We start from the raw sequence: 72,089 nt of genomic DNA on the forward strand, positions 1-72,089 counted from the left end.
TTCCCATTTCTTTCCTTCTCTGGTTTTTCAAAAGCTAGGAAGCTAAGGGAGCTCTTTGAACTAATTGGGAGGGCCACGAGGGTAATTAACTACCCTCTAATTAAGCTGATAATAGCTGCCCTCTATTGGCAAGATCAAAAGCCAGGGAAGCCCTGCCAATGAGGAATTTTGAAGACAAGCTGCTCCCAGTGGTGGGAGCCTAGGAGCTTGTACAAAGTAGCTGAGAGTCGGATGCATCTGCCAGTGCCTAAGAGAAGGATGAAAAAGGCACAGAGGATCCAGCCTGGGATTTGTCAGGCAAGGAAGGGCTCACAAGCTCCAGCGCTTTGGATTGTTTTGTAACCTTGCTACTGATGCTGTCGCTGAAAATAAACACCCACTTAGCAGTCGCCCTGCAGTTTCCTATAAAGTCTCTGTCCCTTGGAAAGGGGTTTGCATGGGAGAATGAAGTTCTTCCTCAGCTAGAAACAGGGAATCAAGTCTCCTAGTCCCCTTCTGTTTCCCAGCTAAACTGACCACTGTTCTGTATCCCTGCCAAATGTCACCAACACTGTCTCTTGTATTGTGGAAGTGATGACCTTTTTTTTTTTTTTTATCTGGGCCTGGTCTGGATTTCTTTTCTTGCTCTTAGCTTTTTCTTGGATGCCCCATAGAAATAATACATAGGCCACATATGTGATTTTTAAGTTTTCTGGTAGGCAATAAAAGGAGTAACAAGAAATGGGTGGGACGATTTCTGATAACATTTTATTTAAATCAACACAACAAGAGGATTGGCACTTCAATATGTAATCAATGTAAAAATATCAATTGGGGGTATTTTATAGTCTCATCTTTCCAATATCGTGTTAGTGTTCATTTGAACTGCAGTGGATATTTCACACTTTACAGAATATTGTAGTTTGGACTTAACACTCTTCAAGTGCCCAATGGCAGTGGGTAGTTGATGGTGTCTATATTGGATAGTGAGGAACTAGAGGAGATGCAGCTTAAAGACACTCTGTAATACGTCATTTAAGTCGCACAACTTTGTGGACCATCTAGAACATAAACATTGTTCCATAGGTACATGCAGTAAGCAGAATTGTAAGGTGCCTTCCTACATCTTTGTCATTGTGTGTGTGTGTGTGTATGAAGGCAGGTGTATACTTGCTATGGTGGAGGTCAGAGGATACTCTTGGATGTTGGTCCTTACCTTCCTACTTTCTTGGTGCAAAACCTCTTTATAATTCTTCATTGTGTATTACAGTTTGGCTTGCCCATGAGCTTCTGGAAATTCTCCTGTTTCTACCTCCCCTCTCACCACAAGAATGCTGATATGATAGATATACACTACCATGCCTGGCTTTCCATGGATTCTAAGAATTCAAACTCAGGTCTTTGAAGTTGCATGACATCTCTTCAGGCCTCTTTCTCTTTAGATTATACGCTGAAAGGTTGATTGTCTTGTGTTCTGATTGGGCGAAACAGAGTTGCCTCTCCACCTGATGCTGGAAGAAAGCATTACATCTATCTGACCTAGAAAAAAAAAAGGATGCCAATTTGCAGTGGCTGCTCTTAGAATCTGGTGGGTTGTTAGGAGCTAAACCAGGTCTCTAGATAACATCTAGAAAGAAAACAGGAACTTTAGTCTTACAACCACAAATCCCAACAATAGTCATCTTTGTAACAGGATTTTGATTCCCCCAAAGAAACACAGCACGACTTAGATTTTGAGTTTAGCCTCGTAAGATCTAGAGCTGAGAACCCAGCCAAGTGGTACCCAGATTTCAGCCCTGTGAGCTAAGACACCGGGTGTAGTTTTAAGCCATTAAGTTGGCAGTAATTTGTTACACAGCAGTAAAAACCCAGCATACCAAGTACATGTAACTCAAGAACCACCATTCGGCTAGTGGCAAAGCTACTCAACCTCCAGTATTGCCCACAAGGAGTAGCCTGAACCCTGGTAGAGTAGAGCTCAAAGCCAGAGCAGTAGCAGAGTGGCAATGCTGTGCCAGGGTACCTGTGGCTATTGAGATCACTTTCCTTTTCCCAGTACCCTTTCCCTCCCAAGGAAGGGCTAAATGAGTCCAGAAAAAGGTGTGAGAAATAAGTTCCAGACCCTCATCTCATGAAAGAATGATGATTGATTAAGCAGGAGCAACTGTTATAGATAATTCTAGTGTGATGGTTGGGTCTTTTCTTTTCAACTTGACACAAGCTGTAGTCAAATGGGAAACAGAACCTCAACAGAGAAAATCTCTCCATTGGACTGTCTGCAAGCAAGTATTTTTTTTTTTTTTTTTCGAGACAGGGTTTCTCTGTATAGCCCTGGCTGTCCTGGCACTCACTTTGTAGACCAGGCTGGCCTCGAACTCAGAAATCCACCTGTCTCTGCCTTCCGAGTGCTGGGATTAAAGGCATGCGCCACCACGCCCGGCTGAAAGCAAGTCTTTAGGGTGTTTTCTTGATTGCTAACTGATAGATGAGGGTCTACTCCACTGGAGGGGCATGGTTTCCACCTCCAGGTGGGTGGTCCTGGGCCGTATAAGGAAACAGGCAGTGCAAACCCTGAGGAGAAAGCCAGTAAGCATCATCCTGTCATGGTCTCTGCTTGAGTTCCTGCCTCTGCTTCCCTTCATGATGGAGGACAACTGTAAGCAGAAACAAACCCTTTCCTCTACAAGTTGCTTTTTTGTCATGGTGTTTATCATAGCGGGAGAAAGCAAACCAAGGCAGACAGTCACAGTGACTGGAGCAGTCCACATTGGCTCTGACTGTGCTCTATGCCAGGGACCCTCCCTTGCCTCACTTACGGCTCCTTACAACCCTGGGAAGGAGGTAGCATTGTTATCTTCATTTTGCACCTGTGGACTCTGAATTCTTTTCTCCTCTCCTTTCCAGCCCTCCCCCCGCCCCCCGCCTCTCTGCCTCTCCCCCCACTTCTCTTCTCTCTTTGTCTTTAAAACTAAGCAACAAAAGCAGAGGAGGTAGTTTGGGCTGTAGCCCGATTTAGAATAGACTAGTAGATCCAGATGAAGCTCTTTCTCTGGGACACCAGTGACCTCCACTTTCTCTGTGAGAGTTCTTTTTATGTCCTCTGACAAGATAGAACTTTCCCAGGTGGTCACAACTGTTGTCTCTTAGTCTTTCTACTTGCTGTTTTGCAATTACTGAGTCCAACTCCTGATGACCTCTCTGATCCAGCTCTGAAAGATGCATCTTTTTAAAAAGATTTAGTTATTTATTATATGTAAATACACTGTAGCTGTCCTCAGATACGCCAGAAGAGGGCATCAGATTTCCTTACAGATGGTTGTGAGCCACCATGTGGTTGCTGAGATTTGAACTCGGGACCTTCGGAAGAGCAGTCGGCGCTCTTAACCACTGAGCCATCTCACCAGCCTCCTGAAAGATGCATCTTAAGAAGTATTCTGAGTTCAGGCTTGTTTCCACTTGGACATCTTACTGGTTATTAAGGAACTTTGCTCTTTGGGCATGACGTGGCCATTGTGGTCTTGAAACCAGAGCAGTTGCGATTACCTGCATGGGATCATCACATGCCTGGGCACACTAACATTCTCCTGTGAGATGAAGGGGTCTTTGGACACGTTGCACAGGCTTCTCACAAGGTGATGCCTATGAGAGATGACAGGTAAAGTATATGAGACCCAGTTCCCACTAAGGATATTAAACAATTAACAATTGATAGGAAGGAAGACTTCTTTGCTAGTGTAGCTACCTTTAAGTTGCCAGAAGTCCTTAAGTAAAGCCTGACCGTGCTCCTGTAATAGCAATAAATACACCTGGTTGGGTGCAATAATCTCTCTCTCTCTCTCTCTCTCTCTCTCTCTCTCTCTCTCTCTCTCTCTCTCTCCTCTCTCTCCCCCCTTCTCTTTTGAGATAGGGCTTTGGGCTTTTCTGTGTATCCCTGGTTGTTCTGAACTTGCTTCGACCTACAGAGCTCCCACGGCTGGGATTGATCAATATTTTCTTTTTGTCTCTTATTGGTTCCCTTTCTGGGTGGATTAGGCCTTGATATGTCTGTGATGGTTTGCATATGCTCGTCCCAGGGAATGGCACTATGAGAAGGTGTGGCCTTGTTGGAGAAAGTGTATCACTGTTGGGGTGGGCTTGGGGAATCTTCCTCCTAACTGCCTGAGGATGCCTCGTCTGTTCCTGGCTTCCTTTGGATGAAGATGTAGAACTCTCGGCTTCTCCTGCACTATGCCTGCCTGGATGCTGTCATGTTCCCACCTCGATGATAATGGACTAAACCTCTGAACCTGTAAGCCAGCCCCAATTAAATGCTGTCATTTATAAGACTTGCTTTGGTCATGGTATCTGTTCACAGCAGTAAAACCCCAACTAAGACATTGTCTAAGAAAAGTTAATAACTTGTCTCTCACATTTTGTTCAAAAGCATCATTCCTGTGCTCTGAAGAAAAAGTCTCCCAGATACTTGAACCCTGCCACTGACGATCTTCACTGGCTGACCCTTAAACTGAAACACCAAGGTCAGTCTTGCCAATTCTCATCTCCTTTGCCTTCAGTCAATCAATTACATTGCTAACTGAATCCTCCCAGAGTGTTTATTCAATCATTTCTTCTATATTTTCTGACCTCCTGAAAACCCTTTAGTCCTGAAATCTGTCTGACTTCCTCCCTTCTCCACCTTTGAGTCCATGGCACATCAATTCTGTTACCATCTCCCAGTGTCTTGAGTTCCTTTTCTTGCTGTCATTTCTATTTTCCTAACGTGGGCACTCAGTGACCTTCTGTTTCACCCTGGGAGGCTGAGTGGTATGGCCACAGAGAAGAAAAGGAAAATTAACAGGATTCTTTCCCAGTTGCCATTGAGGTCTTAAGACCAAGGATGTTCAGTACCGCCACACCCCAGGCACCCACGGCATCTAAATGAGGGAATGAGAACAACTCTGTGATTCTCGCTGGGCTTTTCTTTAGCTGTGAACTCTTCCTGTCTGCCTCTCTCATGGGAGAGCTTCTTATTGAGGGAACAGGTCTCTGGAAGCTTAGGGGACTCAGGCAGCATCTGACTCATGCTCAGAGGACAAGATGCCTGAAGTGCTGCTGAAGAGGAAGCTAGGCGGGGGAGATCTGGCCTTTAGTCAGACCAAAGTCAGTGTGACTTTAGTCAGAACTACATCTCCCCTCCAAGAGTCAACTCAGAGGAAAAGTGTGTCTGGATTGTTAGAAAAGACCCTTGACCTAATCTTCTGATAGGTGAAGGAAGGGTTAGCACAGAAAGGCTTGGAGATATCACTGAATGAAGGAGCAGGCAGACGAAAATGGCTGTTTCAGGCCAGGCCCGGGGGTGGGGGGTGGGGGGTGCTTGGACAAAGGAATTCCAGTGGGAGGGGTCATGCAGAAGAGAGGCTGAAGAGGCTGTAGGAGCTGAAAGAGAGAAGAGAGTCACAGAGCAGTTACATCAGCATCTCTTTGAGCCACTAGGACTCCCCCCCCCCGACCTGACCCTCTTACTACCCGACCACCTATGCTCCAGTCACATACTAGCAGGTGAGTAGTGGAGAGATGGAATTGGGGTTAAGGGGCGTGTCTGGAGTGGGAAGTCGGAGTGAGCATCTCATTCCCAATTGGAGCTCCCTTAGTCTAAGCATAGCACATCCATGCTCGCAATGAAGTTTGAAGTTTAATTACGATAGTTTTGTGCATATTAATACGTAAACATAGACTATAACTTCAGGGTGAAGTCACCAGAGAACATTTTATAGTCTGAGACGATCCATTGTTTTGCCTGGAAGGAAGGAAAAGAGCTAAATGAAGAAGAAAATTCAGATGGGTAGGCCTCAGAGGGAGAGTGCTGGCTGCGATGTGTGAGGTCTGGGTTCAATCCTCAGCCTACAAAAAAAAAAAAAAAAAACAAACAAACCAGAGAAAACAAAAACCAGCAACACAAATGGAATGTCGAGTTGGAGGTGAGGAAGGTAATTGTGTCCTCTTTGAGTCTAAGGAGTCTACCATCCTGAGCGTGAGTCATTCCATAAGCATCACTGAGAGTAAAGATCATCTCAGTCTGTTAGCTAGGTCTCAACTTTGAAGCCATTAGCAAGGGTAACTCCTTTCCTTCAACAGGCCACCCGCTCCTCTGTCCTGCTGAGGCTCCTCTGTCTTCACACTGTTCCTTACTCTCTAATGAACTCGTCTTGGTCTTCACAGATCAAATTCTCTGTGCCTTCTGTGTTACCAATCAGAGTTCAGAACTCAACTAAGAATATTTTACTCTTAGTTAACGTACATGAAACTAAGTATGTAGTGGATGGCTTCACTCATTGAAAATACTATATTCTGGGGCTGGAGAGATAGATGTCTTAGAAGTTAACAGTGCTGGCTACTTTTCCAGAGGACCAGAGTTGGGCTCTCAGCACCCACATTGGGTGGTTTAAAAGTGCCTGCAACTCCAGGTCCTGGGGATTCAGCATTCTCTTCTGGCCCCTAGGAATACCACATGCATATGTACACATTAATATATCCCCCCCAAACATACATGTAAAAATAGAAATATTACCTCATGGCTGAAGAGTGGTTTCAGCAGTTAAGTGCACTGGCTGCCCTCCAGGGTTCAGTTCTCAGCCCCTACACGGTGGCTAACAACTGTCTCTAACATCAGTTCCAGAATATCTTATATTCTCTTTGGGCTTTTGCTGGCACCAGCAATGCCCAGGATGCACAGACAAACCTGCAGGCAAAACACCCATATACATAAGATAAAAATAAATAAATCTTTAAAAAAAAATAAAAGGGAAGTCAAAACAGAATATTCTGCTAAGCAGATGGACATCAGTTGATGTGCAAAGTAATGGGTTTCAGTGTATCACCTTGTTTTAATATTGGTTTCATTATCATCTCGTTTTCATATGATGTGAAAATAAACTTATAGTTTGATTTGAATTTGGGTTACGTGTTCTATCCATATTAAAATCCACGAGCAGATCTAAAGTCAAATCTCAATTTCTACATATTGTATATTCCTGTAAACTATGTCCACAAGGCAGCCATTTCCATGGTAAGTATTTGACAATGTTTGAAGTGGGGCCTTTCATGTCTGCTGTTACCCTGAGAGCCTTTCTACTCCCATTTCTCTTATTCTCTCTAATTACAGATTCATTTTAAAAGCAGTCAGGAGCAAGTATACCCCAAGCATCTAAAAATGCTACATTTAATGTATCTAATGAGTTTTTAATTCCACTCTAACTAACAAAAATAATTGAAAAACTGAATTGCTGATGGAGGGACGCTTCTCCATAGAAGTAATTTACATGATCATAAAAGGACCCTGAGTTCATTATAGAAAATTTGAAAATTGCAGGAAAGCATAAAGAATAAAATTAAAAACCAGACACAATCATACTGCCATTTCCATCTCATTCTTGAGATTCTCCAGCCCTTTTTATTTTTCAAAGTTACTGAAATAATGTGTTCATTTTATTACAGACTGCTGGCTTCCCACATAACATTGTGGCCACTTTTTTCTTCTCTTTTTCTCATTAAAAATTGTCAACAATCTAAAATGTAAGACTAAATTGCATTCCATTATTCTATAATATTTTATAGTTGATATATTATATGTATTATTTAATATTGGAATACATATTCTTGCTCTCTTATAGTTTAGCAATTCTTAATATGATTATTGTTTAAAAAAAAAACAACCAAAAATCTAGCTGAATGTGATCACACATGTCTAGAACCCCAGCACTTGGAAGGCTGAGGCAGGAGGATCATGAATTTAAGGTCATGAAACATTCTACCTCAAAAAAACCCTAAACAACCAAGCAAATCTGGAATAACTTAGATGTGATGTTTTTATCCCATTATCAGTACTTGAATTTTTCCTACATCGCATTTTCTTGATTGGCAACAATAATAAAGAGCACCCAACTCTCCTGGTCTTTCTGGAGTTTCTCCATTCTCTCTGCCGCGGCTCATCTTTCTTATAATGTGTTGGGCAGCGTCTGCTTTTTCTCCCTTTCTTCAGTGTGATTTTGTTGGATTTTTTTTTCTTCTAAATGCTTATTACAGAAAAATCAGGCATCCTCCAGAAGGCTCACAGAACGTACATTTCCTTGCATATTCACCAGGAGACACACACCATGCTCCTCACTGTGAAATACAAAGTCAAGATTGCCAGCCTTCAAATCTACTCCATCAGCCGTGGAACCGTTGTGTGGTTTAAATTTACAAAGTCTACGTGATGAGTACTCTGTCCTGCTGAAAATAGAGCTGCCGGGAAAGCTAAACCCGGAGCAAAAATGTGCTTAGTAAGGACGAATTTGAAAGAAGAGGTTTGTTACTCTAATTCTAAAGTGCTCAGTGGTGCAAGTTAAGGCAGCCCAAGGTTTGCATCATAACTGAGGTTTTGGTAGGGGTTCAGTATAAGGTGGAGGATAAAAGCACGTGACCTAAGAAATCCAACAAGGAAGTGATGTCATGCTTAAAGCTCTCTTACTGAAATAGCCAACTGGCCCGCTTGGTAAATCCCACCATGCACCTCGCTGGTTAAGGGTTACACATTCCCTCCTTTCTTCCTGGCTATGCCTGGCTGCTGCTGCCCTGTTCTTCGTATTCTAGTGTCTGGTGTCTTCTTACCACCCCGGCTTCACATCCTAAGGCAGCTTCCATCTTGGACCTCAGGATAGTTACTGATGTAGCTCACTGATGCGAGTACTCTTCTCCATGGACAGTGGGTGGCTCTCTCCACCCCCACCCCTGGTGATTAGGTGGGACTCTTTAGCAACTGCTTTCCTTTGGTTTATGAATATAAATGCTCGACAGTTCTGAAGTATTTAATTATGGCTATGGCATTCTCTTTCCGCTACAGAGGCCAGCAGGACTCAGAGGAGCGGCTACCCATCAGCTCAATTCTCAGAGTGCGACAGGAAACGCCTAGTCAACTCTTCTTTCTTCCTTCCTTTCTTTCTTTCTTTCTTTCTTTCTTTCTTTCTTTCTTTCTTTCTTTCTTTCTTTCTTTCTATTTTTAAAAAAAGGTTTATTCATTTACTATATGTAAGTACACTGTAGCTGTCTTCAGACAGCTCAATTTACGGATGGTTGTGGAATTCAAGTGACAGCTTCAGGAAGTCAGCCCTGTCCTTCTGTCATAGGATCCAGGGATTGTACTCAGCTCCTCAGGCTTGCATGGCAACTATTTATTTATTTATTTATTTATTTATTTATTTATTTATTTATTTATTTGTTATATGTGTGTACACTGTAGCTGTCTTCAGACACTCCAGAAGAGGGCATCAGATTTTTGTTACAGATGGTTGTGAGCCACCATGTGGTTTCTGGGATTTGAACTCTGGACCTTTGGAAGACCAGTCGTTGCTCTTAACCACTGAGCCATCTCACCAGCCCATGGCCACCACTTTTACCTGCTGAGTCATCTCACCTTGATCAGTATCCCTAGAGACTATTAATAAACAGTCATCACATGAGTCGTCGTATTAATGACTAGAACCACAGTTAAAGTCCAACCTCTTGGCGGTGGAGTATAATCTCTGTATTATGAGAACTTGAGTACTCTCTGCCTGAATAGCTTTCATCTCTTAGAGATAAGCCAACATCTCTGTAAGAAGTCAGGGGTTCCATTGTGGTAGAATAATCTCTCCTCCCTCCCCCCCTCCCCCCCGTGTGTGTGTGTGTGTATGTATGTGTATGAAAGTGCACACACCATGGGTGTGCAGGTACCCAAGGAATCCAGAGAAGGTGTCAGATACCTAGAGCTGAAGTTACAAGCAGTTGCGAGCTGCCTGATGTGAGTTCTAGGATCTGAGCTCAGGTCCTCTGGAAGTGCAACATCCCTCGCATCTGCCGCTTATTCAAAAGTGACAAAAATTACTCTTGATTTGTCGGTTTCACAGTCTTACCTCAAAAATACTTTTCTATTCATCCACACTTAGCAATTACTGCTTCGAAGGCTTTTTGAATTTTGCTTCTGAATTAAGTCCACTAAAGAAGAGTGTTCCTGGGTGATCTGCTTCATTGTTTGTTTGTTTCTTGGACAGTTGAGTGTCTGAGGGGACTGTACAAACTAGGAGACCCTGGAGACTGGAGTTCCTATGAGCTCACTGATGGGGCGCTCAGAGCAGCTCAGTATAAGCACCAGCTGTTGGGTCTCAAAACAGAACAGCTGCTAAGACTACTGTGGGACACTGGTGAGTGGAAGGGACAGATAAGTCCATGTCACCTGTGAAGAAGGCTGAAGACACATCGTCAACATCTGTCACAAACAGTGAAGGACAAACAGACCCTGGCTGCCTGAAGTCCTGGGAATGTTGGGGCTCCTTGTAACTACAACATTTTCTAGTTGTACTTTGATTGAAAAGACCTCTTTTATTTTTAACTCTTCAGCTTTCCCACTATGGCTTTGGCTTTATATTTATTCTCTAATCAAATGAATTCCAATGGACCAGACCAAACATGCTTGGAGCTCAGCTCCCAGTTTCTAGTTATTTTAGGACATCTTTAGTGCGCATAAGAACCTGGATTCGAATGTTTTGCAAAGTCTTGCAGTTGACTTCAAATAAAACTCAGCATCTTCTTTCTGTCAGTCGCGTCGTTATTGCTTTCCCTTAAATAACACTGCTTTTCCCATTCGCTCGGCATTTTAATTAGGAGCTGGTCACGTGTCTTCCTCTTGGGGTCAGTCTTGTGAATGGCAAAGTTCAAACAGCAGAATGCCAGATCGCAGAGATAGGATGAGGCTTTGTCCATTTGAGTCCCTAGGACTCCTCATCCTTTGGGATAGGGTCTCTCTATGTAGCTCCCTCTGTAGATGAGGATGGCTGTGAACACAGAGACCTGCCCACCTCCGCCTCCTGAGTGCTCAGGTCAGTGTGTATGAATGCCACGACGCCCGATTTCCCAGGAATCTTCTCTCCTAGCTTTGAAGAAGTGAGTCCTTATTTTTCTTTTCAGGCGGGAAGAATTGATTTTCTTCTCCCTTGGTTTGTGGAAAGCGAAAAATGATTGTCTTCCTCATCTTAAAAATAAATAAATAAATAAATAAATAAATAAATAAATAAATAAATAAAAACTTTCCTTTTCAGGGCTGGAGAGATGGCTCAGTGGGTAAGAGCACTGACTGCTCTTCCAAAGGTCATGAGTTCAAATCCCAGCAACCACATGGTGGCTCACAACCATCCTTAATAAGGTCTGATGCCCTCTTCTGGTGTGTCTGAAGACAGCTACAGTGTACTTAGATATAATAATAAAATAAATCTTTAAAAAAAAACTTTCCTTTTCTTCTTCTCCTCTCCTCCCTGTTCCTCCTCCCTATTTATTAAAGGGATGTTTGTAGTCGTTGGCTGATTCAGTCTCCATGAGCTGTAATGTATTTTCTATATATCACCTTCTTGTCTCTCTTATCCTTTTGTTGAAGAGATGGCTTCTAGCCTCTGAATTCGGCCAGGACAGGAGAAACAAGGCTGATGTGGCAATAGCAAGGCATTAGAATATCTCTGGTCTCTAACAGGGACCACCCCAGCTCCGTTTTTCATATCTGCAGTTTTATGGCAATTGGAGACCAGGACAGCTGCCTTTCCAAATGTCGTCAGGCCGTTTACTCAATCATCAAACCAAGCTCATGGTTCTTTTGTTCCGTCAATCACCAGCGTAGAAAGGAGAATGGTAAAAATCAGTTTTTAGCTACACTGTAAGCATCAGGAATATGTTTGGGGCTGGGTGTTACCGTTCACATTTCAGTATCAATTAAAAGAGATCAGAGCATTGAGAGTAACGTACTACCCAAAGAGCATCGGGTCCTGGAGCATGGTCCATGGGTCCTCTTTTTCTTTGCTAATGCAATTTTTGACATAAATGTAGTATGTGGACATTTTTTTTTTTTGCATCACTGTAGCCTGTGAATATACTATACTTAAAAGAAGCAAACAGTGTTATGAAAAAGAGCCCATGTATATAATAAGAATTAGAGCCACCCATTTGGAGCTATATAGGGGGATGATTGAGTGAGAGTAAGTCAGGGCTGCTATTAATGGTACCATTCTCATCCCCAGGGTTTTGAAACTGGATTCTCTCTGCTGTTTGTTGTTTTGAGATTGAATGACTGTATTTCCAAACCCTTGTGATGGGCATGCCTGTGGGCAATTATCTTGATTGTATTGATCGAGGTGGGAAGACTTGCTCACTGTGAGTGGAGTCACTCCTTAGGCAGAGGACCCTGGGCTATGTGGGTGGGGGAGGGGAACAGGGTAGTAAGCCCGTGTTCATCACTCTCTGCTCCTTGACTGTGGTTGTGATGGGAAGAGCTACTTCAAGCTCTTGCCGCCTTGAGCTTTTCACCATGATGGACTGTACCATTAGGTGCCAAAACAAAACCTCTGCTTCTCTTAAATTGCTTTTGCCAGAGCATTTGGTCACAGCACTAGGAGACGAAATCAAGGCAAGCCTGCACAGGCATGGAGGTAGAGTTGAGTGTAATTAGTGATCTCTCACTCTCTCAGCTCACTTGAGCATCTCTCCATCCTCAGCTGTGCCTGGTGGTCCCTAATTCAAAATATGTGTTAACATCTTCAGGGAAGACCCCTTTAGTTGGGGTTGGAAGCGTTGGCCACCTGGCCACACAGGTCAGGAGAGGCTGTTCACTACTTACAAAAACTTCCAGTCGACTACTGTCCTATGTTCAACCACACCTAGCCTCGTACTTTGAGAGGTCTTTATCATCCCAACTCCTGTGACTTCTGGTGCTGGGCGAGTAAAACATGCTCCCTACAGGATTGTGCATCTGAATACTGGTCCCTGGTTGGTGGCACCATCTGGGGAGGTTGTGGGATCTTTAAGAGGCAGAGTCTTGCTAGAGGAAGTACATCGCTGGGGGCAGGTTCTGAGAGTTCACAGCTTTGCCCCACATTTTCAATAGCATCTTTCTATGTTGGTTTTCTGATGAAGATAAGATCTCCTAACTTCCTCTTCTGGCTACCTGCTGCCTGGCTTCACATGCCAGGCATATGGTATGGACTCTCTGAAATTTTAAGCAAAATTATGCTCTTGGTTATGGTGTTCTATCATAGCAACAGGAAAGTAATTAATAAACTTTTGATAGAGGATTGATATCTAGACTATACAAAGAGCTAAAACAGCAACAACAAAACAACTCACTGAGCAACAAAATAAGTGGGATAACAAATAGTTCATAAAAGGAGAAGCACAAATGGCCAATAAACATATTAAAAAATGTTCATCCTCACCAGCCATCAAAACGCAAATCAGAACTACATCAAGAGATGCTCAGAAGTCAAGGGCACTTACTGCTCTTGCAGAGGGCTCATCTTAGGTTCTCAGCAACTCCATGGTGGCTTAAGAGGATATACAACTCCAGCTTCACGGGATCCAAAGTCCCCTTCTTACCTATGCAGGGAGAAGATACATACATGGTACAATTTTACATGTAAAGACAAAGCACTTGTACACATAAAAATAAATATTTTAAAATTGAGATTTGATATTACTTTAGTCCGAACATAGTCTGGCCATTTAGGAAAGAGTCAACTGGGGCCGGAGAGATGCATCTGTGGTTAAGAGGGCTTATTGTTCTTGTAGCTGACCCAGCTTCCATCCTCAGCACCTATGTCAGGTTGCTCACAACTGTCCATAACTCCAGCTCCACCTCCATCCCCCTGACATACACAATTAAAAGTGAATGAATGAATGAATGAGGAAATAAATAAATAGATAAATAGATAAAATTTGTGCTTGCCTTGGCAGTCCATATACTAAAAGGAAAGAAACCACATTAGATGCTTTCACAAACTACGGAAGCAGGAGAGATTGCTCAGTAGTGAAGAGTGCACACTGCTGTGGCAAGAGTTGCATTTGGTTCCCAGCAGTCTTGTTAAGTGGATCCCAAATCACCAGTAATTCCAGCTCCAGAAAACCCGAGGCTTTCTTTCATCCTAGGAGGGCATCTGCACATCACAGCACACCCTCACACAGACACACAAACGTACACATGAGTTGAAGTTTTTAGTTAAGTAACGCATACTATATTGGTTCAAAAGCAGATTGTCTCATCAGTGTGTGTGTGTGTGTGTGTGTGTGTGTGTGTGTGTGTGCGTGCGCGCACTATTATCCATTGCTGTTGGGAATGTAAACCTGTCCAGCTTCCATGGAAATCAGCATGAAAAGTTCTCAAATAATTAAAAGTATTTTCTACCATATGACCCAGCTGTACTACTCCCGAGGGACTCCACTGAGGGACTGAAGCATAGAGATTTTGCACATTCATTTGCAAACATTTGCAGAAATTCAAATAGCTAAGTTTTGGAACTGAAATAGGTGTCTGGCAACAGAGGAATGGCTAAAGAAAATGTGGTGTATATATGCAGGAGGGAATTTTGTTGCTTGCTAGAAAATAGATATATTTGCAGACAATCATATTAAGCCAATTAAACCAGTCTCAGAAAGACAAACATTGGATTTAAAAAAAAAATCTCATTTGTGATTTCTAGATCTCATATACTTACACAAAAGCATTATGTGTATTTATTAATCCAAAACTGAAGCTGTCTAGGGGAGCGAGAAGGAGGGGAGTGGAGTGAGATGGAAAGGGTGTGTTATGCTCAATGTACTCGGGGTTGGAGAGAGGGTTCAGTAGCTGTGGTGGTTTTAATAGATTTGGCACCCATAGACCTCATGTGTTTGAATGCTTGTGCCGTAGGGAGTGGCACTATTAGGAGGTGTGACCCTGTTGGAGTAGGTGTGATCTATTTGGAGGATATGTGTCACTGTGAGGGAGGACTTTGAGATCTCATCTTCTCAAGCGAGGCCTCATGTGACAGTCTTTCTCCTGCTGCTCGTGGATCAAGTTATATAACTCTCAGCTCCTTCTCCAGCAGCATGTCTGTTTGCACGCTGCCGTGCTTCTGGCTATGTCAGTCATGGGCTAAACCTCTGAAACAGTAAGCCAGGCCCCAATGAAATAATGAAATGTTTTCTTTTATAAGAGTTGCCAGCCGGGCGTGGTGGCGTACGCCTTTAATCCCAGCACTCGGGAGGCAGAGGCAGGCGGATTTCTGAGTTCGAGGCCAGCCTGGTCTACAGAGTGAGTTCCAGGACAGCCAGGGCTACACAGAGAAACCCTGTCTCGAAAAACCAAAAAAAAAAGTGTTGCCTTGGTTTTGGGATCTCTTCACAGCAATGACCTTAACTAAGACAGTGGCTAAGATTGCTTGCTCTTCTTCTTTTTTTTTTTTTTATTTATTTATTATATGTAAGTACACTGTAGCTGACTTCAGACACTCCAGAAGAGGGCGCCAGATCTCGTTACGGATGGTTGTGAGCCACCATGTGGTTGCTGGGATTTGAACTCTGGACCTTCGGAAGAGCAGTCGGGTGCTCTTACCCACTGAGCCATCTCACCAGCCCCGCTTGCTCTTCTTGATGGGGCTCAGAGTTCAGGTCGAGGAACCCACATCACGAAGATCACAACCAACGAACTGTAACTCTAGCTCCAGGAATCCAACTCTCTCTTCTAGCCTCCTTAGACTCTCATACACACACACACACACACACACACACACACACACACACGCACGCACTCATACACGCACACACAAAGGTATACATGTGCACAAAAACATATACCTAAATAAAAGTAAAACAAAAATATATTCCTGTAAGGAATTAAAAATAAAAGAAAGTGCCCATAAAAAACAATGTTTTTTCCCCCATAAAGACTGAAATCATGATATTTGCAGGAAGATGAATAGAACTGTAGATCATTATATTAAGTGATAAGAGCAAATAGAGCACGTGTGTGTGCATGAGTGTGTGTGTGTGTGTGTGTGAGTGTGTGAGTGTGTTAGGCCATGAAAGTAGAAAGGAGGCCACGATGGGGAAGGAAGAGATCTTAAGGGGTGAAGAGAAGGTGACAGAATACAAGTGACATAAAAGCAGAAGAGAAGGTGGGTGTATTTGAAAGAGAAAAGGGATCAGTAAGGAGATAAGAGGGCAGCAGAGAAGGGGACAAGAACAAAGTGTAACAACATCTGTATCTGAAACCCATCACTTTGTATGTTGATCTACACAAATTAGAGTCTAAACAAACAAACAAACAAACAACTGTAATAGGATTCAGTAGTTTCCCTGACTCAGGTGTGGGGAGGGCAGAGCATAGGAAGTACTGAAAGCAGAAGATGGAAGTATTTATCTGAATTTATTTTTTTGCAGAGTCTTTTTCTACATTGGTTATCTACTGAGTACCATGCTCTGATTTCAGTGCTGGGGTGTGAATAAAATGATCAAATATCTTCAGGTCCCTCCTTGCGACTTTCCTGGGTTCTTCATCGGATTCAAGATAGCGCAGTCAGTAATGTGAGCTGACTTTTGGTAACAGGCAGGGTGACAGAGAGAGGTGACTTTTTTAAGAGTTTAGAAGCAATACAATCATCATTGCCTTTGCCAAGACAGAAGACAAATTGCCGGGGGCTCCTGCTTGTCACTGGCAAGAATACCGCGATGCTGGGGCGACACAAATTACTCCAGAAGGGCAGGACTCTGTCACTTTCTGAGAATCGGTTTGGCTTTGTCCACAAAGGCTCCCGATGGAGGGTCTGGAATTCCGCTTTTTGATCAGTCCAAAGCGTGGCCTTTTCATAGCACATTCCACCATGCCAACAGCCGTTTCCAGAGAGGAACTGAGAATTAAGTGGAGCTCTGGTTGCAGATGATTCTTTTTCCGTGCCTAGCTACCCAAACAAAGAGACCGAGCCAGAAGCCAGATCTGCAAGGGCGCGCGCACAATGGGACTGGTGCATGGGAATGTTCAGGGCTCTGCCTGATTAAACTGCCTTCAGAGCGCCAGGGGGCAATTTCGCTAAGCCTCCCTGTCTTGTATTTTGGCAGCTCTCTCTTCCCAGCCCCCTCTGCATCCCCTTCACATCCTCAAACCCATTTGTGCCCTCATTTGGATTGAGACCAATTCACACAGACTGGCAGAGCTGTAATTGGTATCTTACTTACCTTGGCTTCTTTTTTTTTCTCTGATCATTCAAATAATGACAGCCTTTTTTCTCTCCCTTTATTATTGGGGGTTGGGGGGGCGGGGGAGGGAGGGAGGGAGGGAAGGAGGGAGAGAGAGAGACTGAAAGACTTGGGGAGTTACAGTTGAGTTTTCTGATGCACTGCTACAGGGAAATAAAATGCATATTTTAAGATGTTTTTCTATTTCTGTTTCCTCTCCTCCCACCTCAGCCAAACAGTTGACACTGACGGGGAAAACATTAACAGGGAGAATTGATGCCCCCCCCCCCAAGGTGTTGGGACCACAGAGGCAGCATCCTCCAGAGTTGATGTGTCAAAATGTTGATGTTCTCATTTAAGACTGTCATCGTTGTGGTAATTGGTACCTCCATTTGTTAGATTCTGTTTGTTTATATGCATTTCATTTCAAGTGATGTTTCTTAGGGTAATATTCACAAGGGCTTGGGGCTCCTGGAGTGAAAAGTGTTATATAAACTGAAATGATTACCCCCTGGCAAAAGGTAATCTCCCTGGCACACACCACCTGGTTCTAACATTTGCACAGCACTTCACTGTTAAGCAAGAGTTTTTCATGTATACTATCTCCTGCAAGCCCCCTGATAAGACCGTGGGGCTCCTGAAGCTATTCTGTTTTGCCCTGCCACCAGGCATGTGTGGTCTCTACCTGGCAGCTGGCTGCCTCTTCATGGGTGTTGCTGTCTTGCTAAAGAAACCATCCCAAGTGGCTCGGTCTCTGAGAAGGGGCAGATTTAGAGAGACTCAAACCAACACAAAGTCATTAGAGGATTTTCAGCCTCCCCCACCCCACCCCCATCTGCTAAGGAGGGACACCAGGCAGATAATTTTTAGATCCTTTTGACAGTCTGGGTGAGAGGGAGAATCTGTGAATACAACTGATTCCATCAAAAGCACGTAGACATTTTAGTTAAGGACGCAAACAGTAAAACAGGATGTGTAAATGGATTGACTGAAACGTGCGACTTAGCCACAGGCTAGAGGATAACTTGCTAAGCCAAGAAGTGTGTGTGTGTGGGGGGAGACAGAGAGAGAGAGAGAGAGAGAGAGAGAGTTGGGGAGAGCTGTGGGTTTCAGCAGGGCAGCTGCACACATGAGTTTCAGCAGCTCTGGCAGCATGTGTAAGATCTGCAAGCTCAATCCAGACCAACTCTCAGCATGGGGAGGAGAAGTGGGCACGAAGTTCCCACCCCTCACAGAGGAGCTATTGGCAAGTGGTAACTGCCAGGAGAGGGAGAGTGGGTTTCCTTTCAGAGTCTTTGTAGCCCCTGCTGAGTTGACTGTGCTCCAGTGGAAGGTCATAAATCCGAGAATATTCACGCAGCACAAATTGGACTTGATGAATCTTAGAAGAGAAAATGATACAAAGTTAGGTAGGTAGAGAATGGGGGATGAGAATGGGAGGAGGAGTTGGAGAAGGAGGTGAATACAATAAAAATGTGTACAAAATTCCCTAAGAACTAGTATATACATATGTATTTCACATATATGTCTGAAACTATATTTAATAAGCTGCATGTGCCCAAAGAGATGGCTCAGAGGTAAGAGCACTGGCTGTTCTGACAGATAACCCAGGTACAAGGATCTAAGTTTGACTCCTAGAACCCATGTGGTAACACAAACCACTTGTTACTCAGAGGAGCTGGTGCTCTCTTCTGGCCTCAGAAGGCACTGCACACATGGTGCACAGACATACACGTAGGCAAAACACTCACTCATACACATACAAATAAAAATAAAGGAAAATTTAAAAACAAATCAAAACGTGTTTGCTTAGACATTTATAACCTCAGAGTTGAGGTGGTATTTTGTGGGAAGCCACATATGCCATTGCAAGGTGGCGCTGGCTACTGCTGGCCACCACGTATAAGTTTGGGTAAACAACCAATGTGCGCATATGCAGTAGAGTTATTGCCGAGTCACTGCCTGGCCCAGGGCATGTAAATGAGGTAGTGAACGCATAACCAATCGGGTGTAGATATGTAAATGAGGTATGTTAATGAGAGCACAACCAATTGGATGTAGATATGTAAATGAGGTACTGAAAGCATAACGGATCTGGGTGTAAGACACGCCTCTCCTAGGCCTATATAAGCAGCACCAGTTCTGGGCTTGGGGTCTTTTCGCCTCTGCCATCAAGCCCTCCCAAGAAACGTGTGCAGAAGGATCCTGTTGTGGCATCGTTCTTGCTGGCGAGTTGGGTGCTCACAGTATTTTGTTTGCTTGCTTTGTTTTCTTAGATTAAAAAACAGTATATGTATACGTGTGCCGTTTTCTGTGTGTTTGGAGGCACCCTCAGGGGCTAGGAGAGGGCCTTCGATCCTCTGATGCTGGAGTTACATGTGGCTCTGTGGGTTCTGAGAAACAAACTCAGAGCTTCTGAAAGGGCATCAGGTGCTAATAACTGAGCCATCTCTCCAGCTTTCTGACCTAAGATTTTTATTAAAGTATTTTTAGGCATTTAACAGTTCCGTTTAAAATTTTTTTAAAAGGGGGGAGGGTGAGAGAAAAAACAGAAGGAAAGGAAAGAAGGTTCACCCCTATATTAGAGTATTCAACAGTACTGTAGCATTTGTGGATGTGATTCGGGGTTTTCTCAGGTCTTCTTCAAGGAGTACCATAGTGTGGAATGTAGTACACACAGCTGTAGGCCACCTCCTTATGCTGTGGTGGGGGGAGCTTGTTTGGGAGAGCATAGGCCGTCATCAACAAGCTCGAGCTGACCTTGGTTCCTAGATCATCCAAGGACCAATTTCATCACCTGTGCATAAATAACTGGATGCTTGTGAGCCTCAGTTTCCCTTTGTCGGTATGGGTGAAAGATCCTTGCCTGCAGAATAGCTGTGAGAATTAGATGGAATAATGTGCTTTTTCAAAAAAACCAAAAAACAAAATACAAAAAACTGGTGTGTAGTAGCAGCTCACACATTGTGCCCATGCTTGCTATGGATTCTCCCTTTGTGCACAGACTCTAGATGCCTGAGGTCAGAGTTCCACACAGCTTCCTTCCCTCAGGGCTTCCTTGAAACCCTGAGGATTGACACTGTGGAAAGCCTTAATTGAGCTGATTTTAGTCTTGGTTCACTGCAGCCATGATGGAAGTTTATATCTTGATAGATCGGTTAGTTCGGCTGGACAGATGAGTTTTAGAAAGGACCGTTTTGGGCAACTGCATAGCAACTGACACGGTCTAGACTCTGGCTTGTGTGAAGGATTAAAATAGGAGTCAGTGTTTGATTTCTAATATATCAAAGCAAAAATAATTATAGCTTTATTAGGACTGGGGGTATAGTTCACTTGGTATGGTGCTGGCCTATCACACATTAAGCTCTGAGTTTGATTCCTAGTTCTGCATAAACTGGAATGATGGCACTCTTGGATATGTACCAAGTTGGAGGCCAGCCTAGGATACAGGAATTACAGTTTTGTCTAGTCTTGCTTTCACCTATAAGCTCTGACATCATACTTAAAGATAATGGGGGAATGAAAGCATTTCCTGACATCTGAAGAGAGGACCACACTAGCCCACATTTCCCTTCTTTCCTTTTATACTTGGGAGTCTCAGGAAGTTCGTGAAACTTACACGCTAATGATCCCTCAGGTCTAATTGTAGGGGAGAGGACACTATCTGGCCTGCAAGCTCTTCGGAGAGCTCCAGGGATTGAATTTTTGTGAGCTGTGGCCCATGCTGCGGTGGACTTTTTAGTGGTATCTTTGAGTCATCCACTCTCCTGTAAGGAACCCCAATTAGCTCATGGGTTCCTTAAGCTAGATGGGTGGAATACTTGGTTTGTTGCTGCTACTCCATCTGGGGTGAACAGACTAGATATTTGTTCATATCTCCCTACCAAGTACCACTCAGTTCTCATTCCAGGATAGTTGACACTCTACCCAGGAAGTTCCCATCCCCCTTTTCTTTACTTGTGGAGGTGTATGAGAATCCTAAGGACTGTGAGCTGGTAGAAAACTTAGTGCTTACTTCATGGCCCACAAAGTTAGGCATTACTTAAAAGGAGACTCTTAACAGTTAAAAACAGTTAACCATTAATGGATCAGATAGTGTGGAGAGGTAATAATAAGTTAATAAGCAGTATGATTGCTAATATACTCCAACACAGGGCACCTTGTATAGATAGCCTCATGGTTTCTTTCTATCACAGCTGTGACGGTTAGCTTTGCACAGGTGTATTTTACCTGCACATCAGTGTAGCCGCACCATATTCTTATCCCTTACATAGCGATATTGTGTCTCATGTCGGGAAACTCTGCAAGGGCTGAGGGATTAAAGCTCATGGGGCAAACCCTGATAGTGAGCAGCTGAGAAGTGATGGACAGGCACTCCCTCCTCCCATTCCCTGAGCCAATACTCCTGAGGCATGCTTTATGTTGTACCACCGTGGAAGAAAGGGCCAAGCGCAAGGCTCTGATGGTGGGGGAACCTACTTGTGCATCCTTCTCTAACTGAGATATCAAAACCAATGCCACATGGCCAGAGTCAAAGCTAGTGCCGTCATTAAGAGCTTAAAGGGTACAGGAAGGAAGGTCTCTATTATATTCCTGTGTGACTTCCTTTTACGGATCCTATGGTAGCTATAGGATCAGATTGGATGATGGCCCCTGATTGCAGCTTCTGTAGTGAGGTGTGAGACTTTACCTGAGCATATCAACATAGTCTGTGGGACAAGGTGTATGGCTTTTAGCTTGGTAAATGCATTTTTCCTGATATCCATTACTTGGGAGGTACAAAATATGTTCACATTATTATGGAAAGGGAAACTATAGGAACTTGTGTCCCTGAACAGAGAATCCCTATCTTTTTTTTTGTTACTGCTTTAATAATCATCTGTAAGAAATTGTTCATGGTAACATTTTGTGTACCACATGCTAATCCTCAAACACTAAGAGATGTGCTACATCAATGACTTTTTCCAGGAATTCGTTAGGGGCTAAGCCAGGGCATTTCCTGCTCAAAGAGTCTCTCATTCTACTAAGAGAAAGGTGCACTGGTGGATGAGATACATGGATTTGTAGAGTGACACTTAGGAAGAATATCACTTAAGAGTAGAGTACAAGGCAAAAGAAAACCTGGGCTGGATATGAAGCAAGCCGTCTCAGGATATTAGTGAATGTCCTGGCTAAAGATGATGTGTAGACTTTCCTAGCAAGCACCACAACTAGACAGTTGTGGTAGCCATCAGGAGGGTTCTAGTGAGAGGGTGTGTTTTCTGCAACAGAGAAATAATCTCCATTTGAAGTGCACTGTTCTGACCACAGAATGCAGACAATTGCATAACAGTGCTGCCATCATGGTCTGGACATATCAGGCTTTCAAACTCATAAGATGGGATGGAAACAGAACTTGAGAGTGGCCATGAAAGTTAGTGACTTTAAAGGACAGCGTGACACATGAAGAAAGCTGACTAAGCTATGAACAATTGTAGTTAGGGGTTAAGTTATATGGAGGGTGAAATGGCCTGGAGTGGAGATACTCAGGGTCCTGTCGAGTGGCATACAATTTGGTTGGTCAATCAGACCTCCCCTGCCCCCTTCCCAAGAGCTAATTAAGAAGGCCAAAGATGAAAATGTGTACATAAGAGGCTTATGCATGAACCTATGAAAGCAAGTAAGTAGTGGCTCTTTGTGTTGTAAAGTAGTGCTTCTTGGAGAACAGCGGTTTGGAGGAGGACCCTGGATTAGTAACCTTTCCTGTTGCTATGGCCGAACACCTGACAAGAAGCAGCTGCAGGAAGGCAGATTATTTAGAATCACAGTTGGAAAGATAGTTCACAGTGGCAGGAAGCCATGAGCATGCGAGCTGCTTTTAGCTGGGGCAGCAGGAGTGTGAGGCTGACTGCTCAATCTGAGATCAGGAAGCAGAGATGGAACAGGAAGTGAGTCTGGGCTATAAAACTCAAGGTTCATCCCCTATCAATACATTTCCTTCTAGGGCTAGGCTCTACCTTCTAAAGGTCCCATGACCTCTCAAAATAGTGCTATCAAGTGTTCAAATAATGAGAGAGTAGAGAGGACATTTTTCATCCAAATTGTAACAGACTCCATCAACTGGATAGATGGATCGCTTGCCTGTAGTTGTCAGCTGGCCTCTGTCTATTGCTACTCGTGTGTCGTGTCATGGTACAAGGACTGACACTCTCCATGGATGAAACAGAGTGTGTCTTCTTTCTCTGAATGCAGCCTGCTGATAACAGACTAGTATTAATTCTACATATCAGTGTTTCTCAACCTGTGGGTCACAAGCCCTTTGAGGGTTGAGTGATGCTTTCATAGGAGCCACGCATCCGAAATCCTGCACATCAGATATTTAAATTTGCATTCATAACAGCAGCAAAATTACAGTTATGAAGTAGCAACAAAGATAGTTTTATGGTTGCGGTCACCACAACATGAGGTATATTAAAGGGCTATAGCCTTAAGAAGGTTGAGAAGCACTGCTCTGTATGGTACTATCTCTTGAGAAGAGCAAGAAGGTACCCGGAGACAACTTGATTACATCCAATGTCTTCTGCCAGTTGTAGAAATAGGAACTTTAGTTTTTACCACAAGGCTTTCTGTATTAAGTCATTTGTAGAGGCCCATGTGGTTGGCCTTTGAACACAGTGAAAGCCCTTTAACGAAGGAGATTGTGTGCAGGGCAGAAGTTAACCTGGCTAATGCAAGAGCTATACCATGCCAGACACGGGTGTGTGCCCTTCATATCCTCCTGTCTCTCTTAGAGCACATGATTCTTCGGATGCTGCTCTGCCAACAAGTTGAGCGTATGGATTCTGATAGTGCTCCACTTGTTCCATGTTTCTCTTCCTTGGGATTTCTCTATCGCATTGCTGGGAGGGAGCTGTGGAGACTCCCTCAGGTGTGTGCAACCTGGAAAGTCATGGAATTCCAATTCCAATGGACGTCTCTTTACTAAAGAGGGGTAAACCTAGGGCAGATGAGGAAAAGTTTTTTAAATGTGTCAGTGTGTACACATACACACACAACATGCCAGGGTGCATGTGTGGTGGTCAGAAGAAAGCTCTCTGGAGTCAGTTTTCTCATGTCAACTTGTGGGACCTGGAGATCAAATTCAGCCTTCATCAGGGATCAAATTCGGCAGAGTCCAGCCCAGGTGAGGGATCGCTGATTGAGGTCCCGCAAAGGTCTTGGGTACCAGCCCAAGGCACATAGCAATATCCGACTTCATGGTTACTCTTACATTTCTCCTCCCTCCTGCATTCCTTTCCTGTGCCACATCCCAAAGAAACAACTTACACACAAGCTTGTCTTGGTCTCCACTTTTTAGAGAATCCAGAATCACTACAATTCCAATGAGGACCCTCCCACCACCCCAATTTAGCTCATTTTCTTGGCATCTTATTTGCAGATATAGGAAAGAGGCACAATGAAGGTAAGTCCCAAAAGCTTGGGCTCTGGCCTCAAACCGAATGAGCGCCCAAGCATGGATCTCAAGTTCTCCCTCTCTGTTTTCCTCAGATGCTATGCTCAAAATCCCTCAGCAGACACACCCTAGACCTGTCACCTATACAAGGGTGCTAGATGACAATGGTGATGTTGTCTGTGCCAAGTATGTACTCTCCAGGTGTTGCCTGTGTCTGTCCCCACCTCTGGGCTTAGGTAGCTCTGCAGTCTCTCCAGTCTTCTCAGTGTTCACTCCACATAAGAACGAAGATTCTTCAGTCTCTTCAGGTGACACTTAGTTGCCCTGCACCGACAGCCTGGGAGAGATGTCCTTATGTTTTCTTCCTGGCTCTGCCAGAAGCTTAGAGATATCAGACCTTGCCTATGTGTCTGGGTCAGGGAGCAATATACCTCCTCACATTCATCTTTCTCAGACTTTCTCAGCCCCTAGAGCAGTGGCTCTCAACCTTCCTAATGCTGCAACCCTTTAACACAATTCCTCATGTCTCAGTGGCCCTTAATCGTATTATTTTGTTGCTACTTCATACCTGTACTTTTACTACTGTTATAAACCATAATAAAAGATCTGATATGCAGAGTACCTGATACCCAGCCCCCCAAAGGGGTCTTGACCGTGGGTTGAGATCCACTGCATTAGAGTATTGGTCACTTTTCTGTCGGTATGATAAAACACCAAGACCAAGGCAACTTATAGAAGAAAGGGTTTATATTCATTCCAGAGCGATAAGGTTTTATCATGGTGGGGAAGCATGGTGGCAGGCAGACGTGACAGACAAAGCAGGCAGCTAAGAGGGCAGGCACATCCTCAGCTGCAAGCGTGAACCCGAGAGAACAAACTGGAGTGGAGCCAGGCTACAGGCTCTCAAAGCCTGCCCCAAGTGACAAACTTCAAGGCTGTACCTTCTAAACTTCCACAAACAGTGCCGCCAATGGGGTGAGCAAATGTCTGAATGCCTGGGCCCTGGGGGTCTTTTCTTACTCAATCTACCACAACTAGCTTCCACCCAGACAACATACCAAGGCAGGCAGCTCTCTTGTTCAGTGGCTAGTCTGTTCTGGTCTTTGCCATTGTTTGGCTCACTGACAGTTCGGAAAAAGTGAGACAGGAAAAAATTTAGGCTCAGTTGTGTCTGCTGGTTCATGACTTTTACTCCGGTATTCGGGAGGCAGAGGCAGAGAGGCAGAGAGGCAGAGAGAGAGGCAGAGAGGCAGAGAGAGAGGCAGAGAGGCAGAGAGAGAGGCAGAGAGGCAGAGAGGCAGAGAGGCAGAGAGGCAGAGAGGCAGAGAGGCAGAGAGGCAGAGAGGCAGAGAGGCAGAGAGGCAGAGAGGCAGAGAGGCAGAGAGGCAGAGAGGCAGAGAGGCAGAGAGGCAGAGGCAGGTACATTTCTGTGAGTTCAAGGCCAGCCTGGTCTAGAGAGAAAGTTCCAGAACAGTTAGGGATACACAGAGAAGCCTTGTCTTGAAAAACAAACAAGCAAACAATAACAACAAAAAAAACCCCAAACCAAACCACCACTCCCACCAACAAAGAAAAAGGAAGAGAGGGAGGGAGGAGTGAAGGAGAGAGGGAAGAGAGAGAGAGAGAGAGGGAGAGAGAGAGAGAGAGAGAGAGAGAGAGAGAGAGAGAGAGAGAGAGAGAGAGAGAGAGAGAGAATATTAGGTTCAATAGGTTTCTTCCATATTTCCACAATGTTATTCCAAAAATGCGAATTTCTTAGCTAAAACACCAAGTTTAAATAGAACAAAATGCTCAGAAAATGCTTCTTGTTGCATATACCAGGGTTTCAAACTGGATCTATGAGTTTGGAAGCCTCTCGGGTGCCTGACAACTTAAGAGTGTTCCAGTTCCTTTCACAATCCAATGTGGAATGATCTTCCTTGGAAGATTCTCTTTGCTGAGTCTTTCTTATCAGTTCAACTCTGGGCGTCGGAGGACCTCTCAGTTCTATGGGTTATGTTGACACACAGTTGTCCCTTATGTTCCTTGATTCTCCAGCATCTTCTGCTCTGCCTATAGCTCTGAGTGATGAGGGTGGCCTATGAGCTGAATGCAACTAATTTTTTAATCATGGCTCTTAGGGTCTCTGCATCTGTCTGTCTATCTGTCTGCCTGTTGTCTCTCTGTCTGTCTATGTGTCTGTCTCTGTGTCTGTCTGTCTGCCTGTCTCTCTGCCTGTCTCTCTCTGTCTCTGTCTCTGTCTCTGTCTCTCTCTCTCTCAGCTAACACTAGCTACCCTAAGGAACTTGAGGCAAGTGTAACCTTGCTATAACATATAATGAAAGCCAGTCTCAGTGCAGAGTCTGCCACACAAGCATTTGCTAAAGACACAATCACTAGCAAGCGAGTAAGCACAAAGCCACTCACACTGTCTATTTGGGAAGCTTGATGAAGTCGCAGCCCCTGTCTGGCCTTTGGATGCTCTGATGAGCACCTCACATGAGCTTCTGTTCAATGGAGGCAAAAGCCAAGACTGCAGAGACAGAAATGTCACCCTTACAGTCGACATCAGATAACAAGGCTATTCCTGGTCGATGGCCCTACACTGGTGGCTGCCCACAAAGGCTTTCAGCAATCTAGTTTCCCCAGTGGAAGGATAGCAGTTTCTTTTGGATCCTAAAACTCTCACAGTATGAGCAACGAGATATTTCAGCCAGTTCTCACATTCATTCTCCGGGGGTGGAGAGAGAGCTCAGTCAGTAAAGTGCTTGCATTAGGTAAAGTAAAGCACATGAGGACCCCAGTTCAAGTCCCAGACGGCATGCTAGGGGGGAAATAGCAGTGCCCAGTGGTACATGTTTATAACCCCAGCACTGGGTACTGGGGGTGTGGAGACAGGCGAGTCATTGCTGGCCAGCCAAAGACTGTCTCAAATAAAATAAGATAAAATAAAATAAAATAAGACAGTAACTGAGGAATAACAACCTGAGATTTTATGTATGCTTCCCACCGTGCACCTGCTGGCATGCGTGTGGGTACACACATACACACACACACACACACACACACACACACACACACACACACATTCTTTAAGAATGTAGAAAGGCACAAATGACAGTAAGAAGCTACTATTGCTGCTGCTGATCAATTCCAGGTCCTTGCATGTAGTAGCAAAGTAGCCTACCAGGAAGTTATAACCACAGATCCCAACTATTTTAAATGTTACCAATAAGAGCTCAATTTTGATATGTGTTCAGCAGGATACTATTGTTCACAGTTTTTTGTTTTTGTTTTTTTTTTTTTTTTAAACACTTTGCTATTTAATGCACAGACTAGCAAAGCTTTGACTATTGATAGAGATAACTGACAAGAAAGGCTCTGGTGGGCCGGCTCCAGGTATGTGTGCCAGCTAACCTCTCTAACCACCCTAAGGTTAAAGTTGAAAATTATGACATGTTTGGCATCTCATTGTCACTGTAAAGTGTTTAATGGTAATTAACCAGAGCGCCCAACATGACCAAGCCCCCTAGCCTCTCGAGCTCCATAGATGATGCTTCTGCTCAGTTGAAGGCTTGCTCACACCCTACCCCCAACAAAACAAAACACGATATGGCTGATCATTGGACCTAGAGAAAGCAGTCACAACTGTGTAGTGTTTTTTCAAACTATAAATTAGAATCAATACAGTGGCTCTCAGGGCTGGAGAGATGACTCAGCAGGTAAGAGCATTGACTGTTCTTCCGAAGGTCCTGAGTTCAAATCCCAGCAACCATATGGTGGCTCACAACCACCCGTAATGAAATCTGATGCCCTCTTCTGGTGCATCTGAAGACAGTTACAGTATAATAATAAGTCTTTGGGTCAGATCAAGCAGAGTTGACTGGAGTGAACAGGACTGACCCAAGTGAGCAGAGGTCCTAAAAAATTCAATTTCCAACAACCACATGAAGGCTCACAACCATCTGTTCAGCTACAGTGTACCCATATACATAAAATAAATAAATAAATCTTTAAAAAAAATACAGCGGCTCTCAACCTTTCTAATGTTGTGACCTTTTAATACTGTTCTTCATGTTCTGGTAACCACCAAGTAAATTTGTTTAATTTCTAGTTCTTAACTGTAATTTTTGTTACTGTTATGAATTCTAATATAAATAAATTGGTTTTCTGGTAGTCTTTTTTTAATTTTTAATATTTTTTATTACATATTTTCCTCAATTACATTTCCAATGCTATCCCAAAAGTCCCCCATAGCGCCCCCCACTTCCCTACCCACCCATTCCCATTCTTTTGGCCCTGGCATTCCCCTATATTGGGGCATATAAAGTTTGCAAGTCCAATGGGCCTCTCTTTCCAGTGATGGCCGACTAGGCCATCTTTCGATACATATGCAGCTAGAGACAAGAGCTCCGGGGTACTGGTTAGTTCATCATGTTGTTCCAACTATAGGGTTGCAGATCCCTTTAGCTCCTTGGGTACTTTCTCTAGCTTCTCCATTGGGAGCCCTGTGATACATCCAATAGCTGACTGTGAGCATCCACTCCTGTGTTTGCTAGGCCCCGGCATCGTCTCTCTGGTAGTCTTGTTTGTTTGTTTTTTGTTTTTCGAGACAGGGTTTCTCTGTGTAGCCCTGTGTCCTGGAACTCACTCTGTAGACCAAGCTGGCCTCGAACTCAGAAATCCGCCTGCCTCTGCCTCCTGAGTGCTGGGATTAAAGGCGTGCGCCACCACGCCCGGCTCTGGTAGTCTTAAATGTGGGCTGTGAAAGGGGTCGCGTCCCACAGGTTGAGAACCACTGTATTATAGGTCAATGCATCAGTTTAATGGAACATGACCAACATTAAAACCACTTAAATTGGGGAGATTGTGAGCTTGGGGTGTGATACCTCTGTGATTTGAGGGTACCAGGTGTAGGGCCCTGAGTTGGAGTTTCCTTTGGAGATGGATTTGGGTTCTCCGAACCTGGATCGCTCTCCACACAGCTTGTGGAAAGGTGACACGAGGCCTGACACTTGTCTAAGCCCGAGAGCACTTCTAATCAGCCCTCGCGTTGTTGAATGAATGAGAGGCTTGGAGTATAAACAGGCTGCTCTGAGCCTCCATTAGTGCGCTGTCACTAAGAGCCATCTTACCCGCGGAGCCTTCGTTATTTTCCAGGCCACCGGGACAGACCAAGCAGTGGGACTTGGCTTCATGGCTTTTAGCCAGTCCATTTTTACCTCCTACACCATTTGGGTAATTCTTTCGGCATTCATTGACAGCCAGCGTGTCATCCACAAGTACTTCCTGCCCCGAGCCTCTGCTGTGCTCATCCCATTATTCCTGCTGCTCCCGTTTGTGGGATTGTTCATCATGTGTGTGATGCTGAAGAGCCAGAGGGTGACCAAGAAGGTCCAATGAAGGTCCAGCAGGAATTAGGCCGCGAGAGCCTTACCATATCTCCTCCAGGGAAGGGACCAAAGTTCACAGTCTACAAGACAGTCAAGTTGGCTGCACTACAGCCTTCTTTGGGAGGAGGGGCTGCTCACAGCTCAGCTTGACAAACCAGAGCCCCGCCTCTCATCATCCTTTTAGAAGCCAAGAGGAAGGTGGACTGGGAAGTCACTCACTCATTCCCTTTGGGCTCAGTCAAAGCTCCCTGTCCTTCCTACCGAGTTCTGCTCTCTCACCTCAGGTTTTCACCCTGCTGTGTGCTGATAGACTGAGCAGGCTCCAGGCTGTGTGCAGCCTTCTTGCCTCTCTGTACAACCCCTGTCCCTTCACAAGGCAGCTCTTCCAAGTCTGACACTGACTAGGCTCCAGGAGGATTTCTGGACCTAGAGAGCCCTGGGGAAAGATGGACAAAGCCCAGAGCCACACGGATACAACCAGGAAGCCACACCAAACCCCAGCTAGCCTGTTCTGGAAAACTTACAAAGAAACAGAGATGATTATAGGTGAGGCTGTGTGTGTATATATGTGTGTGTGTGTGTTTAGTCCAGAGGTCTGTGTCAGGTTTCTTCCTCAATCCTGTGTTTTATTTTACTTTTACATTTTTTTACATTGTATATATGTATGTATGTATGTATGTATGTGCCATAAAGAATTTGTAGAGGTTTGAGGGCAGTTTGTGGAAATTGTTTCTCTTCATCCACTATGTAGGTCCCAGGATCCCAGGGTCCTACCATCATCCTTGCCAACATTATTACTATATTGAGAAAAGGTCTCTCACTGAACCTGGAGCTTATAGACTGCCCACCACCCAACCCATGAGGTACTGGCCATAGGCATCCTCCCATCTCCTCCTCCCCAGCGCTGGACTTTTTATGTTGGTGTTTGGATTTGAATTCAGATCTTCATCCTTCTGCCACAAGCACTTAGCAGCTGGGCCCTTGCTCCAGCCCCAACACTTACTAAATTTGTCTGTAATTGACATTATGCACTTCTCTGATAATTAGTGATATTAATAATTTTTTAAAGTTTATTATTGTTTTGTTATTTTATATATGTAAATGTTTGGCATATGTTTTGCATTTGTCTGGGCACCACTTGAATGCAGTACCTATGGAGACCAGAAGAGGGCTACAGATCCATTAGACCTGGAGATACAGATAGTAGTGAGCCGCCCTGTGGTGCTTGGAATTGAACCCAAGTCTTTTGGAAGACCCAGTGCTCTTAACTGCTAAGTAATTTCTCAAGTCTCAACAATAATAGTAGTAGTAGTAATAATAATAATACAACCACTACTATTATTATTATTTACAAATCTATTGGCCATGTGTACATCTTCTCTGAAATGTCTATTCAGTTAACTTGTCCTAAAATGTCCTTTTAAAATTGTGTGTGATGATAGTTGAAGACTCTGGACGAGCCATACCTCATGGGTTGGGTGCTGTTATATCTTTCTATACCCTTTAATAACCGATCCTGTTTTAGGTTCACAACTGGACAAAGCACTTATCTCCCTCTTCAAGGGCATGGCATGGCTCTGGCTAAGGACACGAGCTACATCAGCTGGTGGAACCCTGGCTTAACCTACAGTGCCAGCATTCCAACTTCTAATGTCTTGGCTGCTGTCATCGTAGACAATGAGTGGGAGCTTGCTTTATATTTGTACAATTATATGACCAACCCTGGTATTTTTTCCCCAAAAAACAAGAAAAAAAATTGTGCCAAAGATTTTGCAAATTAGACAAATTAGAGAACAGTGGAAGCTGCCCTGGTGCTTGCATACCTTTCTTCCTTCCTGACAAATGGCGGCTCATAGCAAAGGGAGACTGTGGTATGCATTTGAGCTCCCTCATTTAGTCAAGCATTTTTGTTGTTGTTGGGGTTTTCTCGGTTTTTTTTTTTTTTTTGAATTTTGTTTTTTTGTTGTTGTCGTTGTTATTTGGAGGAAGGGTCTGACTATGTAGCACTGGTTGTCCTGGAATTCACGCTGTAGACCAGGCTGGCCTTGAACTCATAGAGATCTACGTGCCTCTGCCTCCCAAAGGTAGGATTAAAGGCATGAACCACCACCACCACCACCACCACCACCACCACCATCACTACCACCACCGCAGCTGCCAGGCTGTTTGTTTTAATGATTTACTTGGTTTTTTTGTTGTTGTTGTTGTTTTTGCTTTTTTCGAGACAGAGTTTCTCTGTATAACCCTGGCTGTCCTGGAACTCACTTTGTAGACCAGGTTGGCCTCAAACTCAGAAATCTGCCTGCCTCTGCCTCCCGAGTGCTGGGATTAAAGGCGTGCGCCACCACTGCCCGGCGATTTACTTGTTTTTATTTATGTGTGAGTGTGCAGGTGCCTACAGAGGCCAGAAGAGGGCACTGGGTCTCTTGGAACGCAGAGGTGGTTGAATGCTGAGAACTAACCTCTAGTCCTTTGTAAGAGCAGCCAGGGCTCTTAACCACTGAGCCATCTCTTTTTTTTTTTTTTTTTTTTTTTTGGTTTTTCGAGACAGGGTTTCTCTGTGTAGCCCTGGCTGTCCTGGCACTCACTTTGTAGACCAGGCTGACCTCGAACTCAGAAATCCGCCTGCCTCTGCCTCCCGAGTGCTGGGATTAAAGGCGTGCGCCACCACGCCCGGCTCTGAGCCATCTCTTTAGCCACTTGTAAAGTGTTAAAAAAAAAAAAAAAACTCTCATATTGAAAAATAGTCTTATCCCAGGAGTGAGCTTTAGATCTCAACATTTTTCTTCCAAGAGCCTGTGTAAAAAAACTCACAGCGGTGAGTGCAAAGATGAACATGTCTCATGATTCTTTAAACATAGAGCTTTTTTTGAGTTTGTGAGTTGACTGCTAATATTAATCTTTAAATTAATAAAGATGCATACTAACTGTATAAGTATAAATATTATGATTTGTGGTGTTACCTAATAATGATAAAGACATACTATATATCCTCTCTCTGTATATGCATCGCAAAACGCAGCTGATGAATTCCGTGTGCTGATAGTAGTGATCAGCCAGTTTACCAGTGGGGCGTGGCAAGGGAGGGATGCACAGTTAACCATGAAGGATATCACTGAGCTGTGAGTGTATTCTGCAGAAGAAGGCGCTTCCTAAGCATGGGCGGTCGGAGGTCGCCCTAGACACGGGAGGAAATGAACGTATGATGTCTGGACCATGCATCCAGGGGTCAGTTGATCTGGAGGGCTGTACTTGGTGCCACACAAAGGCACTTGTTGGAGAGAAGCAGAAATTTACCAGGAGGGAGCCTGGGAACCAGGGACACAGGAAGTGACTCAGAAGGAATGGGATGAATTGGTGAGTTTGTGGTACCAGAACAAGGGAAAGGACCTGGGTGCTCTCCTGAACTCATTGTGCGTACATCAGCCAGTGGGTGCCAGGAGCTCTCAACCAAAGCGGCTGTGTGGCGTAAGAACTGGCCTGTTAAAACAATCTGGCGGTTACGAAAGCCCTCACAGAGGCCGTAGTTCTAAAATCAGAATCAGGATAAATTCTCTACCTTTCAGAATTTGCAGTTACATTTTGTTGTATGTCCTGGGGGATGGGGGGAGGGGGGAGTGAAAGTGATGTTCCGAAGCCTCGAGTTTTATTTGTGTGATGGGTTGAGATGGAAAGTGAGCCTGCTAGATCTATCCTGAGACGCCTGTGACCCTCCACTGTGATGAATTCTGCCGGAGGGTGAGAAGGGAGAGGTGCAAGGGGTGTCATCGGAGAACCTTGCTGTCCAAATAGGGCGAGCATGCACTGGCCAGGTGCAGCCTCAGCTACTGATGGTGTGCCTTCACATCTGGTTCTGCTCTCTCTGCCTGCCCGGACCCTTCATCTGTTAGAAATCTAGGGCAGAGATCCCTGGGGCGTTTTTAAATTGGTTGGACCGATTTGGCCCCAATCCCTGTATGGTTTCTCAGATAGTGTTCACTTTATAGAAGGTGCAGAGAGACTAAGAGTATAAGAGTTGGGCCTAGTCTCAAATTCTGATCCTGCCAGTTACAAACTGTGAGGCTTTAGACAACTGAGCAACCTCTCTGGTCTCAGTTTTCTTAGTTGTGAAATAGGAATAGGATTCATTTTTAGTGTAAAAGTTTTCATAAGAACATACTGTCTTCTCACTAGTTGTTATTCCTCTGTAGAGGGACAGCATGTGACACAAGATGAGACTTAGAGTCAGACTGGGCCTGACTGAGTCTAGGCAAGTTCCTTCTGTTTTCATGTGTCTCTGTTTTCTCATTTGTAAAGCAGAGATGATTATAAGAGTCCTGCCCTCACAGGAACTGAGCAAGAATGGAAAAAGCTAATAGATTTAAAATTATAAGAGTGCCCAAGATACAATATACGTCATTAGTATACTTAGTTTAATTTGCATATATAGTTTTTAAATCTAACTTTGGACTTGCCTAGACTAGATGCTTCTGAAGAGGCTGTTGAGGGCTGAAGAGGCAGCCAAGCCTGTGAAGTGCTGGCTGGGCTAACAGGAGGATCTGCATTTCACTGTGGCAGCACATACTTGTGATTGTATTGTTGGGTATGAGGAGGCAGGAGGACCCCTGAGGCCCTCTGGCCATTCAGCCAGTCCCAGGCTGTGGAGAAACTGTCTCAAAAAACAAAACAAAACAAAACAAGGTGGGGCTGGTGAGATGGCTCAGAGGGTGAAGGTGGCTGCTGCACCTCAGGATGCTAGCCTGAGCTTGATTTCTGGACCTCATGTGGTGGAAGCAAAAGGCTGATTCCTACAAGTTGTCAAGTACAAATGCAAGGCGTGCACATACACACACACACACACACGCACACGCACACACACACACACACACACACGGAGCTGTGGAATACATGAATGGATAAATACATGCAGTTTAATTCAAGGTACTGCGGTATAGGTACTGGCTGCGCATGGCATTTTAAATGTAATACCCCCACTTGGATTTGTCTGCCTCACATACAGCTGTAGATGAAGTGTAGCTGCTCAGTTACCAGCCCTAAGGCCTTCTTTCATTCCTCCCTGTGGCAAAGAGTGACAGGAGGAGGGTCCAAACGATATGAGGCTGTGATGTCACTCACGGTGAGTGGCCTTCCATGTCTGCATGGTAACACTAAACTATCAGCATGGTTTTCTCAAGTTTGGAACCCTAAGAAGGACATACAGATTATAAACACAACGGAAGAACTCTCCGAGTCTTCCTATGTGACTGTTGCCCGTGGAAGGAGCAATGGCACTGGCTGCTGTGGAGATGAATAGGGTCTCCCAAGCAGGAAGGCTCCCTGTTTTTGTAGAGAGAGAGAGAGAGATCTCCCTGCTGCCTGGATGGCAGTGGCGGTTCCACCCCTTCATAAACATCAAGACACAAAATAATGGAATGTTTAGTCTGAGTAACACATTAAGGAAATCAATTAGGCCCACATGCAACTTCCTAAGATTTTAATTACAGTACTTAGGGTACCACACTAGAGCAGTTTGTCAGGAACATAATTTGTTAATGAATAACAACTGACACAGTGAATTAGTTGGGGTTGTAATTAGCTCTCGCTAGCCATCCGTTGGAACCCTGATCAAAAGCCACTCAGAGAAAGGGGAAATCAGCTGTGTAGGATAACCTAGACAGTGCGATAGGGGCTCACCTCCATGCCAGGCTCTCCTGAGGGGTCTGGGTGAGACCTTGTCAGCCTGTGAAGTCGAATGGGACCTGCTGAGAAGGACTGGCCTCACACAGAGTAGAAGCCTGTTTGACAGCAGGGTCTTGGGCTCCACCCCACATCTGTTAGGTCAAAGCCAGTATTTTAAGGTGTCGAGAGACTTGTAAACACTTGTATCTGAGAAGTGCTGGCAGTTGCTTAAAAATGAAGCAAGTCTTGTTTCGTTGATTCAGGGTCTTACGAAGACCAGGCTGGGCAAGAACTCACAGATCCCACCTGCCTTAGTTCCTCCGTGTTGAGATTATAAGTAGGTCTTATGGTAACTTGTGACTTCTCACTAGTCCTTGGGGAAAGGCCATGCCACTTTGAGCAAGTAAGTTAGGAGAGTGAGTAGAGGGTCTATGTTTAAAGAGAAGATAACAGAAGCCATGAGTTAGCCTAATTAAACTGAATTACCATTTTTTCAAAAAGTTGCTAAGTGCCCAAATAAGAAGACAGTGACCCGATTAAGAATAATTATCTAGTGGAGCACAGGAACTAGGCTCAGTGTCTTCCCGGACTGGAGGTACTGGAGGTAGCTCTGAGCTTTCATTCCTGGCCAAGGCATTCGTGTTTGTAACCATTTCAAAATCCACAATAGTTGAAATTAGATTCCTATTGATAAATTGTGTTACATAAGAATGTTATTATAAGCCGGGCGTGGTGGCGCATGCCTTTAATCCCAGCACTCGGGAGGCAGAGGCAGGTGGATTTCTGAGTTCGAGGCCAGCCTGGTCTACAAAGTGAGTTCCAGGACAGCCAGGACTATACAGAGAAACCCTGTCTCGAAAAAAACCAAAAAAAAAAAAAAAAAAAGAATGTTATTATAAATCATATTCTGACCACTAATCCTTTTGAGAAATGGTCATTGCATTTTTGTCTTAATGCAAATGTTTTAAAAACCTGGTGAACCTTTTTTATACCTCATACTTTGAAACAGCATGTGGTTTTAACATGCAGAATTCTCAAATACTACTGGGTCAGTGACTCTGAAGATAGACCGGGTGCCAGCATAAGGATATACCAATGATGAATGGGGAGAATTTCCAAATACATGGATGGCTCCCCTCCAGGAGCTCAGGCTTCTTAGCACCCCCTCTCTCAACACAGACAGGTGTCCCACTGAGCTGTACGCTGGGGTCCTTGAGAGAATCAGCGCTAAGTTGCAGAGGCTTGGTGAACAGTGCGGTCTCTATACTAAGGAGCTGCTCCTGGGCTCTGCTCAACAGGTGGAGGCTGAGCTCAGTGGGAACTGTTAGGGTTTTACTTGCAGTCTCTGTGTGTTTGTGCAGTGTCACTCAACTCTCAAACAAAGCTGCTGCTGGTCGCAGAGGGGGAAAGATCCAGGACACCCAGCATGCCCAGAGCATTAAGGGTTATGGTCTAGTGGCACAATTGTACCTATGCATGGAACATGATTGGTGACTGCCAAGCTTTGAGTTGCCCAGTGTCAGGAATAAGGGCACTCTCGCCTCAAGCTTATTGCCTCTATGCAATGTGACTTCTGCACCCACGTCCTCTGTTACTTCCTGTTCTGGGGATGGTCTTGGGCACACCCAGTTTCTTTCTTTCTTTTTTTAAAGATTTATTTATTTATTATATGTAAGTACACTGTAGCTGTCTTCAGACACTCCAGAAGAGGGAGTCAGATCTCGTTACGGATGGTTGTGAGCCACCATGTGGTTGCTGGGATTTGAACTCTGGACCTTCGGAAGAGCAGTCCGGTGCTCTTACCCACTGAGCCATCTCACCAGCCCGCACACCCAGTTTCTTGACATCATGGTTAAGTGTTGTCATCTAAAAAGTTCACACTGAGAATTGCATTAAAGAAAAAAATCATAGTGCCACTCCTCCCCCCAACCCCCCAGTCCTCACCAATCTACAGTGTTTTAAGTAAGTTTACCATTTTGTGTTAGGCTTATTCATAGCCATGGTAAGGTGTATAAGGCCCACAGGCTGTGGGTTGGAAGCCATAGCCCATCTTGATTGCGATGAAATGAGAATCAGTCATCTCCGATCAAGCATCTTTTCTCCCTAATGACTTTTCCATTGCTTTCACACTACGATGGCATGCCTAGAATGTCCAACACTTGACTTAGGGTCGGATGAGATTTTTTAAGTGGTCCACCATGCTACACTTCCTCTGGTGTTTGCGGGTATACGGCTTCAATTGGTCTGTGTTTGCGTTGCACCGATTACATCCCACTTTTGACTTTGGGGGATGGAAGAAGTGGAAAGCTGGGAAGCAAGAGGCTCTTGTCTGAATTCTTTATTCCTTGACACAGGCATAGCATTGGGGCATCAAGAATGTATTTTGTGACTACAAAGTAAAGAGGAAGTTACATGGCAGGCTTAGGTGATGCAGTAGCTAGAATATGGAAGTAGATTCAGTGTATGTTAGATGCCAATGGAAGAGAAAAATTAAGTTGAAAACCACATCTTGCCAAACCTCCAGCCATGTCAAGGGCACATTAGGGACACAAGAGGAGGGATTTATATAAGATTTGTGCACTCCTTTGGGGAGTGTGGTTATGCTGTGAGTTCTTCCTGTCCTGAGATCCTTGCTGAAACAGAGGTTATGCTCAGTCCCTACTTCATCAATGGAACCATGTGGCAAGCAATCAGTGAAACAAACTGTTGTCTGACTCCTAACCTTGCTCTCCAGCCCTCTAGGACATCAGAAGATGAAGTTTCCTTCTTGGGCATTGATTGGTCTTCACTTCCATATTTTGACTGGACAAAGAGAGTCGTTTATCTGGCAGCCCTAGGTATGACCGTCTTGCATCCTGTACAGTCGATTGGTCTTGAGGGAAATGAAGCCTTCACAGAAGATAAGCCAGTGTAGCATTTCTAGAGCACGAGGATCAGAGGAGAGAGTGATACCAGACCAGCAGCCTTTTTCCCAGGTCAAGGGTATTATAGCCTGTGGAAGCCCACCAGTGAACTGCTCCAGGAAGCAACTTGAACATCTTCCTGTCTGTCAGTCTATCATAGAAAGACAATAGATGAGCTGGAGAGATGGCTCAGCAGTTTTAAGAGCACTGATTGCTCTTCCAGGGGTTTTGAGTTCAATTCCCAGAAACCACATGGTGGCTCACATCTATCTGCTAACGGGATCTGATGCCCTCTTCTGATGTGTCTGAAGACAGCAACAGTGTATACACCTACATTAAATAAATAAATAAATAAATAGTTTTTTATTAGATATTTTCTTTATTTACATTTTAAATGTTATCCCCATTCCTGGTTTCCCCTCTGAAAACCCCCTATCCTGTCTCCCCTCCCCCTGCTTCTGTGAGGGTGTGCCCCCACCCACTCACCCACTCCTGCTTCCCTGTTCTGGCAAAAAAAAGAAAGGCAATAGGCACATTTGGTAAGACATTTTTCTGCTACTATTCCCCACTGCCTCTATCTTCCTGCCTGATTTTGCCATACCTCAAACTGGGGGTGGGGGTGGGGGGGTGGGGGGGAGGGGCAGGCAGGAGAAGTGTGGGGCAGAGTCCAGGTCTGGCTCTCATTCTCACTGGAAAGGAGAAGAAAGCCTCTTTTTCAAATTATTGACATCTTCAAATAAGATTACTGATCTTTTCAGTTACTTGCTATGTATATATATAATGTTTGCAACCTTAAGTGGCCACCGGACATTTTAGCAAAAAAGTAATAAAAAAATCATGATATATTCTGATATTTTTCCATCTTAGTTTCAAAGTCTCCATCTCAAACTAGCTGTTGAAATATTTTGGTGGGAATTTATTTATTTATTTATTTATTTATTTATTTTGAGATGGGGACTTGCTTTGTAGCTCAGGCTGGCCTTGAACTCACCATCCCCCTGCTGCGGTTTTTCTAGTAAATGACAGGCGTGCCTCACCACATGGAGCCTCAAGTAATTTTTGCCTAGGTTTGTGGACGCCCAAGAGGCAGACATTGTGCTGTTCGTTGTTAATTCCACAGCTTTGCACGCTGAGAAACATCAGGCACCGATGTATTCACTCTCTTCCCCAGGACTGGGTAATCCATGCCCCACACTCAGGTGCTTCTAGCTGCCCCGACTCAGTCTTATCAGGGGAACTCTTGAACAAATCGATCACCCTTTCTTTGCTTCAAGTCTCATTCCTGAGTCTGTCTCTCTAGTTTTCAAAAACACTTCGATTTTAAAATTGTGCTGAAAAGGGAAGAAAATGACTTTTCAAGGTCAGGAGGGTCACCGGGAAAGAAATAGATGTGTTCAGAGCTGCCCGTGTGAACACATCGCCTATAAAAACCAAACCATCCTATTGCTGGCACTCCCCCCTCATTCAGTGACACCATTTTCTTTGGAAGAATAGAACACTTATTATTCAGACTCTGGGCAGGAGAGTGAAATGGCTGGGATCTAGAGATAAGGAGCAATTTATGACTGGTCAGCGGCTGCCCTTGTCACCTAGCAAACGCAGGTGTAAATGGAAGAGGGGTGGGGCTGTGGCTGCCAAGACAGACTAAGTTATTTTGAGCCATGGTTTTCCTTTTTCTTTGTATCCCCATCACCTTTTGATAACCCTCATCTATTTTCATCTCATTCCATGCCTCTCTCCAGCCCAGCTTCCCCCTCAGCAGAACATAACCTCTCACCTGGCCCCTTTGATTCAGGCCTCTCCCTTCATCTTTCCAAGCTCACCCTCTGCCCTACACAGTTCCTGAAGCTCAGTTCTGGCACCCATATCAGAGGCTCTCATGACTCATTGACTAAGGGCCAGTGATGTATTCATGGCCTTCCAAGCGTTTTCTGCTTTCTGATCTTTCCTATTGTGTTGCTCTGCCATCAACCAATTTCACCAATAGCCTGTTGGTAGGCAAACCCACTTTTTCCCCTCTCTCTGTGGCACTTTGTCTGTTTCCTTGGAATAGGCCTTTCCTCAAATTCTGCAAACTATTCTGTCTTTACTTTCAGAACCTAGAATTAGCTTTCTTGAACAATTCCCCTAGTTTGCAGAGGACTGGGGGGGGGGGGGGAAATTGATCAGAACTGTACACACAAGCGAGCGGGGAGTGGCACTTTCTAGGGTTTTGTGGGAGGGTGAAGTGGGGTGTGTGTGAGGTTTTAGGTAGGCAAGGTGGATACATTTTAGGGGTGGGTTGTTAGGCAACTGCATCTACAAGTCCACAGCATGTATCTCACAATTAAAAATGTGCTGAGAGAGTATACTGCATGTCAAGCGTTCTTACCACAGGACAACAGGAATTGTCTAAATACAGACGTGCCAGGCTAATTGCTGAGTTCACAGTACTTGTCTGCACCATTTAATTGTACAGGGAGAAAAAGGGCCACAGTTTCCAATGTCTGATATCTGGCTGCACAGCCCACTCCCAACATTCAAGAGAGCTGTGTGATCTTAAATAAATTGCCACTCCCTCTTCTGCCACCACCTCCTCTTCCTCCTCTGCCACCACCTCCTCCTCCACCTCCTCAGATTTAAACTATTATTTCATGTATTGTTTTGTGTGTGTGTATGTTTGTGTACGAGATGTGTGAATATGGATGTGTACATGCTACAGCACATGTGTAGAGATCATAGTACAGTTTTCTGGAGTTGGTTCTTTCCTGCCATCATGGGACCCAGGGATCAAACTCAGGTTGCAAAGCTTATGAGGTAAGTGCCTTTACCTACTAAGCCATACCATAGACCCAAAGGTTTAGTTGACTTAGAAATGTCTTTTGTTCACAGAAAATCAAAATAAAGTCCGAGATTGCCTATATATGCATTGTGTCCCTGTTGACAATGTAACCTACATAGAGAGACACTTGTCACAACCAAGACACGTCATTGACACTCCAAGCCCAGGGTTCTCATTAAGATTTGCTTTGATCTGATACGTTATATAATGTGCAGTATCACATAGGAGGTAGACACTTCTTTATAATGTTCTGATAATAATAACTGTCTCTCTGGGACTATAGGTAGACTGACTGTAATGATACAAGTGATATGGCCAGAGTGGGGCCAGGTCCCTGATACCAGGTTAGGACTCTGCTATGAGAACAAGTGCAACCCCAAACCAGGCTGGGCGGGGTGGGGGGGTCCATTAGCAAGGAGTGAGGTGAAGACATTGGTGATGATGACCATCTAAGGGAGGGTGAGCTATTATGGGTGTCTTAGTTAGGGTTTTACTGTTGTGAACAGACACCATGACCAAGACAACTCTTTTTTTTTTTTTTTTTTTTTTTTTTTTTTTGAGACAGGGTTTCTCTGTGTAGCCCTGGCTGTCCTGGCACTCACTTTGTAGACCAGGCTGGCCTTGAACTCAGAAATCCGCCTGCCTCTGCCTCCCGAGTGCTGGGATCAAAGGTGTGCGCCACCACGCCCGGCTGACCAAGACAACTCTTATAAGGACAACATTTAATTGGGGCTGGGTTACAGGTTCAGAGGTTCAGTCCATTATCATCAAGGGAGGAGCATGGCAGCATCCAGGCAGGCATGGCGCAGGAGGAGCTAAGCGTTCTACATCTTTATCTGAAGACAGCTAGCAGAGTACTCACTTTCAGGTAGCTAGGAGTAGGGTATTAAAGTCCATACCCACAGGGACACACCTACTCCAACAAGGCCACACCTCCTAATAGTGCCACTTCCTGGCCTAACGATATACAAACCATCACAATGGGTAACACAATTCTTACTAAAATGGCTGTGTGGCAGGGGTGAGGGTGGGGGTGGGGAGAATCTTCTCTTTCCTCCCTGCAACAATCAGCACAGAAGACCAAACTCCCCAAATGTGTGGAGGATTCTCCCAAGCAGCAAATAAACCATCAGTTCTGTCTAGGACAGCACAGTTCTGGCATTGTCTACCTTGATACAGTGTCAGATCCCATGGGTTAAGGGTTCAGTTCCAAAGACAGCCCTTCAGCTCTGTAGCTGATGATTGAAAGCCCTGGGATTTTCACCCATGTCACTACTGGGGCTCCCATGATCCTTTCCTTGGGTTTGATTATTTGTTTGAACAGCTCACAGAATTCAGGGAAACATTTATAGGAACTGGTTCCTTACAAAGGGATACAGGTGAAGGGGTGCACAGGGGATGAGGGGAAAGGAAATTGAGCTTTCATGGCCTGTCAAGAATGCCAGCCCCTATGCACTTCAGCATGTTTGGCTATCTGAAGATCTTTAAACCCCATTTGAGTTCTTATGGAAGTGTCAGTCTGCAGGCAGATTGATGAAATCTCTAGTCTTTGATAGCCATTCCCATTCCCTTCAATGAGGTTTGAGGAGGGGGCACAAAGTTCTGACCCTCCAGCCCTGCAGTGGTCTCTCTAGTAGCCAGCATCCATACTGATATTATCTAGGGACTGCTGTGAATCAAATTTATTAGCATACCAAAAATATCATACACAAAAGTCTAAAAATTTTAGGAGTTTTGTGTCAAGAAATGTTAGCAAAATATTAATATGTATATATAGTACATATAGTAAAATATGTATATATACAAACACATATTTAAATATGGAATATACAAATATATTTTAATAGTTAATATGAATATAAAATGTATAAATTATTATATAAAAATATAAAACAAGTGTATTTATTAATATATTAATATATTTATTATTTGTTATTTATATGTAAATAAATAAATAGATTAAAATAAATAAAATTTTAACTCACATCCCACTGTCTCTGAAGACAAGTCAGATCTACAGTATGCCACAAAAGAAGAGGCTAAGGAACACAGTCAGTATCAAAAATTATGGGATGTAAAGGGTGAGTAACTCTAATTATGTCAATTTGTCAGAATTCTTGTGAAAACTAGGTGAGTTAAGTGAAGGACAGGAGGGGCCAAACAGGGAGGTGAATACTCAGAGGGACTTGACTAAACTTTGGTCAAAGAGCGTCATTACTTTCTGTGACTCTCTGCCTCTGTCTTGCACCTCTCTCTTTCATCGACCTCTCTCCCCTTGAATAAGATGGTATTTTATTCTTTTTTTCAAAGGTGCCTACAAGGACTGGGAGATGGCTCAGTAGTTAAGAGCATTGCTGCTCTTCCAGAGGACCCAAGCTCCCACCTTGGGCAGTTCACACTGCCTATAAACCTAGCTCCAGGGGATCTGACAGCCTTTTGCTTTCATGGGTGTCTGCACACATATGGCACATATGCAAAAGTATACATACATATACATAAATAATAATAAATAAACAACAATAATAGTAAAGTCATCATAATGACCAATTCTGGAAAGTTCTGCATCTGTTTTTAACTTTTTTTTACAGTTAAAATTGCAGTAAAAATACAGTGGATTACAAAGTAATGGGTTGTATCACGACAATTTTATATATATATCATATAATGTATAATTATAATATGTGTATATGTAATTATACTCTGTTTTCATTGATTTCCCTTCTCTACCACACTTCCTCTTCCTTCCAACTGCTTCACTTTCTTATCTCTGTTATTTCTAGTCTGTTTCCTTTTGTTACATTTTGTTTTTATGAGACAGGGTCTCTCTACTTAGGCCTGTTCATCCTGGAACTCACTATGCAGACTAGGCTGCTCTCAAACTCACAGAGATCTGTCTACCTTTGCCTCCTGAGTGCTGGGATTAAAGTTGTGAACCACACAACCTGGCTGTCTGTTCGTTCTCTCTCTCTCTTTCTCTTTCTTTCTTTCTCTTTAGTTTTATGAGACAGAGTTTTGCTGTGCATCCCTGACTGTCCTGGAACTTATTCTGTAGACCAGGCTGGCCTCAAACTCACAGAGACACGCCTGACTCTACCTCCCAAGTGCTGGGATCAAAGACATGCTCCACATTGCCTGTCTATACTCTTTTTCTCTCTCTTTCTTTTCCTTCCTTCCTTCCTTCCTTCCTTCCTTCCTTCCTTCCTTCCTTCCTTCCTTCCTTCCTTCCATGTATCCCCGGTTGTCCTGGAACTCACTCTGTAGATCAGGCTGGCCTCAAACTCCCATAGCCTAGCGAGTTCTGGGATTAAAGACATGTGCCACCACTGCCTGGCATCTGTTTTCTCAATACTCGTCTTCTGTCAAGAGATCAAATGGACTTTGCTTGTTACCGAGTCCTGATAATCTGGGTTGCATCCCTTGAACTTCCCTAGTAGAAGGAAAGAATTGATGCCTTCAGGTTGTACTCTGACCTCCATACTCTGTCAGGACATGTGTGCCTCCTCTCAATATACATACATAAAATAAACACAGAAATAAATAAATGTAAAGATGAGACCTTGGATTTATAGTGTCTGGGGTACTTCACAACCTCAGGGAAATTCAGAAACATTGTGGACTCATTTGCAGTTAGATGACCCCTGTACTGGCTGGCTTTGTGTGTCAACTTGACACAGCTGGAGTTATCACAAAGAAAGGAGCTTCAGTTGGGGAAATGCCTCCATGAGATCCAGCTGTGGGGTATTTTCTTGGTTGGTGATCAAGGGGGGGGGCCCTTTGTAGGTGGTGCCATTCCTGGTAATCTTGGGTTCTATAAGAGAGCAAGCCAGGGGAAGCAAGCCAGTAAGTAACATCCCTCCATGGCCTCTGCATCAGCTCCTGCTTCCTGATCTGCTTGAATTCCAGTTCTGACTTCCTTTGGTGATAAACAGCAATTCGGAAGTGTAAGCTGAATAAACCCTTTCCTCCCCAACTTGCTTCTTGGTCATGATGTTTGTGCAGGAATAGAAACCCTAAGACAACCCCTGAGATTATTTTGAAGTTTGTCCTAAAGTTTTGTTGCTATTGTAGGTAGTGATTGAGAGCTTCCACTTGGCCTGTTGGGTCTTCCCATCTGTGTCTAGTAAGCATCAACTTTAACAGAATTACTGCTTTTTCCCAATATTATTGTTTCTCCACACATCTTCTGCATCCAAATGTGATTCTTAGTAAACAGTACAGCCTAGGATTCAAACACAAGAGATTCAGGCTACAGAGGTCATGAGGAAGAGGGACTCCACCATGCCAGACCTTATATCATAGCTTTAATTTTAGGGGGTATCTTCAGGATTTTGGTACTGGGATGAGGCACCACTTAGAGACCCTTGGCAGTGACTGTTATACAACCAGTATAGAAATGTTTCAATAGTCAACTGAGAAGACTCCCCTGGCTGGTATCGTTTATCTCCTTTTTATTTCTATTGTTTCTCCTTTATATCTATCACTGTTTCTTGCCTGGACCTATTTTATGGTCTCCCAGTGTTTTCTTGCTTCCAAACACGGATCTCTATAACCTGTTGTCCAAACAGCAGCCAGAGCAATCTTTTAAGACTATAAACCCCATCATGCAGCTCTTCTGCTTAGAACACATTCATAGCGCACTTGAAAACGCTCTCACCTGATCTGGGTGATGGCACTGTTTGCCCTTCTCCTTCTCTGCTCTGCTCTCTTGCACTGCCATGGTAGCCTCCATCCTCTGTATTCCTTCTTCTCCTCAACCCTGACGCCCAGTCTCTCATAAATTGTATTTCCAGGCCAATGTTGTATGAGAATCTCTTCATCCAGGGTCAGAGTCAAAAGTCACATGCCACCCTTCTCTAAGTGTTATAATGAGATTCCATCTATTCAGCCTTTGTTCCCCCATGTCCTTAAACTTTTATTGGCTTTTACTCCCATCCACTTGCCACTCCCCCAGCTACTAAGGGCACACAAATTAATATGACCAAGTTGCTCTCCACAAGGTCCTCAACTGGGTAAGAGAAGCAGAAAGAGAATTTCACAAAGACCTCAGGATATTTATGGCACAATGCAAAAGTGAGCTGTAATGGAAGGCTCATGGGAGCCCAGAGGACATGGCCATTAATAACTGTGCCTGGGGAAATTAAGGGAGGTTTTAGAGAGTATCTGACTGCCTGGGTAATTAGAGTGGAGGATCCTTGTTTCCAAATGGACATAGTGAAACAAATTGCACTGCACTATTTAAGACCTAAGATTTGCAAAACACTAAAATGGACATATCCCCGATTTTCATACAGGTACATCTTAATGGTCATCTTCTGTATCCAGTGTTGATTCCTTTACCTTCTTATTCAACGAGGGCCTCTTTTGGCTTAGCTGACTTAGCAACAAAATTGATTTTCACTGTGTACCATCAGGAGACTGAGTATTTTTTTAAGCAGGGTGTGTGTGTGTGTGTGTGTGTGTGTGTGTGTGTGTATGTATGTGTGTATGTGCTGGAGGTCTTGATGATGGAGCGGATTCATTTTTCAGTCCTTGACAGGATGAGTGGATGTCTTCTCTCTTGGGTAGGACATGGCTTCTAACTGCTCTTTACCTTTCCCAGGAAGGTGAGTATCTTCCTAATCAATCTTTTCAGAGAAATGGGAGAAGAGAGAAAACGTACACATTCCCAGTTTTCATGCCCTAGCTAATACAACCATCACAACCATAAGTATTTTTATTTTTTTTTTCTACCTAGCAGCCACCAGGACATGTCTTTCCTTCCAGGTCATTTGTTGTACATGTTTGTTTTTGCTACATTTTGGAAAGTTCTACGAATGAGAAAATGTCTACAAGTCCATTGCTGTAACTTCATAGTTAGCATCGGGTGTATAGTGATTCTCAGAATCCATTGACTCACTGAGTGAGCAAATGAAGGAAAGAATGGTCTTGATCATTTGAGTAAAATTCCAAAAGAAGGTAATTGGATGGGTTCACATCAAATAAAGGCTAATTGACTCCTCTGGGGACAACCCAACATGTTCACAGAGCTGTTTTAAATGGGCAGGAATTCCAGGTCCCTAACCAATCATATTCTTTTCCAAAGGGATATTTTAAAATGGTCTTCTGGGGCTGGACGTACTCAAAATTACAAATCATAGAAATATTTTTATTTGCTCAGCTAGCAAAAATCCTTTGCTTTCCCTAGGAGAGGAGTATTAGTCATGTTCCACTTAATAGAATATGTTCAACATTACTAAATCCATTCAAGAAAAATAGTCCTTTTACAATTATTCTTGTTGGTGTGTGTGTATGTGTGGGATGTGGCACATGTGTGGAAGTCAGAGGACAACTTTCGGGGTTGGTTCTCTCTTTCCTGGGGATCAAACTCAGGTCATCAGGTTTCCCAGGCAAGAGCTTTTACCTGCTGAGTCATCTCACCCTCCCAAGAATGGGGCTGGAGACTCACTCAGGACTTTGTATATGCGAAGCACATGCTGTTACACCAAACTGTGCCCCCAGAACTTCTTTAAGATGAACTTTAGCAAACGGGTAGAGTTATAATTTGAGAATGAATCATTTAAGAACTAGTTCAAACTTGGTGACTCTATCATTGAGCAAATGGTTCCTGTTAAGCATATGACTTTTTACTACCCCACTCCTCAAGTTTTGCTTGACTTCCTGGTGGTCAATGGTGCTAGATGCTTCTGTTATTAGAAAGAACCCATGACCCCAGGTAGGATGCCTGTAGGTCTGCCTGGTGGTTTCTCTTTTTAATGTTATGGGCTGACTTGACACAGCTTGACTGTACATAGTCTAAAGTTCTTTGCTTAGAAGTCACAGCTGAAAAATATTGGTACCTTTCAATAATTGATGGCTAGGGACAAAGTTAAAGATCATGGTGTGATGGACAGATAGACCTCAGGATTCCTGCCACCCTGGTGGCCATGTTCTCTATAACCCCCTACCCTTGAATCTGAATTAAATTTAAATGAGGCAAAAGAATACATGGAATCATTATTCCCATGACTGGGTTAGAATCATCCCAAAGGTAGATTATTTTATTTTGTGTGCTCTTGACTTATTCAGGTGAGCCTTTGAAGGGAAAGTAAAATGTCAGAGAGATTGCTCTGCCAGCTTCAGACAAGGCAAAGAACAAGTCATGAATTCCTGTAGGGGGTGGTGGTGGTGGTGGTGAGGTCACATGACCAAAACCAAAGGCAGCCTCTAGGAGCGGAAAGCAACACCTGGCCAACAGCCACTGAGAAAGCAAAAGGCTTGGATGAAGCTCAGTTGCTTTGCTGCCATGCTCAAAGATTTCTGAGTTTAATCTGTGTCACTCCGTGAATGAGGCATGCCTGCAATCCCAGCATTTGAGAGGTGGAGACCAAAAGACCAGAAGTTCAAATTTGTCTTCAGTTATACACTGTATTTGAAGCTAGCCTGGGCTATTTGAGGCCCTATATCATAAAAGAAAAATTCAGAAAGCCAGAAAGAGTCAAGAGAAAGAAAGCAGAGGCAGAATTCTGCATGCACCCAGAACTCTGCCCACTACCCAGAGTTGCTTGAGGGGAAAATGCCAAGTGATGGATGAGGATGTAATCTGATGGACACCTTGATTTCAGCTTGTAAACATTTTTGCAGAGGACCTAACTGCTGCCAAGCCAGGGAGAATATGAAACAATATGTTTATGGGCTTTTTTTTTTTTTTTTTTTGAGACAAGTTTTCAGTGTTTAGGGCAGGCTGGCTTTGAACTTGTGACCCTTCTGCCTTAGCTTCCCAAGTGCTGGAATTATGGATGTGGTAAATATATATGAAATATGATTGGTTCATTGTAACTAGGAAGATTAAATGGGCTGTCTTAGTACAGAAGTTACAGACTTTTAACTATGTGAGGGGATCTACAGGGAGATCAGTGATCAAGGTTTAGATGCTGTCAGAGTTGCGGTCATTCTATGACTGAGAATCCTCATACTATTTTATCTAAGGGATGGGAGGAGCAGATGCCGCTGAGAGGGAAAATCCTGGAGAAGTACCAGATACTAGTTAGCTGAACAAGGACAGTTCAGTGGTTTGGATGCTGCTCGTGTGTTTGTGCTTGGACATGAATCCATGGTCTTCTTGACTTTCATCTTGAGTCATAACTGCCAGAGAATCCTCATGCAAGCTCAACAGGAAGGTACCATGGTCTTGCTCTGAGAATTGGGCCAGCCTCAGCTGATAGCCTTTAGGGGCTTCTCCAGTATGGGGCTGGTGACAGTGAAATAGTTACACCCCAATAGATTTCAAGTAGCTCTATGAAAAAAATTCTGCCATATGTACAAATATTTATCACAAAATGCTTATGAGCAAGTTGGGACAAAAGAGTTCACGTGACCTGGTACAAAGACTTGAGAAGATCTGCTATGAGGTATTCAACCTGTACTACACATTAAAGCGTCACTCAAGGCGAAGGCCAGAGATCTGGTCACCTCTCAAGTCTTCATTAAGCAGCCAACCCCTTTGGCAATTAATAAGAAAATGTGGGACCTTTTCATTTAAGACCTTTGGGACAACATATCCCTAATAAAATAGCTAGTATAATATTTCTTTTTCAAATTTATTTTTCTACTTGTGTGCTTTTGTGTACGTCTGTATATCTGTATGCTGTGGACGTGGCTGTCTGAGGTGGCCAGAAAAAGGTGTAGGATTGCCCTGAAGCTGGAATTATACGCAGCTGTGAGCTGCTCTCTGTGGATACTGGGAACTAATCTAGGCTTTTGTAGAAGAGCAGGAAGTACTCTTAACCACTGATTCATCTCTCTAGCCCTATAATATTTCTACTATAATATCTTCTTTATTCTAGGTTCATATGAGGTAGGAAGCAACTCTAATATACATTGATTATAGAACCAATTTGCATTGAAGTAGAGAACCCATTTGGTTCTACAGTTTTGATTGATTGAAGAAGGGTAATCAGGGTCTCTCTATATGGTTCCATCTTTCCTGGAACCAATCCTTTAGTCCAGGATGACCTCAAACACGTAGAGATCTGTCTGCCTCTGTCTACTAAGTGCTGGTATGAAAAGTCTGTGACACCATGCTTAGCTCATATTAAAATGCTATCTAACCACCTCTAAACTTTGTACATTTAAGTACATTGACAGTTTCTGGTCTAGAACTTGATCCGGTGAGTTTCTTCTTGGCCACGAATTAGAGCCAACTGGAGAAACTTTTAAGGCCACTGATACTGCTGCCGTGCCTGCAGATGGAGGATGTCAGAATCTCCTGTATTCATTACTTTTCTAGTTGCCATGAAAAACACTTGAAAGAAGTAACTTAAGGGAAGAGGGACTTATCCTGGCTCACAGTTTAAGGGGACACAGTCCATTGTGGAGAGAAGGCATGGCCATGGAAATAGCTCAGGGCTGTGGCAGCAGAAGGATGCGGTAGTTGGTTACATCATGTCTTCATTTGGAAGTAGAAACCTTGGGCTAGAGGTAGAGCTGACCTATAACTCAGAAGTGCAACTCCTCTGGCATTACCAGTAACCAACTTCCTCCAGCTAAATTCCATTTCCTAAGGGTTCCACAACCTCCCACAAAATCATGCCAGCTGGGGACCAAATGTCCAAACATGGGCCTATTGGGGACATTTCACATGGAAATCATAAAAGCTCCCTAGGTGACATTAGCCTATAACCTACATCAAGAACGATGGCTTAATTCACATTTCATTACTATTACAGACTCTTTGCTGAGGTTTTGTGAAATCAATTATGCATGTTTTAGATACTGGTCTCCTTAGGATTACCTGGAGGAACTTTTAAAACAAACAAACAAACAAACAAACACAGCACTTGAACTCTGTGAGTTCAAGGCCTGGTCTACATAGTGAGATACTTTCTCAAACAAACAAACAAACAAAACAAACAAACTCCACAAAACAAAACAAAACAAAACAAAAAAAACCCAAACAAGCAAATATGCTTAGACCTAGCCCAGAAAACTAACTCAGAATCTTTTCCTGAGCCCTGTGACCTTTATACATGTCTAGATGACTCTAGACATGTAGTCTAGAGATGCATTGCCCCAGTGATAGGCAAGCAGAAATTAAAGGCCTAGGAGGAGAATAGCGCCATGGCTCTTCCCTTGAGTGATAGGAAGGACTTATAGCAGGGCAAGTTCTGCCCCTTGGAACTTGCCACACACTGGCCACCAGGGGCACCAGTCTGTCCCACAATACCAACATGCTTCCTCTCTCTAAACCCTCTAATCTTAGTTTTCACCCTCTCCTTATATACCTCTTTAAATATCGTGACTTCCCCTTTGTTGCTCCACGCCCTCATTGTAGCCCAAGTCCTCAGTGGATGTCCTCAGTGGGTCTTCTCGTGGGCAGGAGTGATGGTTAATTCCATGTGTCAACTCGACTGGGAGGATAGATGGCCAGCTAGCTAGTCAAAGGCCATTTCTGGATGTGATTGTGAAGGTGGTTCCCAGAGAAACTAGCATTTGATTCTACATACCCAATGGATATCTTCACCTTCATCTACATGCGTGGGCATCATTCAGTCTGTGGGGGAATCAAGTAAAAGAAAAAAAGGCCAAAGCATGGTTACATCTCATTGTGTCCTCTTGAGTGATGACATCATCTTCTATTGCACTTGTACATCAGAACTCCTGGTCCCCAGGTCTTTGGGTTTCCAGCCTGTCTTATTTAGATTTTCCATAGCTGTGAGGAGACACCATGACCAAGACAAGTCTTATAAAGGACAACATTTAATTGGACCTGGCTTACAGATTCAGAGGTTCAGTCCATCATCATCAAGGTAGGAGCAGGGCAGTGTCCAGGCAGGCATGGTACAGGAGGAGCTGAGAGTTCTACATCTTCACCCAAAGGAAGCCAGGGCAGATTGACTGTCCCCTAGGCAGCTAGGAGGAGGGTCTCAGAGCTCACCCCCAGAGTGAGCTCTACCTCCAACAAGGCCACACTACCTCCAACAAGGCCACACTACCTCCAACAAGGTCACACCTCCTAATAGTGCCACTCCCTAGGCCAAGCATATTCAAACCACCACACAGCCAAATGAAACAATGAAGACAATAAACAGACAAAAGGCTCCTACACAATGACAACAGAAAGACACAAAAACAGCTGGCTTATTTTCTAAATGTGTTGGAATGTAGGCCATCTGTTATTGGGTCATCCGATCTTGAAGGTTTACTTTGAGATAAAAATACCAGACAGTTTTGACAATAACTTAGAAGTTTACCCAGCCACCAAAGCATTCTGAATGCTGGTCTGTCCTGAGCACTGTAGGGCAATTGGCCTGGACCTACACGATGTACTCTGCCACAGGTCTAAATCTCTATGGTTTTCTGATAAATGCAGAGATCATGGATAAGAGCGAGTTCTTGATCCCAAGATGCTGTTCCAAAGATGTTGGGCTTCTGTGTTTTGATACCTGACTTGTCAAAATGTTCTGCTAATACAAGGCAGGTACTCTTTAGATAGATTGCACTTTGTCACGGAAACATTATTCCTAATATCTCTTACACTAATTAATAAGCTTGCCGTGCAGCTTCAGCTGGTGGCATTTAAAACAAGCACTTGTGTTAACACTCACAGCAAGCTGTGCGGTTGGAGTGCAGGCTCCTGATTAGGGGCTTTCAAACGCTAACCAGCCACCTCTGGAATGTGGATTCCTGATTAGGGTGCTTCGGAGATGAATTAATTCTTTCTAGGTTATAGACTACTGTACATTTCTACAGCACATCCTACTACCTCTGCTAAAATGTGTTCGTGTAAATGACAGATAAGATACAAAATTTTACATATAGTGAATGTGGCAATTGGTCTAATGGAGGATACTGGAGTATATTTAGGAAAGACCTAGAAAGCATGTAGAGTGGGTAACTGTCCCAATTTACCAGGACTGAGGGGTGTCCTCAGACATGGGATCTTCAATACAAAGCCATGGAGAATATCTAGGGCAAGGAGCATAGAGACTTGGTTACCCTGACAGTGACTCTGCCTCCATAAAGCTATATTGGGAGCCAGGAAAAGTTAAGAGGGATTGCTTGTGAAAGTAAGTCTGCAAGAAAGATACAGGATCATACTAGGAAATCCATTGACTACCTCTTGCTATGTTCATCAGTTGGAGCATCACAGCCCTGAAAAGCCCATGCCTGCCCTTTCCTGCTAGGGCTGCCATACCAAGGGATCACAGGATGCATGAGTTAAACAACACAGATGTGTTTTCCCGTAGTTATGGAGGCTGGAAGCTTCAGGTCAAAATACTGAAGGTTTCCTGGTTCTCTTTGTGGATTACAGATATCCACCATTTTTTTAAAATAGGACTTTTAAAATTAATTAATTTATTTATTTATTTACATTCCACCTGTTGATTCCCCTCCTTGCCCCTCTCCCACAGTTCCTCATCCCATACCCCACCCCTTACCTCCAAGAAGGTACCCCCTGGGTAGGGTATCCCCTTCCCCTGGGGCCTCAAGTCTTTCAAAGATTAGTCTTTCAAGGATCTTCTCCCACCGAGGCCAGGCCAGGCAGTGAGTTACTACAGCACATGAGACTAATGCCCTTTGCAGAGCAACATGCTGAATGGGTTAGCTGATTTTCTTTACTGTTATCCTTAAAAAAAAAAAAAAAAAAAACCCAAAAGATAAAAACAAACAAACAAACAAACAAAGAGGACTTGGCACTTCACACCACAGCTTTGGATACAGTAACCCTGCTTTCCTGGGAAAACTTCTTAATTATTGTTGGGATCATTAGCATTAACAACTGAAGACATAGGACACCCAAGAAAACCAGAATTTCAGAGAAACAAAAATGACATTTCAGTATAAATATATCCCAACTATGGCTGAGAGCCTAGGCTTGGGTACTGAAAACTACCCTTTCTGTACTGAACCTTCATCTGTAACTGCATGCCATGTATTCTATCAAGTATTTCCAGTTAGCATGGATATGGCCCCAGCACTGAGAAGGAACTGGACCATGAAGCTGCTTCGCTCGCCAAGTCTGCTGCTCTTTGGTTTGGGTACTGGCATTTCCTCTGCAGTGAGGAATAAATTGCATATGAGACAACCTCTAGGATCCTAAGTGGGTGCACGTCATGTGAGGTGCGCTTGCTGGGTGAAAGGGACAAGAAAGCTTCTGTTTCAGTAGCCATGGAGTTTTGTGAAAGTTGTACAGCCTCCTCAGGCTTCACTCTCCTCATCTTCAAACTGGGTCTGTTTATATATGACTTGTGAGACATAAAATGAGACACATCTAACGAAGCAGAATATAAAACATTTGATATATAGATTAGACAGCCAACCAAGAAGACCTAGTATGAATACTACTAATTTAAAACCAAGTGAGACATGATGAAAATTGATATTAAGTCCTTTCTCTGTACTCCTCTCCCTTGAACATGTAAGGGACAACATGAAGATGTCCTCTTTCCTGCCCCCAAGCGGTTTCCAGTGGAGAGGTCTGCAGGAGATAATATTCTACCAAATTCTCTCAACTGATACAAGACAATCAAGGGAGAGAGAGAGAGAGAAACAGAGACAGAGAGACATATAGATACAGACACAGAGACAGAGAGACAGATAGATAAAGATGGACACAGAGAAAGAGAGACAGAGACAGACAGAAACAAAAACAAACAGGTAAAGACAGACATACACAGAGAAACAGACAGAAACAGAGAGAAACAGAAAGACAAATAGATAAAGATGAATGCAGAGACAGAGAGATAGACAGACAGATAAATATGATCACACAAAGAGACACACAGACACACACACACACACACACAGAGAGAGAGAGACTCTTTTGAGCTCCATGACAGGCTGAGAGTAGCTATGAGAAGTGAGGGTGAATATGGGGTGGCTTCCAGAACACAGAAGCAAGGCTGTCAATCTGCCCTAGTGTTTGCAGTACAAAAGTGAGGGGTGCCATCTGTCTAGATCCCCTACTACTTCTAAGCAGAGCATTGGGAAGAACAGGAAAAGGGTGTCTACTTGACTTCATACTTTAGATCTCGTTTGAGTGCCTTTAAGTGGCTAGAAGAACTTGCATGGTGTACTGTCTGGTTTTGTGTGTCAACTTGACACAAGCTGGAGTTATCCCAGAGAAAGGAGCCTCCCTTGAGGAAATGCCTCTATGAGAGCCAGCTGTAAGGCATTTTCTTAATTAGTGATCAGTTAGTCCAGGCCATTGTGAGTGGTGTCATCCCTGGACTGGTAGTTCTGGGTTCTATAAGAAAGAAAGCTGACAAGCCAGGGGAAACAGTTTAGTAAGCAGCACCCCTCCATGGCCTCTGCATCTGCTCCTGCCTCCAAGTTCCTACCCTGTGTTAGTTCTAGTCTTAACATCCTTTGGTGATGAACAGCAATGTGGAATTGTAAGCTGAATAAACCCTTTCCTCTCCAACTTGCTTCTTGGTCATGATGTTTTTTGCAGCTATATCAACCCTGACTAAGAGACATGGCAAGTGCTACCTGTTAAAGGGTCACTAAGGCCTGTAGGGAGGGAGACAGATGTTGAGTGCATCAGACACTGCTGGATCTAAGCAGATAGCTCAAGGATGTGGCTAATGTAACTTTATGATGAATGAGGATGCTCTGTCAGCCTCAGAGAACCAGCATCAAACTCAGCATCCTTCCCCTTCCTCACCAGACACCATTTGCTTATAAAATTCAGTCTTTATTCTCTTTCTCTTTTCTCTCTAGAAATGGGTCTCTCAGCCAGGCGTGGTGGCGCACACCTTTAATCCCAGAACTCGGGAGGCAGAGGCAGGCGGATTTCTGAGTTCGAGGCCATCCTGGTCTACAAAGTGAGTTCCAGGACAGCCAGGGCTACACAGAGAAACCCTGTCTCGAAAAACCAAAAAAAAAAAAAAAAAAAAAAAAAAAAAAAGAAAGAAATGGGTCTCTCTTTTGCCCTACTTGTTATTACCTAGATGGCTTAGGGGTTGAGCTGTCTGAGGGAATGAGGAATGAGCAAACAATAGACACACATACATAGAAGCTGAGATCAGATAGGCCACGTTCTCTGATGGAGATGTACCAGCAACCTGGAAACTCAAGGAGTTTGTTATATACAGCTGAATGAGGAGGTGGGTTGGCTAATCGTGCATGGGGGGGGGGGTCTCTGTAGTTTCAGGCTGCAGCCACTTGAGGAAGAAGCTCTGCTTGATAATGTCTATACATGGTGCCAACATCCTTCCTCCTACCTGGAAAAGAACCGACCATTCCCCTGAGACTGACCTGGGGAAGGCCTTGCTATTCCCATGAGTCTGAGGAGTTGGGGTCCTTGCTGTAGCCATGTTCACGTCATGACTTCTCACTCGTCCGTGATATACTTGCTCCCTGTGGCCTCCTAGTTCAGAATCTTAGATGCCAGGCTTCCAGGGGCCATCAGCATGGACTCCCAAGTATTGTTTCTCTGCATCTCCTTGTTTCTGATGGAGGGAGGAGCTTTCCTCGTGTCTTTGAAACCTGCCCTTGTTTGCTGTTTTGCACTTTTTCTTTTCTTTCTTCCTTCCTTCCTTTCTTTTCTTTTCTTTTTTTTTTTTTTAACGGATCTTGCCTGAGTTTATTTGTAAGAACAGCATAGGACACTGGTCATCTGCAAATAGTGTGTGGGGAGGTGTGTCACAGCAGTCCATCTGTCTTCACCCTGGCAGGAGCCTTTTCTATGGGGCCTTCACAGGGGCCTGGGCACCTTTGGGAGCCTGGGCTGGAGCTAAAGCCTGGGCCTTAGCTGGAGCTTTGGCTCCTGCCTTGGTTTGGACCTTAGGCTTTGGTTGGCAGAGCCTCTGACCCTTGGCCATGTAGCTTCGAATCCGCTTCCCAAGCTTAGGGTGAGCGATGAAAGCCAGCCGCTTGAGTCTGGGGCCTTTTGGCATCTTGGGCTTGATGGCCTGAGGCTTCACCAGGGCCTTGATGGCCTCTGCGCATGCACTCACGGCCTTTGCATTGTTGGCCTGCATCTTCTTCAGGCCTTTCTTGTTGTGCTTCTTGGCAAAGCGCATGTTCCTCAGGAATTTGGGGTCAACCCCCTTAAGAGATTCGTATCTTTGCGACTGGGGTTTCTTGATGCCATTTCTGTTCCATTTGCGGGACTGGTTGCGTGTGGTGTGGTTCTTGGACTTGGCCATGTCTGCACAGTAACCCTCGGCTCCCGCAAGCACTTTTTCTTATCACCTGCTCTTGCCACTCCTGCCTCTGACATCCCCAGTGAGACTGGTTTTATTTGTCACCACCATGACTTGTACAGGTCAAAGGTTACAAGAGAAAAGGTTCTTTTTGTGCTCGTGTGTGCATGTGTGTGTGTATTTGTAGGCCAGCAACCAACCCCAGGTATCATACCTCAAGACATAAACTACCTTGGTTTTGTGAGATAGGGTCTCATTGTTCAGGGTTCATTGACCTGGAACACACTAATTAGCCAGCAAGTCTCTGAGATCTGTCTCCATTCTCCCAGAGGTGGAATTAGCAGTGCATGCCATCGTGCTTAGGTTGTTTGTTTGTTTGTTTGTTTGTGAGTCCTCACGATTACACAGCAAGCACTTAACCAATAGAACCATCTCGTCAGCCCAAGAAAGGGTTCTCAAGGGCAAACACAAACTTCTGGAATTTAAAGCCACAAAGCTTGACCCCAGCTGTGGCCTGCATCGACCTGGGTATCCAAAGCAATCTTCATATCTCAGTTCCAGATGCAGACCATCAGCCAATCATCCTGCTTGTTTAAGTGCTCCCAGCCTCTTCAGAGCCCACAACCGTGCATCGTCGTTGTTATCATACTCTCTTCTCTTCTGCTGCCAGAGATGGAACTGTAACGCCCCACCTGCCCTCCCCCACCTCGAAATAAATACTTTGCGCCGTTCTGAAAATTTCCAGCAATTAGCTGGTACCATCACCTCTAATTAGTCACTGGCAAACACAGTTGAGATAATAAAGCTTACCAAGAGGGAAGCATGAATAAGCAACAGATTCTTCGTCTACTGGGGAAGTGGCCCTGATGAATCATTTAATAGTCACTGTAATGGAATTGTACAGGTTTTCTGTACACACACCGCAGAGAACATATTAAGTGTGTCTGAGCCATGAGAGAGCCTTAGTGATTAATTTGCCATATGGTACTAGAAAAATCTCATTTCTTTTGACACACAGTATACTTTTACATTTTTCTTTATTAATAAAACCATCAAGAAAATATACTTTTCTTTCCATCTCACTAATGACTCCCACAAATTCATTCAGACACCCAGGAATTGGTCTTTTTTTTTTTTTAATTATATCTATGTTCCTGTGGACAACGGGAACATAGCTATTTACTCTCTTATTATGTGTTTGATTTTCAATTGTTGTCGATTGCTTTGTGTTTGTTTGTTTGTTTTTTGTTTTTGTTTTGTTTTGTTTTTCAAGACAGGGTTTCTCTGGCTGTCCTGGAACTCACTCTGTAGACCAGGCTGGCCTCGAACTCAGAAATCCTCCTGCCTCTGCCTCCCCAGTGCTGGGATTAAAGGTGTGCACCACCACACCCGGCTGCCAATTGCTTTTTAATCATTTTTATTGGTTATTCCATGGTGACATCACCCAGAAGATGATTGTTATTCTTTTTTATTTACAGAGAAAAATGTCACTGGTGGGTTAAATGACATGCCTGTCACTTGGTCTGAGGGGCTTTTGATAAGAGCCCAGCCTGTTAGTTCCCAGAAACACGGGAATGAGCGGAATTTGAAGATCCATTGCTGCGACCTAGACACCAGCGAACTAACCAGCTTCCTTCTAAGCAAAGCCTGAATTTCCCTGGCACTGAACTTCCTGTTCTGTGAAATAGACTTATCATGGAACACCATTGTCAGGTCCCAACATAATGGCAGAAAGAAAGGGCTTTGGGGGTTTGTCATACCTAAGGGACTTCGGTATCACCACAGTGGGTAATCCTTATCTGTGTCGCAGCACTACAGACACCCAGCATGGTGGCACGTACCTGTAATCCCAGCACTGGGGAGGCAGAAGCAGGAGAATCAGGAGTTCCAAGTTGTCTTCAGCTACATAGTGTGGTTCAAGAACAAACAGCCTTTGATATGAGAGCTACTGTTCAGAACGACAACAGAAAAGAACATGTCAAACAACGGTAACATGAGACCCTCATGGAGTATAGGGACAGGGGATAGTAGCTATGGTAATAGGCCTCAGTTTAGCTTCCCAATTCTTATTTTTGCTGCTTCAAGCATAGAGAGTGACGTACTCACATGAGGTTGCCCAGGGAACCCAAACCAGCTATGGTCCCCTTTAAGCGCTCTTCACGCTACAACTTTCCCATAGAAATAACCAGTTGAGGAACTCCCATCTCTTCTGAGGTGTAATGAATTTTGCAAGATCATGAAAAGTGTGATTACTGGGACTGTGTCCTCTTATTGGCTACCACTAAAGACAGTCCTGGTGTGCTGGAAAATTTTATGTCAACTTGACATAAACTTGAGAAAAGGGATCCTCAATTGAGAAAATGCCCCTGTAAGATCAGGCTCTTGGTCAAGCCTGTAGGGCATTTTATTAATTAATGATTGGTGGGGGAGAACCAAGCCCATTGTGGGTGGTGCCATCCCTGGGCTGGTGGTCCTGGGTTCTATAAGAAAGCAGGCTGAGCAAGTCATGATGAGCAAGCCAGTAACCAGCATCCATGCATGGTCTCAGCATCAGCTCCTGTCTCCACGTTCCTGCCCTGCTTGAGTTCCTGTCCTGACTTCCTTCAGTAATGAACAGTGATGTAAAAGTGTAAGTCAAATAAGCCCGTTCCTCCCCAAGTTGCTTTGGTTATGATTTCATCACAGCAATAGGAGTCCTAATCCATCCAGGATGTCCCAGGGCTTTGGGGACTATAGTTGAAATCAGTGAAACTGAGCCCTCTTAAGCAGACACACCACTGGGGAAATAGGAGGGAACCTTTGTCACTGGCTTTTCTGCTCATAAGATTCGGTGACTCTTCTTGCCTGTTGTAATACACAGGAAGGGAAAACGGACTCAAATTATATTAATGATATGTAGGTGATCAAATTGAGGTTCCCAGAATCTATGACTAAGCCCTAGGCTTCAGGACCTGTGACTATGGCCTTTTTTGGGCAAAGGATCTTTGCAGACTGTGGTACTTGAAGGATTTTGAGGTGAGATCATTTTAGATTATCCGGGTGGGCCCAATGACACAAGTCTTTTTCCTTTAGAGACTGGATCTCACCACATAGCCCAGACTGGCCTCCGACTCATGTTTTGTTTTGTTTTTGCCTTGGCCTCCGGAATGCTGGGATTATAGACGTGTCCCACCACACCCAGTAACAGATGTCTTTATATGAATAAAGGAGGGGGAGGGGAGAGAGACGAGCGTACACATTAAAAAAAAACAAAAAACAAAACAACAACAACAAAAAAAACCATGGCCAAGAGGGGACAGAGGCAGGAGGTGGAGTTATACACAGTCAACGAGCATCAGTCTATGTCAACAGCCTTGGAAAGCTGTAGGAGACCAGCATCGGCCTCTCTACTGGAGCCTCGAGGATACCTCCGTGCTGGACTTCTGCCTTCCACAGCCATGAGAGAAGGAATTCCTCTAGTGTTAAGCCATTCAGATGGGGCAGTGCTTTACAGCTTTGGAGATTTACACAGGGGTAAGGGTGTGGACTGACAGGGGCTTTCAGTTCTGAGCTGAGTCCCTCTTATAGTATCTGAAATTAAGCAGATTTTTATCCCGAGCTAACGTCACTTTGCTTACGTCGATATATTTTCAGGTCCTGGCTAGCTACAGCCGTAGAAGAGAAGTAATTTTTCCTGTTAAGAAATTTGTTAGTTCTTAAGAAACTGCTGCAGTCACACACACACACACACACACACACACACACACACACACACACGAGATAATACTTGGCTCTTCCCAGTTTGATAATAGAAGTGAATATTTTCCTATTCATATACTCTTCTGAGTGCACACCAGAGTCTTATGCATTTTTGAATCCCAACCTAGGGTGCAGCCAAACCCTCGTCGTTTAATCTGCCTGAGAGTGACACTGAGCAACCCTGCCACCCTGCAGGCTTTATTTGGTTTTGCAACCCTAAGGACCCTAAGTCCAAAGCTTCACACATAGTAGCCCAGCATCCTGCTGCTAAGCTAAATCCCCAGCCCCATTCAGCAGTTTTAAGCACTTGTAAGCCACCTTACCTCCTTTTACCCTGTGGGCTGTGTCCGAGCCTGATCTTTGTATTCTACACCTCTACCAGACTTTAGGTGCATAGCAGAAGTGCAGGAAGTACTTGTGAACCAGAGTGACTGGCTGTCCTGGCTTTCTCTGGGCAGAGGAGATTTTTTTTGGGGGGATGCTTGGATCTCAGATTTGAAACTGGATCAGTCCCAAGGACACCTAAGTTGTTGGTCATCGCAGTTAAGAGAACAAAACAGATGCAACAATTGCCCCAACCCCATTGATTCTGGGATACCATGACTTCTCAGTTTGTTATTTGGTCTCAATCTCACTCAGCTTCCTTCTGAAACTTTAAACCTCTCAGGGGTTACTCTTCCAGGCAGCCTTCTCCTTTACCAGGGTGCTAATTCTAGTCAGAGCTGGTGCCCAGGGGCTCATTGCTAACAGCCCCCTAATGCAGATCCAGGCTCCTCTCACGCGACTCTGATTTTCTCCCAGTTCTCTGATCGGTGGTTTCTCTTCTCCTGTTTCTTAAATGTTGGACGTTTTTCAGGACTCTGACCTGGACACATTTCCTGAGAGCTGAAGAGCAGAAATGAACTCCTCGTATGCACTCGCTAGCTCCCCTTTCATACCCATTTTCATCTAATCAAAAACTCAGTTGACTCCTTTATCTGAGTAAAGCTAAGTCAGTTCCCTTCTCCTCATTCCCAGGGTCGCTGTCACATACCAGGTCTAGATCATTTCTTGATTTTTCCATCTCCATAAACCATCCAAATTTCTCCTTTTCATTGCTTATAGGTGCAAATGGTACTATGTCCCTCTCTGGCTTAAGGGATGCCAGTGGCCCCTTGTGTTTCTTCAGATGAATTCCAGCCTTCTCAGATCCACACAGAAGATACCTCATCCTCTGCCCTTGCTATTAGTTTGGCTTTATCTATCACTAGATGCCTACCTCAGACTCCCGGCCTCAGAGAACACACCTCTACCTCCGCAGTCAAACCCTTGAACCTATTTGCCAATCTGCCCTCTCGGGTCCTCTAACCAAAGGTCACTTCTAGGACCCACTGAGGTCAGGAAACTCAACAGATGTGTATAGCGATGGGGGCTGGGGAACTGGGGGTGGCAACCAGAAAGTCCCTGATTCCAGGAAAGCAAGAGCCTTCCAGGACCCCACAGGGTTGACAATAGCTGAATAAGGGAGGGAGAACCTGTCGAGACCATATCCAGAGGTTAAGCATGCCCCCTCCCCACCTGTGGTTGAGGGATGGGGCCACCCACCCATCTCCAAGATTTTAACCCAGAATTGCCCCTGTCTAAAGGAAATACAGGGACAAAAAGTGGAGCAGAGACTGAAGGAAAGGCCATCCAGAGACTGTCCCACCTGGGGATCCATCCCACATGCAGACACCAAACCCAGACACTATTGCTGATGCCAAGAAGTGCTTGCTGTCAAGAGCCTAATACATCTGTCTCCTGAGAGGCTCTGCTAGGATCCTGACCAATACAGATTCGAATGCTTGCAGTCAACCATTGGACTCAGAGCACAGGGACCCCAATGGATCGGAGGGGTGGCTTTTGGTCCTGTGAAGGCTTGATGTCCCAGTGTAGAGGAATTCTAGGGTGGTGAGGCAGAAGGGTAGGTGGCTGGGAGCTCCCTCATAGAAGCAGGGTAAGGGGGGATGGGGATAGGGAGTTTGCAGAGGGGAAACCAGGAAAAGGGGATAACATTTGAAATGTAAATAAATAAAATATCCAATTAAAAAAAAGACCCTCTGAGTCAAGATGGACTATCTCCCTCACCTGTCCTGAACCAGCAACTTGGGTTTACTCCCTGTCTTAGTCAGGGTTTCTATTCCTGCACAAACATCATGACCAAGAAGCAAGTTGGAGAGGAAAGGGTTTATTCGGCTTACACTTCCATACTGCTGTTCATCACCAAAGGAAGTCAGGACTGGAACTCAAGCAGGTCAGAAAGCAGGAGCTGATGCAGAGGCCATAGAGGGATGTTCTTTACTGGCTTGCTTCCTCTGGCTTGCTCAGCCTGCTCTTATAGAACCCAAGACTACCAGTCCAGAGATGGTCCCACCCACAAGGGGCCTTTCCCCCTTGATCACTAATTGAGAAAATGCCTTACAGTTGGATCTCATGGAGGCATTTCCTCAACTGAAGCTCCTTTCTCTGTGATAACTCCAGCTGTGTCAAGTTGACACAAAACTAGCCAGTACACTCCCCCAGGAGAGTTTCCACCTGTCCCCTTGTGATGCTGCTGACCAAGCGAACAACAGGGCAACTTTTCTTTGTGGGAGTTTGGTTGGTTGGTTGGCTTCAGTTTTTGTTTTTGTTTTGGGGTTTTTGTTTTTTTTTTTATAGACAAGATTTCTCTATGTGGACTTGGCTTGCCTCTATGTGGACTTCAGTACCATGGAGCTTTCAAATTCCTAGAGATCCACTTCCACCTCCCTCTGGGGCACTGAGACTTAAGATGTGCAAACCCACTGTGAGCCTTTCTTTGCTTTGTCTCCTTTTCCCTCAGCAGGTGGCATGCTGTAAGCACTTCATTGGCAGTGAATAGGCTCTTACACAGCCTGGAAGGGGGAAAGGTGCTTAAAGTGTGGTGAATGGGGCAGAGACTTAGCTCATCATCAGGAGGAACTGCACAAGTGAAGCTCTGGACTCAATCCTTAGTGTTGCAAAAATAAATACAGCCTGTGGGGGTTGGCCAGGATTGCTCACTGTCATTGTCAAGGTCAACTTAAAGGAAGATGGTTTGACTGCAACTTAGGTTGGGGTTCAGAAACGCATAAGACTCCTGACTCTTGTGCCCAGTCAGATCCCAAGTCTGTAAGAGAAAACATTTTGCAGATGTACTTAACTAAGTTAAGGTCACCTTGGATTAGGAAGGTATCTATATGCACTATAATGACGACCTCATAAAAAGAGGAGAAGACCCAGAGACATGGATATATCATAAACATACATAATACATACACATACATACATACATACATATGAAAAACCAAAGCAATAATAGCAATGGATACTGGAACATGACCACAAGAAGCCAGGCAATACCAAACATTCCTGACATCTGCCAGGAGCCAGGAGATGAATCAGGAGGGGGGGTGGGGGGCAGGACCTATCGCAGAACCTTCAGAGGGGACAACTTGGTTTCAGATTCCAAGCTTTCAGGACTCTTAAAAAGCCCATTGCTGGTGGTGTGTGTGGCATTTTGGGCTCTCTGTGTTAAGGGAGCTCTATTGGGAATCTTAGTCCCCCTTTCCTCCCCTGCAGCTACTGAGCAGAGCCTGTCAGCCCAGGGCTGGAGTGCTCCGGGAGTTCGCTGACTGATCTTCCGTGTTTGTTAAATGGAATAGTACCAAGAGCTCAGGACTCCAACGGATCCTGTGTTTATCTGGCTGATTACCAGAGAAAAATTTCCCCCTCATGACCCTACAACAAAGTTAGCTGTAAAAAAAGAAGAAGTTAGCTCAAAAAGAAGAAGAAGAAGAAGTCACCTATGCCCCGAGCAAAGCTTTCAAGCAAAGCTCTGGTAGTTTACTAAATGGCAATGATTTGGAATGTGTCTGAGCTCTCAGGGCAAGAGACACATGCCTATTCTTGCACCTGCTTAGCTAATAAATGAGAGCCTGCGTGGCAGAATTTTCTGTGGCACCTGCTTTCATTACAGCCTGCAGAGACTTACGGCCCAATGACCTCTTCCATCTACATAGTGAATAACAAAATTGACTCAGGTCAGTTCTAGCCAAGAAGGTCATGGGGAGAAGTTCAGTTTTGGAACGAGACAAATTTGGGCTCACATCCCAGCTGTACTACTGACAGCCTGAGTCACCTATGATGTCCCTTCACACTGGTGACAATGATCCCTGCCCGCCTCACCAGGCTGGTGCTATAATTGCATGAGATCAAGCATGGAGAGCGTTACAAGTGTTTGCTGTCATTCGGTGTCCCGCCTGCGCTCAGTCACACAGCTAAGAAGTAAGGTGCTGTCCGAGGTCTCACCCCTGAGGACAAGACCTCTCCCCCAAGCAGAGACAGCGCCTCTAATGAGGGACTTGAACATTAATTAGGAATCCAGGGTGCAGGGTTATATGTCCTTTCACATACAGTCTCTATCTTGATCTTCACAAAAGCCTTCTGTTTATAAAAATTCTTGTCCCCACTAAAAATATAAGTGCATTTTGGAAATAAGACTCAAACCAGGTACTGCTTGTTATTGTCCTTGAGGTAGTGGTTTCTCTGGGAACTTTAAAACTCCCTCCCTCCCTGAGCAACCCCACCCCCACCCCCAGGTCTGTGACTGTCTAAGTTGGGGCCTCCTTCAGAGCTTTAACCCCTTCTGTGCTCTAGACTTTATAAGTCACTTTCTCTCAAATGGCAATGTTGTGAGAAGAGCAGAGTTGATTCCCACTGTACCCATCATGAAGGTAGAGAAAAACCAAAGCTCAGAGAAAATTCTGCAAAGATCTGGACAAGAACTAGGTTGTGTGTGTGTGTGTGTGTGTGTGTGTGTGTGTGTGTGAAGCCAGAAGTTAACCTCCGGTATCATTTCTCAGATGCCACTTTGTTTGTTTGTTTATAGTAAGTCTCTTACTGTCAAAGTAGGGAGGGGCTTATCTAGAGATCTATCTGTCTCCTCTGCAATGCTGGAATTACAAACAAGAGCTACTAAGTTCCCCCCATATATATATATGGGGGGAACTTATGTATATACATATATATATATGTATATACATATATATATATATATATATATATGAGATTTTACTTATGTGTGTGTGTGTGTGTGTGTGTGTGTGTTAATGTGTATGGGCATGTGGGTATGTATGGGCCTGTGTCCATGGAAGCTAGATGGGGGTGTTGGAATTCCAGAGCTGGAGGCAACTGTGAGCCACCTGATGTGGGAACGGAGGTCCTCTAGAAGAGCACAGTGTTTTTTTTGGTTTTTTTTGTTTGTTTGTTTTGTTTTTGGAGACAGGGTTTCTCTGTGTAGCCTTGGCTGTCCTGGAACTCACTCTGTAGACCAGGCTGGCCTCGAACTCAGAAATCTGCCTGCCTCTGCCTCCCAAGTGCTGGGATTAAAGACATGTGCCACCACACTCGGCCACCGTTCTTAACTAGAGTGTCCTCTCCAGCCCTATGTGTGTCTTTTAAATACAGAGTCTTTCATGTTCTCACGCATGTGCCACCAGCCCTTTACCAGCTGAATCATCACCCCCGCCCCAAGAAGCAGATTTCTTGATTGTAAATCTTGTCTGTGGACATGGTATATATGCACACACGTGTAAATGTGTGCATGTGCGTGTGTGTGCACTCCATATTGATGCCCTCGGAGTATCTTCTTAGTCTAGGGTTTATGGAGAACTCATTACTAGCAAATGAGAACCAGGTTCTGACGGCCGGCCCCAGTGGTATCATCTGATCCCTGTATGCCTCTTCCAGATCGTGAGTATCCTGCCATCTAGAGCAGAGGCCAGAGGGTTTTCCATTTGGGCCTGTCACACCCATTTCATTCTGCCCCTGTTTTCCATCCACTCACATAGGGTCTGTAGTTACTGGCTTGTCTCTGCCAAATGTTTCTGAGGTCTGGAATGGAGAGAGAGCAGCAGAGGCCAGAGCGTTTATGCCATGGGAAAGGTGGCCTTTCTAAGGATCTTCCTCCTCCTTCCCCAGGTTCTCAGGCCCTACAGAATTCTCAAGGGGCTGGCCGACTATTAAGATGTAACTCTGGATAGCAGAAGGCTCTGACAGTCTCATGGATCAGCCTGGTACCCCCAACCCCAGCATTCATGCACACACACACGGTCCCTCCAGAACAATGCCACCAAGTCATCTTGAGCTATGGAACCAGAGCATCCAATGTCATGAAAGAACACAGAGGCCTCTTTCTGGCTGGTGGTGTGATTTCAATAGAAAGCCCTTCTCAGGCAGGAAGAAGCCATTCTTGTGTCATGTCCCTAACAAAAGCTGACCTCTTCTTCAGTGGCACAACTGGGCAGGCCCAGAATCAAGCTGGGGTTATTTCCCCACCATCTCCATAGTCATAGCAACAGCCTTGATTAATGCCATGGCCCATTAGAGAGATAATGTCAGCCCTAATCAGAAACGCCTCAAGTATCTCTCTTTGCATTTTGGTAAATGGAGTAATCACATTACGGTTGGATGTGTCTGGGAGCTGATTGCTGTCTCGAAAGTCTGCCTGATTTTCCAGGTTAAGGGGTGTCAGGGGGCCCGAGCCGCAACTAATCATGGTGCATTGTTAGGAGTGCTGAGAGGGAAAACAGAAGGCACAGAGACAGATGGGGAGGTCCCTGCCCTGTCCCTCCTCCCGGGTCAACAGGGGATCCCTGGGCTGGTGGTCTATTGGCAGAGACTGCTTCCCTGAAGATGAGCTTAGTGTCTCAGAGGTGGTGCCCATGCTGTGGATAAACACAAGGATGGAGAGGCACAGCTAGGATGAGCAGGCAGGGGCCTCAGTTGGGCCCAGCTTTCCCTTCTCCCTTTGCATTGAGCTGGTGATGGACAGCCAGCCTCGGGTCACGCCACTGGGCTGGAAAACTGGCAGGAGAGAGTTCACTTTTGGCCTGGAGATAGGAAATGGCAGAGGTGACATGCACCCTGTGTAATGAGTGTACACTTGCCCTGTCACCATAGTCTTTGGCCTTTGGCAGGTTCTGCCTTGTGGGAGACTCTCTGGAAGCTTCTCGAGGGCAGAGTCTCGATGCATCTTGGGAGAGGATGACATCCCCTCCCCTGTCCTTTTGTTGCAGAGGCACCAAGGGAAGGAGAGGTGACGGCTCCTAAGCCTGCACTCTCACCGGGAAAGGATGCTCAGTTCCATCTCTCCAGAGACCCTTCCTATACCGCTACCTCTGTCTGTCTGCCTTCCAGCCTGGCTGCCTTTGTTTCTGACGGTCCACAGGTGACAGTAACAATAAATCATAGCCACCCATGTGGAGAGATTAAGAGGAGGACCCGAGGAAATATGCATAGAGCCCCTGGAGGCTATTTTCGGATGCTCCTGGGAGGATTTTTTTTTCTTTCTTTTTTGGAAAGGACTCACACAGTTAACTATTTATGACAGTCTGAAGGCAGCGCAGAAATAGCAGAGTGAGTGGTACTTGGTGTCCCTGCCAAGGCTGAGAAGTAAAATCTTCTCAGAGGTCTGAAGCCACTTCAGAGCCATTAAATTTACTGTCTGTTAGACAATATTTAATATCTGGAATAACATTTTATTTGGGGGCCCGCAATAATTTTTCTTTTCAGTTTTAAGAATTATCTCGGGGTCTGCCAAGTTGACCAGATAGAACTGTTACAGGGTCACAACGTTGCCCCGTGGCCCTGTCCCCCATGAACTCAGATCCCTTGCCAGTGAGGCTGAAGTTCACCTCAGAGCTTTAAGATCAAGGTCCCAGGTCAGGGTTGGAGTAGTGGAAAGTTACGGTGGGGAGACTGAGAACAGCCATTAGGCAAGAGGTTACCACATCATGAATCAGCCAATCTCTGTCTTCCATTTGTCTCTGCTCCAGACCAAACTTTATCTTCAAGAATCAATATCCTTCCCAGGAAGATGTTGGATTAGACACGTTAAAGGACCCAACATCACAGCTTGACCTAAGCTCTTACAGACTGGTGTTAGACGAGGTAGGAGAGAATGGATTTCCCAGGCTAAGATGTTTCTCTAACGGCTCTATAAAGCCTTACAACAGCCTCCCCTGGAGACGTGTTCTGGACCATCATTGCTTATAAACACAGCTGATCAAGGGCTTGAAAGATAAATCAAATTGAAGATGTGGCGCCTTGACCCCCACACAGCCACCAGCTTTGAGCTAAATCAGTGGGTCTCAACCTGTGGGTCACAACCCCTTTGGGGGTCAAATATATATTCTCCATATTAGGTATTTACATTATGACTCATAACAGTAGCAAAGTTACAGTTCTGAAGTAGCAATGAAAATAATTTTATGGTTGGGGTCACCATGACATGAGAAACTGTATTAAAGGGTCACAGCGTTAGGAAGGTTGAGAACCAGTGAGCTAAATGAACACAAGAGATTCACGGGGAATGTGTTAGCATTGTGGTGATAGTGTCTACTGTCCCTGAAGGTACTCTTACCCTAGATGCCACTGGTGTTGACTGTCTAATCCTGGACCTGAGACTGATTCTGGCAGTGGCAAGATGTGCTGCAATCCCCACCCTCCCTCAGTCCAGTCTACTGGGTTTCCCAGGCCCACAGCTCTGACTAGCCTCTGTTAGCACCTCAGGCCTGTCACTTTCGGAAGCCTCCCACACTCTCACGTTGGCACCGTACATGTGTACTCTCCTTAGACACACAGATCTAATGATCTGCATATATCATCTGCTTGGCATCCACTCCTTCTTGACACTTCAGTTTGCTCAATAGCACATCACACTCAGTAACTGGCTACTTGGGTACCACCAATGTTGGGACTTGGGCTCTGTGAGTCCCTGTTCCCTCTGCAGATCTTGTGACTGTAGCTGATCTTGCTTCCGTTGATGGCTGTCTTCTTTGGTCCTAGCTCATCTCCTTTCCCTGACCCGTGTGGGCTGTCCTTATTGTTACCTTGTACAGAGTTTGTATGGGAGCCTAGCACATCGTGAGCTTGCCATGAGCAGAAATCTCATGGGATTCCCTCCCCCTTGGTGTACCCCTGTCACCTAGCATCACAGCCAGCACAAAGTAGGAACCCTGAACACTTATTTGATGCATGAGTCAGAAATGACATTGTAGCCCATTTCCGCAGAAGGAAGGGATTTACCCATTCGATTTTTGATGACCCATAGCTACCTGATGCCAATTGAATAGAAAGAACAAGTCCATTATCATCAACCAACTCTAGCAGGATTTATCACTTCTAAAGTAGTACCCTCTTCAGACAGACTGGTGCCCTTCATGAGCAAGTACCTAAGCACCTAAGACAGAGGTCAGTTCTTATCTGTCAATAACGTCTCTGTTCATCCCAGAGAGAGAAATATTTATTATTTAGAGGGGAAGAAACATGTGGTTGGAGGTGGCTGGCTCATGGCTGGTTTTATATGTGAGCGAGTCACCAAGTGGTTCTCTCCTTTAGTTTCCTCATCTGGAAACTGATTTCTCCCTCTGATTTATGATTCCACTAACAGATAATTCTGTCCCAAGTCCCAAAGCATTTGTTTTCTGTCCTGCCTTTTGGTCATACCACAGCACCTCAGGGGGAGAGCCTTTGCCTGACATTTTCTACATCACCACCAGGTGGCAGGAGCGTGCTGCAGTCCTTTGGTCCCAAACACAAAGAACGTGCGCTTTGGAGGTTGTCAAGAGGCTAGCTCTCTGAAGCAAAGGGCTAGCAGGCCCTTCTGTTGGTAAAAACGTTGGCTTGTATGAAAAACAACAGCCGAATGACTACGCCTGGGTTCATCTAGGAGGGTATGAGCACATTCCTCGCCTACAGGGGGCTTCAAGTTTGCTGAGGGGGTTGTCAAACTGACACTAAAATTTGACTATAGGAAGAGGACCGCTGACGAAGAGCTTGGTTTGTGCTCTAGCCACGAACCATTCGTGGTTATCTAAATTTAACTTGTTGACATTAAATATAAATTAAAAAGAAATGCTGCTTCCTAGTCGCACTAGCTGCAGTTCCAGTGTACGGTGGCTGCATGTGGTTAGCTGACTGCGTGGGACAGCGCGAACTGTAAGGACTCCTGTCAATGTCTAGAGCAGGGTTCTTCTCAGCTGCAGCACCAGCACGCTTGACTCCAGGACTCTAGATGATTACTCTAGATGATTAGATGTCAAGAGCAGGCTGTCGTGTGCATCACAGGGTATTTACTGTACCCACTTGAGAACCACTAGGCTAGAGGATATTGGAGAGGACCTGACTTCCGCAGCGGGGAGGGAGACCGGTAAGTATTCTAGAGAATAAACCAAGTGTGGTCACAAGGTGGGAAGAAAGTTCCCAGTTCAGACTGGAGGATGGTGGTGCTGGGGCTTCCCCAGGGAGTCAGCTCTCTCTTTGGCTTCACCAGGGAGTTATCATGCTTTGCAAAGCAGCACAGTGGCATCACTGAGAATGTGCCACACGGCATCTTACTGCCTGCACCTTGACTTTGCCATCTATTCCTAGCTGGTCCAACTCCGAATTCACAAAAATAATGTCCAAAATTCAAAAAGATAATGTCCACTTTATTCCCTTTGTTTTCTGTTTTTCTCTCTTGGTTACTGGCCCTAGGAGGATGGTTGTCCCTCTGTGGTCCAGAGCAGGGTTTTTATGTATCAGTAAGAATTAGCTCAATCAACAGAGAGACTCAGGAGACTAGAGACAACAGTCTAAATTCATCCAGTACCCACAGAGATGGGTACAAAAAGCCTCCTTGTACCTCTCAAACGCATGGGCCATCTCTTCTGCCCTTTGCATGTAACTTCTAGTCTTCCCTCACGAGATGATCAGCTTCTCCTGGTCTGTCACAGATAGTTCAAAGGAGCCTCTGGTTCCCCCTAGGGTGAGGTAATGCTTGATAATCCTTTTGGCTTCGTTACCAGCTATGACTGGTTCTTATGAATTTCAGCTCAATGTCTTACAAAGGGTTCACAATTAGTCTCCTTTGTTGGGTTGAGCAAGGCCACAAAATTTAAGAACTGCTAGTCTGGAGGAGAACTGGCTTCCCTTGAGGCTCATATCCACTTCTATTTTGTACCATTTGGAACAGAGTCTGAC

The 72,089-nt window shown here is 44.6% G+C and overlaps 2 protein-coding genes across 2 annotated transcripts; one reads left to right on the plus strand and one right to left on the minus strand.

Moving 5' to 3' along the window:
- The first annotated feature begins 24,433 nt into the window (after window positions 1–24,433).
- LOC110293314 (dolichol phosphate-mannose biosynthesis regulatory protein-like) lies at window positions 24,434–29,812 on the plus strand. The gene is made up of 2 exons (XM_021161192.1): window positions 24,434–24,439; window positions 29,570–29,812. The coding sequence occupies exons 1-2, from the start codon at window positions 24,434–24,436 to the stop codon at window positions 29,810–29,812; spliced, it is 249 nt and encodes an 82-aa protein (XP_021016851.1).
- Window positions 29,813–56,741: 26,929 nt separating this feature from the next.
- LOC110293313 (large ribosomal subunit protein eL29) lies at window positions 56,742–57,335 on the minus strand. Its single transcript, XM_085838452.1, has one exon. It carries the CDS (start codon window positions 57,312–57,314, stop codon window positions 56,850–56,852), a length of 465 nt encoding a protein of 154 aa, XP_085694578.1. The 5' UTR covers window positions 57,315–57,335; the 3' UTR covers window positions 56,742–56,849.
- Window positions 57,336–72,089: the final 14,754 nt, after the last annotated feature.

Source organism: Mus caroli, unplaced genomic scaffold, assembly GCF_978045245.1.
Source record: "Mus caroli unplaced genomic scaffold, Mus_caroli_1 scaffold_6, whole genome shotgun sequence".
Lineage (NCBI taxonomy): Eukaryota > Metazoa > Chordata > Mammalia > Rodentia > Muridae > Mus > Mus caroli.

Coding starts and splice junctions, on each gene's coding strand:
- LOC110293313 (XM_085838452.1), bottom strand. CDS start 57,314: ATGGCCAAGTCCAAGAACCACACCACACGCAACCAGTCCCGCAAATGG.